This window comes from Ambystoma mexicanum, chromosome 4p (genome assembly GCF_040938575.1).
Source record: "Ambystoma mexicanum isolate Mex_15411 chromosome 4p, UKY_AmexF1_1, whole genome shotgun sequence".
Taxonomy (NCBI): domain Eukaryota; kingdom Metazoa; phylum Chordata; class Amphibia; order Caudata; family Ambystomatidae; genus Ambystoma; species Ambystoma mexicanum.
The window spans coordinates 183,754,421-183,826,509 of NC_090927.1; positions in this window are offsets into that span (position 1 = coordinate 183,754,421).

Sequence of the window (72,089 nt, forward strand, 5' to 3'; positions counted from 1 at the left end):
GGTCAGTCCTTGGAGACGCGGCAGCTTTCAGATTGGTGAAGTAGAGCAGCAGCAAGATTTCTCTTCCAGCAGGGCTTCAAGGTTAAGCTTCAGTTACAACTCCAGTTTCTCTTCAGCTTCTGAACAATTTCCAGTGGTGAGAGGTCCCCAGATATAATATTCTGTCTCTCATCCACAAAGCTGGGTCACACTCAGCAGCCAGTCATACAGAAGGGCATTCCTGCAGTCAGTCAGCCAATCAGGCATACAGTGTATTCAGGCCATACTCCTCCCTCTCAGACACTCAAACAAGGAATGAGTATTGGGACAAGTACCCAGTCATTCAACACTACACACTGCATTCATACCAGTTTCAGGCAGGGCTGTCTCAGTCATCGTGTCAAACACCAGAAACCAGACATCCACAACAAGAAGTCCATATTGGTCACACACTCCGTTCACCCAGGTCCCACCCACAGGGTGTACCTGTTGTGCAAGGAACCACACCATGTAGGCTCTTCAATGGGTTTAATGTGCATAAACAGGACAGATATATGAGACCCCCAACCAGAATAGCAGGACATCCCCAACTGACAAATACAAGCCATAACAAATGCCTAGGTTCCACGAGCAGCACATTGTGACATCAATCTTCTAATGTCCAATAGCAGCACATCAGAAATGCATAACAAATTCATAGCAACCACGAAGCATTCCCACAATAATGACAGCCCATACATAACACAACCCACAACATATAGTCTTTGGGAAGGCTCCAGCCAGCACGACACGACAGAACACATGATAAAAAGCAGTAAACGACAAGGATACAGAGGCCCTATCCTTCCGATGCCTTTCCAGCATCACAACGACCACCTTTGATTGCGATCCATTCGGGATTAAGTTATTAGCCAGAGCATTTTGGGCAAATAGGTTCAGCTTGCGTTGGCTGTTCCATCAAACAGGATAAAATCATCAGCAAAGGCTAGCCAATCCAGATGGAGATTGCCCAGCCTGGCTGATGATATTGATGGCCACTGCCACAAGGAATCTACATCACTCACGTAAAGATTAAATTAAGTGGCCACAAGGTTAAACCCCTGTTTAAGACCCACAAATTAATCAATAGGACCAGAGAGAGATCCTTTCCGAGTTAAACAAATCTGCATGGTGGTGTTTCTGTATAAAAGTGCAAGTAAATGTACCAATGTAGGGGGTATATTCATTTTGAACAATTTGGTCCACAAGACTGAGCGAATGACACAGTCGAAAAAGAGCTTGGCATATCCAGAGAAGCCATGTACACCGAACCCACCTGGTTATTCTTCACATTGTGCATCAAATGGGCCAATATAGTTGCATTCAATGAGGTCCCGTATATTTCCTGAACCCGACTTGATATCTTGAGAGAGCTTGAGTTTGTTGAATTGTAGAGGAGGTCCCGAGTGATGCCTGCACTCCAGTCGCCCATTTTGAAGTAGCAGGAACGTTCACACCGAGATATGTGACGTATGATGAGCAAATAAACCAGCAGAGAGCCGCAGTAGGGCTCTACCCAGTGCCTATCAGAAGAACAATACCTATTGAAGTACCAATAAACAGACAACCATGGACAGTAAGGTATCCATTGAGAAAACCCTACCAGCAAATGAAACAAAATGAAGATTGCTTAAACACGTCCCGGAAGAAACTCAAAAAGCCTTAATTGAAGACGAATGGTGACAACACGAGGGCCCGGACAGACTCACAGATGGAAGAAAAAACAACAAAAGAGGACACACAGAGACGAAACGCCATGAATAAGGATATCGTGAACCTAGAAGGAGAGACGATGTTGAAATATAAAGAAACTTAAGCTGTAAGGCAGGATGAAGTCATTAAACCACCTAATGCCTGTACATATGCTTGTTAACGCAAGAAAGCTAAGAAAACAGTGCAGCTTGCTATGCTAAGTAGAACAATAGAGCGGCAAGCGCCACCTATACATATCTACCTCAACAAAGCACACTATGTAAGTACGAGTCCACTTTACACAAAAGCAGAATTAACTCAGGGTAATATGGGTCAAACAGGACAGGATTCATATTCCAGCTAAAAACGAGAAGAGATGGCTGAATCGAAACTCAGCAAGAGCAGCTCGTGCCTGGGAAGCCAAGGTCAGACCAAGAGAAGGAGCGAACAGTAGCTTTGCGGAATCGAAACTTAAGAACAGAACAGACTATCTCAGGAAGGCCAAGATAAGGAGGCCCAGGTAGGTGGGAAGCCGAATAAGAATTAAATGCGCAAATAGAAGGAAAACTAGGCAGATTCACGGTGTGCTAGCACGTTACCAGCCGAGCGAGAAGAGGCACAGTTTCACACTTACGCCTGGCTCTAACATTTTCTGACAAGAAGATACAGTTTTGAGGCCGACCACAGCCAACTAATTGACACATAGCCACTAAAGTCATGATTGATGAAAGGGAGGCCGGGTGAATCTTGGGGCATCCTGCACCTGGTTGACCGTTCTGCGTGCTGCTAATTAAAGTGGAGATTTATGCATGGGGTTGAAGCCAACCCAATCACAATGGACCAAATAATCTAGGGTCCTATAGATAGTAGAACGAATGAGACGTCGTACTTTTAGTGACGTCTACATGAGTAATGTTAGAAGGAAGGGCGTAGACGCCCACCTGATAGTGTTTATCCAATCCCCTCACTCCGTTACCATATACAGATATAGTACCTATAGTAAAGTGACCTTTTCCTAACCAATAGAATTGCATGTTAACTTTTGAGTGGTACACGTCAATGATGACGAGTTTTGGGTATAAATGTTACTGTTTGTATGAAGTTCTTGGGAGTTGAAGCGAGTCGGGCTATTGCATCACTGTTCATTTCCATGTTTCCCCGTTTTTTGTACTTGTCATTAAACTGACTCCCCTTTGCCAAACCATTGAGTTGTCTTTATTGACTGGTGTTGGAGTAAGAAAACCTGCACCCCCATCTATCTCATGGTGCAGCTATCTCGTCTTAAAGTACTGCAGGGCAAACCTCGACTCTATGGGCCGGCTGGGGGTCTCTCCAGTACAATTGGTAGCAGAGATAGGTTTGGTTTATCGACTATCGATTATTGATTAAAATAAGACACCTATTGACCGTCGACATAAAGTAACTCTAGGTCTTCGGCAATATCGCGGGTCCTTTGCCATTCGGCTGAGTAGACTGTAAAGCTCCCTGTAGACAATGGGAGCGTAAGAAAGAGACTGCAGTCAGGGCCTGAAGGGACCCGTTTTCCCAACACATCCTTTCCCATTCCTACGGGCAGCCTACCGGGTGAAAATCTGAACAAGGCAGTAACAAAGGCGGTGATCCCGAGGATCCAGAGACGAACCATGGGAACGTGAGTGAAGAAAAAATTGAATGCTTTGGCAAACAGTGTATGCCTTAGAACAAGTAAAGGGAAAAGGTAACGGAGGGAGGAGGGAAAAAACAAAATAGTTAGAAGTAGAGAAGACTGTATATATAAAGGGATAATGACTCGAGAGTAATAAAGAGTAAATAGAGGTTACCGGGGTGGACATCCGAGAAGAGAGAGGTTACCAAGGCGGACACCTGAGAAGTTAAAGGATTCGCCTTATTCCTGCGCTTTAATATAGCGGATAGAAGAAACGTGTACCCAGAGTCCCACATAATGGGGAACGACTAGGCTACCACAACGTTTAAAGACGTTGTGAAAGGGGTTTGTTTACACTCCATGAAGGGGTAATGATTAGAGGCAGAGATATTTGTGTCCAGCGGGTGTCCCTCTAGTCTGTCAAGTGTCTGTCTTACATGATTTGTTGTGACATCATATGTGAAATTTTTTGTCAAGAGAACTGATTAAAAAAATGTGCGCGATTCGATAGCTGTAACAGAATCGCACATGAATTGATGTTTTTGAGCAAATTGATAATATAAAATTTTAGTGGAAAATTTGGATTGGCGCTTGCAGTGTTTGATGCTCACTCATATTGTCCCAAGGTGTTTAAACCACACGGAAGCATTAACAAGTGTTATATAAGAGGAAAGAGAACAGATTTAAACATGAAAGACATAACTCCATTACAACACTTATGCAAGCAATTGCCAAAACACGCACCCAAGCTAAAGAAGTATAGCACCGAGTGGGTTAGAGGTACTGCCCACAAGATGTTTATGCGATGGCCACAAAATGGGTCTTTATCTAAAGCCATCTTACAACATATGACGACATATTTGCACGCCACATGTACAGGCAAGAAGTTAGAAAAACGCCTTGCTGTTCTCGAGTTGTGGAAAATGTACAAACAGGTAAAAGAGGAAGAGCCGCCAACAGATTGGGTACTTAACGTATGCACCGAGGGGGTGAGATGCCTACCGCACCACCTGCCCCGCCCGAAACGAAAACCGAAGAAAGTAAGGACGAGGGTTTATACCCGTTAAGGAAACTCAAAGCAGCCACGGGGTACAGCAACCCCGCATATGAGTCACCTACACATAGTAGTGACGAAAATCAAGGGAATGATAAGGACAAGAATCTTACCTCCACATTCCCAAGGGACAAGGGGAGGTGCGATGACGAAAGGAAGGATCAGGCACAGACAAGTGCATCTCTCGACAAGGAGAGAGAGGGGAAGAAATGGAAAGGGAGCAAAGACAGAACTGATGAGATAGCATTCGCAAAAGACGAATGGATGGGAGGACAAATCTTATTGAAACTCGATGAGAAAGGCAGTGATGACGTGAGACCAAAAGAGAGGTTAGATGAGACACAGTGAAAGGAGGAAGAGAAGGAGACAAGAGACGAAAGGATAAGAAGGAAAGACAGACTAAGGCAAGAGCAGCTATATCGTGAAGAGCAAGAAAAACAGCTTGATCGCAACCCAAGAGCAGCCTATGATCAAGACAGACAGAAACAGCAAAGGTTAGAAGAAGAGCAAAGGGTACGTGAAAAAAGGATAAGGAGATGAAGAGATGAGGAAATTCAAAGGGCAGATGAACGTAGAAATGAAAAGAGAAGGGAAGAAGATAGGGTCAGAGAAGAGGCGAGGAAGCGCAAAGAATTTGATGATGATATCGAACGTAAGCGAGGACAGAGAGCACCCGATCTCGAATATTTGGAGAGGGAAGTTAAAAAACCCGATGCAGTTGTAGACTGGGAAAACATTGAAGAATTCTTTCCTGCGTACGATTCAGTGCCAGGCACGTCTAGGGCAAATATTGAAGATGACTTCAACACCAGAAGCATTGGGGAAACGATCGATAAAATATGTGATGAAATGGGGCTAGAACAAACACCCCAAGGAGAGGGGGAGGACGAGCGCTTGGAAAGCACTCAGCTGTATGACACTGAGGATGTCACCCGAAGTAGTGTGAATAGGAAACTGTCCCTGGATAGATTAGAAATCAATAGAAACAATGAAGACACAAGAATTTGCGTGAATTGGGGACAAACAATGTCCGACTCCGAAAGGGAGGAGCGTGGGGAAAACGAGGAAGGGCGAGAGGGCGAAAGACGACTCCCAAGGGAAAGAGGGATACGATGGTCAGACACTAGCGAGTCCGCACCGAGGGCATCAGAGTCAGCCACGCAGTCTGACCGACATGAAGGAGTACCTCATGGTCGGAGGGGGGAGTCTTTACCGCCCTATGTAGAGAGACTAAGGACATTGCCAGGTAGAGGGCGATGCAGGAATATTACCCCTGCAATAGACAGGAGAACTATGAGAGAAGAGAAAGAGGGCTGCGCTTTCCAATTTCCGCTACTAGAGAAAGGGCGAGTAAGACCACAGTATATTCCATGGCCACACATGGATCGAGAAAACTTGAAAAACAAGCTTCCAATGCTGACATCGGGTGCGGGTAAATGGATACATGAGTTAAAAAAAAATGACAGGAGGAAACACGCTAGCTATAGGGGACATCAATGGTCTCCTGATCGCCATATTTGGTGAGAGAGCAGACGATGTGTGGACACGGGCAGGCTACCCTGGTGTAACCACACTTAATACCGCGCCTGATGGAGCGCCATTTAATAATTGTAGAGCATTAGTATGGAAAGCGCTACGAGTACTTTACCCAGATACCTCTGATATTGGAGCTATAATGACTCGAAAAATGAAGGATTCTGAAGATCCGTTAATTTATCTACAAAATTTCCAAGACGCGTGGGTGCTCGAAATGCATGAATCTTAGACAAAATCTATACCCGTATTTTACCATATATTGTGCCAAGGATTGCCAGAACCGGTACAAAAACAGCTCAGGAAATTGGTGGGAATCGAAGCTAAACCTTGGATGAAAATACAATTGACTATTGCACCTTATTGTAGACTGTTGCAAGAAAAGAATCGCAAAAAGGAAGCAACTTGAAAGGGTGAGGAAGCGAAGTTGGTGCAAAAGAAATTATCAAAGCATGCTCTTGAAGGAGCCATGCTAACTAGCGCAGCTGAACAAAGCATGCAGCAGGTGGCTAGTCCACAATAGAACAATCAGGGTAACGTAGGGTTTTACCCACGGGGAAGAGGATTTAGAGGAAGAAGGTGGCAGAGAAATCAGGGAGGTTTCCAAAATCATCAAGGAGGCTTTCAAAATAATAAAAAATGGAAACCCGGATATGTCAAATGGGCAAATAATCCGACCACCACCAGTATGTTGGCTGTGTGGAATGACAGGGCATTTGGCGCGCACATACAGAAGTCAAGGCATGATGCAGAACGGCCAAGGAATGGGAGCAGGCATTGCAAATCCACCTGCAATTTTACAACAGGACGCTGCACAGAATCACACGGTGCAACAACAAGAGCCAGGAGCGCAACAAGGAGTGCAACCTCAGAGCATGGGCAGTTTCCACAAAGACAAACCCAACAGGCACTGTTGCAAGTGTCACACACGATGAGCACAGGGCAGACCTCGAACCCTGGAAGGGGAAGTAACAATGGGAATGGGGAAAATCCACAAGTGCACAGTGGGCCAAACCTATATATGAATTAGGCAGCTCACTGGGAACCCTGATGTGCTCTATCCTATCAGTGACTCCAGACCGTCATAGGGAACCTAGGGTGGATGTCGTTATAGGGGGTAGAGAATATTTCTTCCTAGTGGACACGGGTGCAACACGCTCGTGAATATGTGAAGGCAAGTTTTCCTTGTATGGCAAGGCCATAGATACTCAGAGTTTTACAGGAGCTCACAGTCGAGTTCCCTTTACAGACGCACTCCCAGTCTCCATAGGAGAGATGCGAAATGAATGTACCTTTACTGTATTTGTGTCAGACCCCAGTAAACATTGTGGGTCGGGACTTAATGACAAAGTTGAACATGACAATTTAGTTCATGGAGGAGGGCATAGTATGCACCACTCCAGGAATGCACTACTCAAATGTATGCGAAAGTATTAGAGCATACTCAGGACACATAGCCATGAGGGCCATACCATTGGAGCAAGAGATTTTCGCATATGGCATGCGTGTGCTTATGGCGGGATTGCCCTGCCTTGCAGACAGGTTCATGAGAACCCCTGATGAGTTTTTATTCAGACCAAGAATACCTATTCATGAGGAGGAGGGACAAGTATTTCCCTTGATGATACACGCAGCTGCAGTGCGAGGTAAAGTAGTATTGGTTGACGGTTACGATGATGAAGGCAGACAATGGTGCGCGATTATCGCCATTGAAGAAGGATATTGAGTGACTGACATCACGGATGACGATCTGTTTGAAGAACAAGCAGACATGGGAGAGACAATGGTGGAAGTAAGTCTCACCTTTTGGGTAAAGATGATCAAAAGAGAAGTGCCTCAGAGAATGATGTTGGCGCTAAAACGTCCTGAATATTTTTATGATGATATAGCTAAAGTGCCTGTCCCAGTGTGGACTACAGGACCCTATGACATAGGCCTCTTGAAGGGGGTGGGAGAAGTGAAAATTAAACGAAAACCAGGAGCAATTTTACCGAGAGCCCGACAATATCCCATGTCCAGAGAGGCAGATGAAGGGATTTCTAAGACAATTTCTGCCATGATGGGCCAGGGCATCTTAGTGACGTCAGAGTCACCATGTAATACGGCAGTTTATCCTGTCAAGAAATCAAAGGGGGATCTTGGAGGCAAATTCAAGATCTTAGACCGAAAAACAACATTGTTGAGGCCGAGTTCCCTCTAGCCCCGAACCCGGCTACAATATTATGCAATATACCCGTCGAGGCAAAATATTTCACGGTGATTGACTTGAAAAATGCCTTTTTCTCAATCCCGTTGCATCATGACTCACAAGATCGGACGTCCTTAGCGTTCAGACAAATGCGTCTGAAAAGCACAAGACTACCACAGGGATACTGTGAGTCTCTGTCTATTTTCAACAGAGTCCTGCAGATGGACTTAAGCAATATTGCATTAGAAATTGTCGTCCTGAAGTATGTGGATGACATCCTAATCTGCAGCACCACAGAAGAGCAATGCAGGCACGATTCTGTTCAGCTATTGACTATACTGGCTGAGAAAGGTTATAAGGTTGACAAGGAAATGTTACAATATTATCAACAGTTAGTGCTGTACATAGGCCAGCTAATCTCACAAGAAGGCAAGAAGGTGACCCCAGAAAGGGCTAAAGCCATATTGAACACCCTAAGCCACACACGATAAAGCAAATGCAGAGCTTTCTAGGCCTGTGCAACTATGTTAGGGCATGGGTTTTCCATTACAGCTCCTATACTAAGCCTTTACTTCAGGCCATAAAGAAGGCCCAAGTGACAAAAGAAAAGATTGAATAGTCTGAGACAATGGAGAAAGGGTTTGCTGAACTCAAGAGAGTGATTTGTACAGCTCCAGTTCTCAGAATTCCCAATTATGCAGAGGAATTTGACCTGTTTTCACACACAGATGGCAGTGTTATGATGGCAGTGCTCGCTCAAAAACCTTGTTGGGGTACAAGCCCCTAGCATGTTACAGTGGGAATCTGGACCCAGTAATGAGAGGCCACTTCCCATGCGAACAAAGTTTAGCTGCCGCAGCGTTCGCTATAGCGAAGGCGACGACAATTGTAATGGGATGCTCCATGACGTTGTACGTCGAGCACTCATTATTGGCCATTCTAGAAAAACCAAAGGGCACATTGACATCTCAAAGAGCTTCTGCCTATGAAGTGATCATATCAAACCCATCGATTAAAATAGTCCGATGTGAGATAGTGAACCCAGCTATGTTTATAGCAGAGCCGGTCACCGAAGGAGAGCCGATACATGACTGCACGAATTATGAAGAATTCTATGATGAAATTCCCAGGGTAAAAGAAATGCCTTGGCAGGAAGAGAGATTGTCTTTATTGACGGGTCTTCGAGAATCGAACAATGTGATGGGCAAAGATACACAGGCGTCGCTGTGGTAAAGCACACAGCGAATGGAGAGTTTTGAGTGCTTCTTAGTGCTCGAATACCATCTCATTATTCAGCACAGGTTGCAGAATTATTGCCGTTGATACTCGCCATTGAGAATCACGCAGACCAGGAAGTAACGGTGTATAGTGACACTGCCTATGTGACGTCAACGGTGCACGCAGGCTTAGCGCGTTGGAAAAGGAGGGGCTACTTCCAAGTGGACGGCACACCAGTGCAGCACGCAGCCTTATTGGACAGGCTGATTAAGGCACTACAGCTCCCAGTGGGAATAGCGGTCGTGAAATTCACCGCCCACACAAGAGGGACAGATTTTGTCTCACGCTGAAATCACACAGCAGACAGAGAAGCCAAGCGTATGGCATCCAAAAGTGAGACGATTATAGAAGTGGAAGTGGCATGCACCCATGAAAGAATGATGGTTGCACAAACCACACCTGAAGCCTATAACGACCTTGGGCAAATGCAACTAATGGACCTCCAAGGGGTGGCACCACAGGAAGAGAAAAACCTGTGGAAACGTCGAGGGTGTTCTTTAAACCCCTCTGACAGCTGGTAAACCAGTAATGCTTGTAGCCCTACTAAAAATAGCGCTGGAGCAGTTACATTAAATGGTCTATATTAGAAGGGGAATCTAGCAGCAACGCTCGCGGAAGACTGGTTCATATCGAATTTAGCTCAGCATGTTGCATTCTTTATGGTGAACTGCATAATCTGCCAGCAATTCACAACTGGGCACACATTAAAAGTAATGAGAGGAGTCATCCCCAGGCCGAATGGGCCTTTTCAGCACTTGCATGTCTATTACGTCGACATGATTCAAGTATGCAATGGGTACAGATACTTAATTGTTATGGTGTGTCCATTCTCTAGAAGGATAGAAGCAGGTCCATGTACACACCTAAAATCTACCTGTGCGGCCAAATTCTTAGTGAGGGAAGTGTTCCCCAGGTGGGGGTGTGTGAAGTCATGAGATCAGATAATGGGGCTCACTTTGTCAATGCAGTCTTTGAGCAGATTAGCCTGCTGCTTGGTATAAAGCACAAGTTCTCATCGGCATATCATCCAGAAGGTAATGGGATCTGTGAGAGGCTCAACGGCTTATTAAAGGAAAGGATAGCCAAGTTGGAGCTTACTCTAAAGAAGGGATGGTTGCACTGCCTTCCACTGGCACTGTATGCTCTTCAGAACCAACGTGGCTCTGACCATCATCTTACGCCACAGGAAGAAGAATGAGAACTCCCCTCACACCCAAAGATAGACCTAGAAGTGATGCCCAGTCGACAGGAGAGGTTTTATGGTCTGAAATGCAAAACTATCTGAACTGTATGACATCTTGCCTTACTGTAATGTCAGACCAGCTGCAGCGACGACGAAAAGGGTGCATTGCAGCACAGAACATAGAAGGACACACTACACCAGACTCAGCTCAAGGTCTAGGTCTATGTGTTCCACTCGTCTTCCTTGGAGACGCTGTCTTGGTGAGAAAGGCCAACAGAAGCAGTCATATCAGAAACTCTTAAGAAAACAGAAGCGGCCTCAGATAAACTCTCTGCAAGGACACAAATGTTAGTAAACTTACTATTCCCATACATGCCAGTGCAAGGAAATGACAAGAGGAACTGAAGAACAAAACGACAGAAACTGTGTTACCCATCACACATATTCTAACACAAGGGACAAGTACCAGGTCTACAATACAGCCATATACCGGACCAGTGTCAGGCTGGTTGGCATCGGCATTTGCACGCAGCAGAGAAAAGATGGATGAGGACCAGGAAAGAGCTGGCAGACTCTTGTCCACTCAAATGGCGCAGATGAGGAAGCCTGCACCATGGACCAGGATACCTGAGAACCCTCCACCAAGGAAAAGCCATACATAGGCATTCAGAGATGTAGTTATAGCAAACTACCGGAAAACCTTAACAATCAAGAGAAGCATGCATGTAGATAATAATGAACTAAATAACTACCTGGACAGCACAGCACATTTAGGAAACAACATTTGGTACCAACACATGAAAGAAGTTGGAACATGAAAATCAGAAGGACAATGCTTTGTTTGTGCACTTCTACCGTACAGCATGGGGAAATCCAAGATCTTCGTGGCTGTAGAAATCGATGTCCCGACAGCACACTGTCTCCCAGACATAGCAATGTGCAATACCAGAGGCCAGTTCATGGGAACTGATGCCTCATTGACATGGGCAAAGGAAACAGCTTATCCCGATTAAGATGATTATGTACAGGAAATTAAGACGAGAAATAGAACCCATACTAGGAATCACGTGATCAGGTACGAGAAACCTGAAGTTAAAGGAGCGGAAATAAGATGGGAAATAAACTCAAGACTGAATGTCCAAGGAAAAACTCCAGAAGAGGCTCAAATTTGGAAAAACAGAGGCCAAATGCAGATTTGGGGAACAGTGCTTTCACCAGATGGATGGGAGAAAGGAGTAGTGATCTGCAGAGCAGGATGTTCCATGGAGCGTGCAAGGAAGCAATAGAAAACTCACAGAGACTGTGCAAACCACTATGGCCAAAACTTACAAAATTAGAGACATAGGTCGAAGAAAGAGGAGGACCCTTGCAGATAGTGCCACTAGAAAGTCCGAAATTGTGCTTCAGGAACAATGGCACAAAGGAAATGGAAAAGAATCAAAACTGCAGATGCATTTTTGAGGCTCCAGGAATGACTCAAGGGACTGCAGTAATTATGGATCATTATTGGGCATGTGGATCCAAAGCATACATCAGACTGCCAAAAAAATGAGGAGGCAAATGCACTATAGTGAATGTCCACGTTCCAGCATTAGTGATCCAGAAAAGTGACCTGAATATGGATAGTTTCCCGAAAGCAGATGCTCATCTGAGGAAGAAGAGATCTATGGGACTGATAACCCAAATGAAGAGAGAGAATTACTTCTCTGCCAAATCAGAAGAAGCATTTCATGCAATCCCATATAAACACAGGCTGTTCAGCCTCACCTCATCAGTGTTCACGACAATTCTGATGCCGAGATTTCAGGTTGGAGCAAACATTAAATGGTTGCAGATAACCAGATGGGAGTTACTGCAAACCATCAACACGACAATAAAAGGTTTCAATGCGATCAAGAAAGAGTTAAGAGCCATCCGACTGATGACTGTCCAGAACAGATATGTACTTGACATGATCACAGCTATGGATGGAGGAGTTTGTGCAAAAATTGGAGAATCATGTTGCACCTTTATACCTTCTCACGACAAAGACAGAGGCTATAGGTATGCTGACAAACCTACAGAAACAGATGATCAATGAAACCGACGAAGTTGATGATGACAGCTGGTTTGGATCGCTGTTTTCATGGGTTCCGCAATGGATGGCGGATGCATTCAAGTTCCTAGAATCCCTGCTAGTAATTGTATTACTAGGATTTTGTGTTATCAAGATAATAATCTCGCAATGCCAGAAAACTGTGAAGAAAGGCATAGGGATGTAGATTATGATTGATGTCAAACCAGGATGGAAGCCCAGAGATCTAACTGATGATGAAATAGGAGACTTTGTGAAGGCCGGCAAGCATGCGCCAGAAGGTACAAAGTTTCTTTATCCAAGGAAACGCAGAAATTACGAAGCAAAATAGATCTATTGCAGCCCAAATGGACAATGTCAGCTAATGATATGGAATAAAGACGAACATGTGAGGACAGCAGGAAGCCTGAAAGGAGTGATAAAAATATGGACTCCAAAGAGACACTTATTCAAACCATCATGTAAAAACCCAGAAGATGAAGAAGAAATTAATACAGAAGAACCAAGTGAGATGAATCCAGAAGAGGAAGAGGAAGTGGTCGATGTATCGACCAGAGGGAGGAGTGTAGAGGAGGTCCAGAGTGAGGCCTGCACTCCAGTCGCCCATTTTGAAGTACCAGGAATGTTCACACCGAGATATGTGATGTATGATGAGCAAATAAACCAGCAGAGAGTCGCAGTAGGGCTCTGCCCACTGCCTATCAGAAGAACAATACCTATTGAAGTACCAATAACCAGACAACCATGGACAGTAAGGTATCCATTGAGAAAACCCTACCAGCAAATGAAATGAAATGAAGATTACTTAGACACTGTCCCGGAAGAAACTTAAAAGGCCTTAACTGAAGATGAATGGTGACCACACAAGGGCCCGGACAGACTCACGATGGAAGAAACGACAACAAAAGATGACACACAGAGACGAAACACCATGAATAAGGATATTGTGAACCTAGAAGGAGAGAAGATGTTAAAATATAAAGAAACTTAAGCTGTAAAGCAGGATGAAGACATTCAACCAGCTAACGCCTGTACATATGCTTGTAACTGCAAGAAAGCTAAGAAAACAGTGCGGCTTGCTATGCTAAGTAGAAGAATAGAGCGACAAGCGCCACCTAGACATATCTACCTGAATGAAGCACACTATATAAGTGCGAGTCCGCTTTACACAAAAGCAGAATTAACTCAGGTTACTAGGAGTAAACAGGGCAGGATTCGTATTCCAGCTAAAAACGAGAGGAGATGGCTGAATCGAAACTCAGCAAGAGCAGCTCATGCCTGGGAAGCCAAGGTCAGACCAAGAGAAGGAGCGAACAGTAGCTTTGCGGAATCGAAACTTAAGAACAGAACAGCCTATCTCAGGAAGGCCAAGATAAGGAGGAAGAGGCAGGTGGCAAGCGGAATAAGAATTAAATGCGCAAATAGAAGGAAAACTAGGCAGATTCACAGTGTGCTAGCACGTGACCAGCCGAGCGAGAAGAGGCACAGTTTCACACTTACGCCTAGCTGTAACTTTTTCTGACAAGAAGATACAGTTTCGAGGCCGACCATAGCCAACTAATTGACACATAGCCACTAAAGTAATGATTGATGGAAGGGAGGCCGGGTGAATCTTGGGGCATCCTGCACCTGGTTGACCATTCTGCGTGCTGCTATTTAAAGTGGAGATTTATGCATGGGGTTGAAGCCAACCCCATCACAATGGACCAAATAATCTAGGGTCCTATAGATAGTAGAACCAATGAGATGTCGTACTTTTAGTGACGTCTACATTTGTAATGTTAGAAGGAAGGGCGTAGACGCCCACCTGATAGTGTTTATCGAATCCCCTCACTACGTCACCATATACAGATATAGTACCTATAGTATAGTTACCTTTTCCTAACCAATAGAATTTCATGTTAACTTTTGAGTGGTACACGTCAATGATGATGAGTTTTGGGTATAAAGGTTACTGTTTGTATGAAGTTCTTGGGAGTTGAATCGAGGCGGGCTATCGCATCACTGTTAATTTCCATGTTTCCCCGTTTTTTGTACTTTTCATTAAACAGACTCCCCTTTGCCAAACCATTGAGTTGTCCTTATTGATTGGTGTTGGAGTAAGAAAACCTGCACCCCCATCCATCTCATGGTGCAGCTATCTCTTCTTAAAGTACTGCAGAGCAAACCCCGACTATGTGGGCCGGCCGGGAGTTTCTCCAGTACAGAATAACATGTTTTCAGTCCCTAAAAAGTAACATAGCGAAGACCTTACTAATAGCATCGCTTAATGCTATCGGCCTGTAGTTGATCGGGTTAAGGCGGTCACCATTTTTAAGAATAGGAATAATAATTGATTGGCTCCAGGTGGGCAGGATAACATGATTATTGAAGATTTCATCAAATAACGGTTTCAAAAGGGATCCGCATAAAATTGGGGAATGTTTCAGAACAAACAGAGGGATACCATCAGGTTCCGAAGCCTTGGAGGGTTTTAATTGGTTAATTGCCTCAGCAATATTCTCCTCAGTCCAAGTGCACCAACTCACAATTAAGTTCCCCTTAGTAGAGTCCTTCCAGTCACTCAAAGGCTCCAAGAGGTTGTACTTCTGTTTGTAGAATTTTACCAATTCTTGGGCACAAATTGGAGAATCCTCAATAGAGCGTTTCGTCCCATAGTATGATTCACAGATGCCCAAAATGTGCCATCCTTCCCATCACAAAGATTGTGCAGCATGTACTGATTATCCCTCATGTGTGCCTCCATCCTCAGTGATTTTACAAAATTCCTATGAGTCTGGCCAGTCTTTTTCTGAGCATAAAGATATTCCTGAAGATCCAGGCCCTGCTTCAACAGTTCGGCAAATTTCATATGTTTTTGCTTCTTAGAGGCTGAAATTCTGGAATCCGAGGAATGAGTCTGGTATTTAAGGTTTGAACGTTATTTAGAGTGCACATCTTGTTTAGGCAAGCCAAGATGATATGATGGCATTCTTCAGCCCGTGTACAGGAAGACATATCAACGTCATCCTGCAGAGTTGAATTTGAAGACATATCCTTCACAAGATGAGTAAACCTAACCATCAGATGATAATTCCACTTTATAGTTTGCCCCCCCCCCCCTGTGATCCAAACTTAGACAGGATAGAGCAGGTCTCAGCTCATGGGAGCAAGATGTCAAACGTAGGGAAAATACAACAAAAGATGATCTCCCAGCCCAGTATCATATCGAGACACAGGTCCACATTTGACAATCAAGGGGAAAGAATTGTAGAAATAATCAATCCTGGATACAGTTTTACCCCTGTGCCATGGATAGGGTAATATATCCCCTGTGTCGATCCCCTCCGAGACTAGATTCAAATTGGTATTGACCGCTACTGCCAAGCCCCCTCACATTCTCCCAGCTTCAGCTCTAGTTGCTGGGCTGGTAAATGTTCAGTAACCTTCCAAGTTAATATGACCCGTACACATGGTTTCTTGAAACATGAACATTTTTATATCCACTCATCTTCAGCGGATTTTCCAAGAATTTGTATAGATTTACTGTATGACATACATTCCAGGTTACAATATCAATTCCGGAAATGCTACGATTGACTCAACCCCTTACTAATCACCTCAAAAGCATTCAGGGCAGGACCCACCCAAGACCAATTAACCCTTTTGTAGTAGAGTGGAGACAAGGGTGACAGAGTACCGGAGAGCACTAGTAAACCTAGAATTAGACACAACAGGACCCTGCACTGGGACCTCTCTCTGCATAAAATCCCAAAATCCCCCAGCCTCTTCCGATGATTTAAGGGCATTTAATTCATACCCCAATGTCGCACAATTTAACTGCTGCTTCCATACTAAGTTGGACACCAATTCTGAATGGAAATAACATGCCATGCGCTGATTGTTAACAAGGGGCAAAGTAATCCAGTCAAAGTTATCATCAGAAGTGATGGTTCTTAAAGAGGGGATGTTCTGAAAAATGGCCAACAACCTGGACCTATTGAGTCTCTGTTCTCCATTAACATGAAGATCAGATACCCTTCACAAGATTTTTGAGCAGTAGCGCTCCCTATTGGTCAACCTTGACTTCAAGAGCGAAACCATCCCCCATCAACATCCACCAAAATCAAGCCCTCATTAGTATCCTCATATCCTTTCACCAGATGGGCCTCATTAGGACAGCAATCAAAGGTGGCAGGACCCCTATCCCTGAAGTGACACCACCAATCGTCAATACAGAACAGGCAACATCATTTATTAAGGGATCAGTTCTGGAGCTCGATCGGCAAAAGGAGGTAATTTTAGTTTGTTTGGTCTGACCACTGTTGGTATCAAAAGGACCCAACAGCACTCGTGAATCAACAGACAGGAGATGTGCAGATGAACCAAACCACAAATCATTAGTCACAGAGTCAGAACCCGGGTCAGTGCCCCGGTCACATCTAGACCTACCCACTGTAACATTATTGTTCAACCAAACCTCTAGAGGTGGAATGATGGGGACCTCCATAGTGTTAGTATCCCCCCCATTGGAACCTTTGTATACACTTGTGTATGCCCAGGTTCATGATTTCATGGCACCTTCACTCTAGGCTGCGCATCCAGGTCAATAGGTTCGTCCACTGCAGATAGTTGGAAAATCCCCTTAAGAGCCGAATTATGCCCCTTTATTTTTGCTGCTGGCATATTTTTAGGCTTTTTATTATTTGTTTTCTTATTACGTTCCTTTCCTTTGTTAGTTCCACAGGTACTACTAAGTACCACAGTGACTGTAGAGTCATTTATCTTCTGCGGAAGATACCCTAGTAAAGGTTGAATTTGGGGAGGTGGTTCCAAGTTCTCAAGAATTGCCACGTCTGCCAGCAAAGCTGATGGACCAATCAGAGTTACAGACAGGTCCTTTGAAGTTCCCACCCTAGCCATAGTGGCAATCTCCTCGTCCTGTGCAATAGTCATGTACTCTGCGTCTGCTTCCACCTTCCAATATAATGTGTCTCTTCAGGAGGAAAACTCCCATCTACCAAAGACCTAGTAATAACCAGGTCAAGGGCTTTTGATATGGATTCCTCTACCCTAGAGAGACAACTAGTATTCTCCACTACAGAACTTTTAATAGATCCAAGAAGCAGCACTCGCTGTGAAACCCTCCAAAAATGCAATTCAGTTACACAGGTTATTAAAAGCAGTTTGTCGACTGATGGGGACTCCACCCAAGTTTTCTTGAGCATCCGCTGCAGTTTTCAATGCCAGATTTAAACTAATTTGAAAGCAAAGTGAATTAGGAGTCCAAAATTGGCAGCATAGGGAGGCCTAAAGGGGAGAGCTGCTTCCTAGATGTATTGCCAGTAGATGCCTCTTTCGACGATAGATAGTTAGAAGCTAGTTGGTTACCCGGCAGTCCTCCATTAGACTTGATGCCAATCGGCAAAGCAGCACGATCCACATTGGAAGCATCCCCAGTTGAAATACAAAGATCACCCTCCTCACCACCACTCTTGTCAATTCCGTCATCACCCAAATTAGTTGATAACCCTGTGTCCAGAATTCCCTAAGCAGTTACTCCAGAATAAGTCTGCATGTCAGTATGAGTAACAGGTCTGTTGGCAGGCAGAACAGGATTGTTAAAATCCCACAGTGAGGGATCAGATGGGGTTCCTCCATTACAAGGATCTTCCATTGGATAAACAGCCATCTGACCGACCTGCCCTTCATTCCCCATAACAGCCTTTGAAAAAGATTCTTTCCTCCTCTCGGCTAGAAACATCACGTCCTCCTGAATGGACACAATCTCCAAATCAGTAATATCCTGTAGAGGGACTTTAGTAGGTGCCTGCAGTAGAGGACATGAATACTCTAAAACCTCCCCTTCCTGGGCAGTAGAGGAAATGAATACTCTAAAACCTCCCCTTCCTGGGGAGCACGGCTGGTCCCGAACTTCAAAACTGCAGGAGAAATGGGTCTCGACTGTAAGAATGGTCTTTGTGTCGGTGTTAAAGAACCTGGAAATCCTGCCACAGACTCCATCTACGAATTGCCAAATACAAAAATAGCTGGTTTCACAATTGAATTCACATTTAAATGAGAATGTAAGTCATGATCCAAAACAGACGTCTCAGAACTGCGCTTCTAATGCCCATCGCCACTGACTTTAGAATTATCATGGGGGATTGCAAATAAATTGTTAGGAGAGAATAGAGCGCGTTGCTGTGGTGTAGAAGCATGAAACCGCACTGTTTTCCTCGAAAATCGTAGGTGGAGCTGACACACTCATTTGGTTAGAAGCATCACCGCAAAACAACTCTCTCTGGCTTTTATTAGAGTAAATGGGGGCGGCAAACATTTACTAGATTGAACTGCAGAAGTCACATTGGGCATAGTGCTTCGCACAGTTAATCGAGAATCATTGTCATCCTTCATTGGCAGTACTTTATCTATAGGCCCCATACTTGAATGCACACCAGCCAGCCCCTTTCCCTTCCCACTTACACTTCTCAAGGCATACAGGGAAGTCGCCATGTGAGGCCTATGCAGCCGACATGAAGGGTACATTATTGACAAATGAATAGGAGAGCTAGGTTAAAACAGACCCTCACGTGAGCAGGCAGGCAAAATCCCAACGCCGGCTCTTCTCAATTCAGCTCAGCACCGCTCGCGGGTAACTTTGCGCCTGACGGCTTTAGGTCCCCACTATTACAGTAAAGCACCTTGGGCCTCATTACACGGTAGGCGGGTTTACCGGTACCGGTAAGGGCACCGGTCAACCCTTACCGCCTTACTACGAGGTCCATTTGCGGGACCCGACCTTAACGGCTGGTGTAGACCAGCTGTTAAAGTTGGGACCCGCAAAGGGACATTGGTTCTAATTACGCTACTGCAATTTGCGGTACCGTAATTAGCTCCTTCCCCATTCCCATTGAGCCCTATGGGGCAAAAATGGGAATGGGGAAGGGCCATGGAGAAAGGGGGAATTACCGCCCGGCCAACCTTGGAATGGGGTGGTAATTCCCCTTTTCTCCATGGTGGTACCGGTATGGTACCGGCGGCAACCATGGTGCTAATAGCAGCATGGTTTACCGCATTCCGTGTAATGAGGCCCCCTTGTGTCAAGCTGCACTGTAAGGAGAATCAAATAAAGCAAGCAGAATGGCTGCATCCGACACACAGTAATTAGTGGTCTATTCCTTTATTTTGGGCATCGAGATGTGGTAGTCTTGCAGTTAAAAAGAAAAAATAATAATCTATAGTATTGAAATAATTAGTACCACCCTACTGCAGAACTCTCAATGGAAGTGTTATTAGTTTCTTCTTTTCCGGGTGGTTCAAAGGCCATAGGCCTGCCGTCACCTGCCCCTGATTATTAACGAAGGTAGCGTCCGCACTTTAACTGGGCATTTTTAAAGCAATCCTATTGCCAGGGTGTTTAATTAAACAGCAACAATGAGGCAAATAAGGCAAACCAATGTAATCACACTTTAGCGCCAATTAGCTCTCCACTCACCACATAAGCCCCATGGCAACCTCCTTCACCATTCACTGCATTCTCTGCAATCTGGCCGAGTTGTGCTGGTGCGGGTGAGGTGGATGGCCGGGCCCGACCTGCGAAAACACTCTGCGGGACACAAAGGGAATAAAACAGAGCACACACTGCCTGCGTCTCTCTGAAGCACTGTCACCCACACAGAAGCAAAACGCTTGAGAAAAGCACCTCTGAATGCCGTCAAGACGTCAAACCGCACCAGCTCTGTCAAAAAGACTGGCCACTTCCAACAGACACTGAACACATCCACAGCAGCAAAATTGACCGCACGGAACGGTCTTTCTAATTCAAACTGTCATGCCCCTGCCGCACACGAATGCACACAGGGGCTGAAAGGCACACCAGCACCCAGAAGCACCATTGGGTGAGAACGGGTATGTGTTTGTGAGCATGTGTGTGTGTTGCATGTATGTGTGTGTTTATGTTGGGGGAGTCCTCGGTGGGGATGGCGGTGGCTGAGAGAGGGGTTTTTGGGGGTGTAACCCACCGATTTTAGACAAATCACGCCAGAGAAATCAGGGGTGTGTGGCGCCAGGTGTGGATGTGGGGTGCGAAACAATGTTCGCCTTTTCGCTTTTTGTTGGCTGCATATAATCAGCCAGAAAAAATCTGTTGTTTTATTAGGCGACCTACAAAAAGTGACAACAAGACATAGAACCAGCCGAAGTGTAGGAGAAGAGGAGGAAACATGCAACAGAACTGGCAAGCTCCAAGAGGGGGTGTGGGCTACTCTCCACAATATAACACCGAACCACAGGAATATTATGCCCGAGATATCACACAGTATCAGACAGCCACTCCACAAACGCAGCAAGTACAACAGATTCCAGAGCAAACACAGTCACCACAAGGTCAACCACAGCAAGCACCTATGCAGACACAACAGATACAGGCACAGCAACCACAGTATTGCTGTATTGAGTATTCAGCAGGAAGGTATGGTTGATCGTGTCGAAGGCAGAAGAGACATTGAATAGAATGAGGAAATGTTAGAGTCAAGGTGTCAAGGTTGGAGTGCAGATCTTCATGAATGTTCAGAATAGCAGTTTCCATGGTTCTGGCAGCTCTGAAGCCAGACTGGTGGTCATGGAGACAGCCAATAGAATCGGAATGAAGGTTAAGCTGAGAGATGGCCAGCTTTTCCAGGAGTTTGCCCAGAAAGGGAGTAATGGAAATTGGGCAATAGTTAGCCATTTAAGAAGGATCAGCTGTGGATTCTTGAGAAGAGGATGCACAAGGGAGTGCATCGGAGGGGAGGGGAAGGATCTTGAGGCAAAGGAGAGGTTGCAAAAATCGGCAAGGGCCGGAGCGAGGGTATCAATGTGGTCCTTGATGGTTTTAGAGGGACAGGGATGAACCTGTTTTGATGAGACTTTCATAGATCGGACTTGTCTAGCAACCTCATAAGGGGAGAAAAGAGGAAAGGACGAGAAGGAGGGTGGGAGGTGGCTGAAGGAGGGTCAGCAAGCACAGATGGAGAGGGAAGAGGAAGGGATGGGAGAAGAGGGTGGACAGGTTGTCCTGGGTTTTTGAGATAAAGTGAGAGGTAAGGGCATTGCAAAGAGCCTGGGAGGCAACAGGAGGGGTAGAGACTGCAGCAAGATTGGCCAGCTCCTTGCAGATTTTAAAGAGTTGTTAGATGCTGCAGAGACACGGGCTTGAATGTGGACTCTCTTCTTGGTGAGGAAAGAGAGTCGGTATTGCCTTTGGAGCAGGCGACAGGCCAGTTTGTCAGAGGATGAACATGAAGCCCTCCATTTCCTCTCAGCCACCCTGCACTTACGTTTAAGTGTAGCTAGGTTGGAGTCATAGCAGGAATTGCACTTGGCTTTGGAATTCAAATGGATCCTCATGACAGGCAAGAGCATCAAGAGTATCAGAAATAGAACAGTTGAGCAGAAACAGAGCTGTGTCAGGATGTGAGTCAGCCAGAGGTGGAGGGCAGGGGGGAGGAGGCGGTGAAAGCCTCAACTGACACACGCTTCATGGGCCGGATGTCCAAGAAGGTATTTGGGATAGGTTGGCCTGGTGGGAAGAAAGGGAGAGATGAGAGGTGTGGAGTGAATTATCGCACCAGGAGAGAGGAGTGGTCAGAGGGATGGAGAGGGGGCAGTCAGAGGAGATCAAGACATCGAGTGTGTTCCCTGCAGAGTTATTCGGGCCAGAGGGGAAGATGGAGAGGGAGAGGGAGTTGCAGAGGACACGGAAGACTAAAGAGGAGGAACAAGGAGAGTCTAAATGGATATTGAGGTCACTAAGGAGGAGGAGTTGAGTGGTAGAGGCCAGGAGGGAGGAGGAGAGGTCTGCCCACTCAGAGAGAAATGAGATGATTTGACCAGGAAGCAGCTATATGGTACCCACAGTAAGAGCATGGGTAGGAGAGAGAGAGAGCCTACAGACAAGGTATTCAAAAGAGGAGTATGTCTGATTGGGAATGATAGAGGCAGGAATCCACTCAGGAAAGATCAAGGCTACCCCCCAACGGACCTGGATGATCTGGGTGCAGAGAGGATCTTGTAGCCATCAGGGAGGAGAGTGTCAAAGCTTGTGACAGAGCTGGCCATGAACCATGCCTGAGTAAGACCAAGGACATCAAGGTCTAGTACTTCAAGGAAGTGGGCGATGTCAGAGGAGTGTTTGACAGCAGAGCGAGAGTTGAGAGTGGTATGAATAAGGTAGCCAGCCTTAAAGACCTTCCAATGAGGGTTACAGATCAGAGGCACGCCCTGCAGAGGAGAAGGAGCCAAGGGGGGAGAGAGGAGGGGACAGCAGGAGATGAGAGGAAATTGAGGAGGCGAGGAAAGCACCTATCTAAGAGGAGGAGATTGGCCTGAGGGTTAAAGTGACAATTAATTTTCAAGCTTTGGGCTTCGAAAGTCTACAAAAGGTAAATAAGAAAAGACTACTTTGAGTTCAAGTCTCTCAAAGCATAGTTAATATGCAATTAGTTATTTTAATTTTGAGAGTGAAGTTGGATCAGTGCAATATAAATTCACATTAGTACTCTGTTGCGACTCAATCAACTTGTCAAATCCTCCTCGGTAGGATGTTCTGTGGGAATTGCAACATATGAAGCAGGTTGTGGCTCCACCGGTTGTGAAACATGTGGAGGATAATATGTGTAAGGTCTGTGATGATACTGTTAGGATCTAGTCATCTAATTCATTTGAATGACGCCTACCTTCTAATAGAGATGGCCACTTGACAGGTTAATGTAGGCAGAAGAGTCCCACATGGGCATCTTGAAACAGCTGTGCTTCACCATAGATATTCTTAAAGTATATATGCATCCTGCAATCAGTAGGGAATTAAAGTACTGTAAAGTTATGCATACATCCAAAAACATTTATAATCTCAAATGAAGTGGTGAGATATACTCACATGATGCAGAGTTAAATTGCTCATATGTGGTAGAATCACGTGGGAGGAAGCAGAATTATACATGCTTTTGTATCAGTAGTCTTTAAAAACTCTCTGTGGCGGCGCTGTGCAGATGTGCTTAACTTCAATAAGAATCGCAGGCTCTGGCCAGCGTGTTTAGTGACTCTGATCGCCGACGTTACTCGAACAGACTGATCGAGCTCACGGACATTTAAGGCTCTACAGGCAGACTATGGCAACAACTATATCTGAGTCCAGCTCACCTTTAGAAGATTGATATTAAAGTGCCGACCCTGCCATTCAAATTGAAGTTAAGCACATCTGCACAGCGCCGCCACAGACAGTTTTTAAAGACTACTGATTTATTCAGCCACGTACACCGTGTATAAGGCTCAATAATTACCCACTGTGCTTACCCACAAACAAATGGATGATACGATCATTGGGACCAACTAAGCGCCTACCTACAACCTAGGTCCCTTCTACTAACGAGGCGCTCACCCAACTAAAGACTCAAGGGAATCCTACTTTGAGCTGAATATCGATCTACTATACATCACAAAGACAACCCTTACCAACAGTTGGCAACAGTGAATTATTTATAAGTCCTCCTACAAATGAGCTAAGAAGTTGTTCGCCCCCACAAGAACCTGCCAAGGTTATGCTTGTTTTAACTTCTATCCCAGCTGAATTCGCTGAATAGGAATCTATTCTCCTGAAGAATGTTCAGTCCTTAACTCTGTAAGAACAGAAACATGTTGAGCTCATAACCTCTGTAGTGTAAAAGAGGCACAAACTAAAAGCATATGCCAACCAATTGACTATTGTATGCATTGATATTAGTGTGCAGCTTTGACTTGGTGCTTGAACAAAAGCCATTTGTTGGTTTTGTTTTGTATTCCTATAGACCAGTTTTTACTGACAACACTAGCACTTATTTGTTTACTGATTTAATATGATTTTAACAATTGTTTGAAACGATTAAACTTGTGTTTTTTTTGCAAATGATATCTGCATTTTGCTACTGCACAAAGTGTAACCTGTCATAATAGCTATATCTCGCCTATACAATATAATCAGCCCAACATGTTTCTGTTCCCAAACCACAATTACTGGGACATTCTTTAGGGACTATACAGCCACAAATTCTGAGATTATTGATGGGTGGGTGTATTTGTCTCCACAGCATAGCAACCACACCATACAATTATTGAAACTCTAATAGTAAAAGAGAGAATATTAAAAGGAGAAAGAGTCACCCAATTAAAACCGCCATATTGATTGATAACTATAATTAACACAGAAAATGCTACAACTGGAAAACAATCTGATATTTGCATATTACACACCACCAAACATTCAAGTTTGATCAAAGAAATACCTGCTTGCTATGCATGGTATCATTCTAAATGCACAAATGCAGTCATGCTCCTCTTTAGTAGGACTGGTATAGGTAAAAGCAGGCATCAAACTCGCCCACGCCAAACACTGAAATTACAAAATAGATATCCCCTATTTCAAACCAAAGGACCGGAAACACTGCTTCTTAAACAAATTTCCTTCCAGAAAACAGAACAAAACAAATTGAAGAACCTACTTACATGGTAAATCAGGTGGCAGAGAAAGCTTGCACTCGCTTCACACACGCTCCAAGAATCCTATCAGTTCCTAAATGGAACACCACAAAGAAAACATCAATTGGAAAATGGTCCTTACATTTCAAAGCCCATTCAATATCCCTTCAATAGAGAAAGCATGCACCCCTGTGTCCAGAAAGCCTACAGAAAAGTCAGTGAGCCAAAAGATTGTTAATCAACACAAAGCATTCATGAAACCGCAGAGAAAGAAAGTACCGCACAATATACCAAATGCCCATTTCTGCCCAAGGATCAAAAACATCCTAGCATCAATGCAGTCATATCCTGCTGTAATACCAACCCTACTTTGTACATGAGAGCCTTTTTGTACCACATTAATAACCCCTAGCTGCACACCATGAGAACATCCCACGAAGACCCAAAATACCACAGCAGCTCACTCGCATATAATGACCATTTTCCACCAGGCACACCACCATACACAACACACAACTCACCTATGCGTAACGAGGGTTTCACTCCTTGAACACGGGACGTCAGCGGACCTCTGCACCACTGATACCCTGCCTGGTTTAACCCCGGCAACAACACCTCATGGCGATAAAAGATGGACATAGAATTACGGGCCAAAGCCGGACAGTTACTGTACGGGCAACAAACACCCGGCATCAGATGAAAAACGGGTGTCATTTTGGAAGGTGTAACCTTCACTTATGTCCAATGCAAAAAACACACATACCACATATCTACAACTGTGTAGATCAAAGGCCCCAATCTCAAAAATTTTGAATAATGTCATTCAACATTGTATTCTGTTTTGGGCAGTGCATATGATATTATACTTCTTCACAGAATGTGCACACTGGTATATCTTAATAACCAAGCAAATCTAAAAAATGACATACTAAAGCAATCACCGAAATGGTTATAATTCATCACCCATCATGATGTAACATATCAAGTTCTGTGTTGACACAAGCATATAATATTGCACTTAAACATGCTTTTCTCATAGTATGTTGTGCTCATCCAAACCCACCATCTCTCATAACAATCATGTTGTATTAGTAGAGACAAAACACATCATATAGTCAATGTAGTGCAGAAGTTACACAAGTGGTTCTAGTGTCTAACCATTCCGAAACATCAGACATAGCATGGTATCATCAATGGTACACCATAGAATGATCAACAAAACAACCATGATCTTAAATAACATCATTGTTCGAGATAAACATGGTGCCATTCGAGCCCCTCATTAAGTCCTGAAATATGGCTTTTTGGTTTAAAAACCATTTTCTGTTAGAAAGTCAGAAACCTTCGATTTATGGCTTCCTTATTGGGACTTTTAATCTTCTTCAAAATGACCGAACTGAGGTTATCATGAGTGTGTCCTTTTTCTTTGAAATGTTTGACCAATCACGCCTGTGTAATATTATTCATAATTCGGCTACAATGCTCTATGAGTCTAGTTTTACATTTCCCATTGGTTTTACCCCTATATCATAGCCCACATGGGCAAGTAATCATGTATACCACATTTTCACTATTGCAATAAAGATTGCCTATGCTAACAGCTCAGGAAGTCGATTCAAGACAAGGAGGCGAGCATTATGCTTTTCTTTCTTTAATACTGCCATAATAGATTTTCGAAAAAATATCATTTTTAAACTTTAGCATTTGTACTTTTCTGTCACAACAATGAAAATAACTAATTTGAGGTTTAAAAGTCCAACCACAGTGTTCAACTCCTTGGGCCTCATTACGACCCTGGCGGAAATCGAAAAACGATGGCGGAAATGCAATACCGCCATCGAATAGCGCTCGGTGCGATCATGACCCGTCACCGCAAAGTACGATGCCATTAGCGACACCGTAGTGAACGCCAACGCTAACTGCACCAAGTACGCGCGCGCGCGCCATGCCAAACCGTAATTACCACCATGGCGCAACGGTACGCGAATTCCGACCGTAGCGGACATGCACCTAACGCCATCAAGCACGGCGGAAAGTACCATTCCGCCATGGTGAGAAGTACGGCATCGCGAACCAACCGTAAACGGCCCTACTGAGTGCTTGTACACCGCTCCCTGGCCACATTGTACAACCCCCCGTAGGTGCAATGAAGTCACACAATGCAACCAGTGAAATGTACTAGTCATCCATGCCTGCCAACGAACAAATGAATCTCAAGAGGGCCCAATGGGAGCTGCAGGGCACAGATGGCACGAATACAGAAGCTATAGAAATGGACATGACCTCAGTCTCCCACCAAGAAACTCACGCAAACACAGGCACCTGTGACCAGCAATATTCCGATAATCACATCATTACACCAATCCAACTGGCTGACCGGCATCTGTTACAGAAAAGCTAATCCCCCGCCCCTGAGCATGACATCATCAAAACAGTCATAATGGCAGCCCTTATCCCTGACCTCACTGGGCTCCGTAGGCAAACGCGCCCAGCACAGTACCACGCAACTATACTCCGAAGCTGGAACCCAATGCAGATCTCCTCACAATACATCGCTCCCCAAATAGGAATATGCCACATCACTCGCAAAGAAGAACGCTACACGGTTCATATCAGAATAGAAATTTAATGCACAACAAATTCACCAAGCCCATACAGCCATTAGGCCATGAACTCCAAAATATATTTCATTATCGTGGGCTGCATCCGCAATAAATGACCAGCTACTTCTTGTGTGACGCCCTGTTCCTTCATGGTACACAGGGGCTACATTCCCGTACGAAAAGGCAACATGGAAGCGCCTAGAACCGCAGGGCCGTCCCAATAGGGAGGCACTAGTCCAGCTGAAAGGCCGAAATGTTGCTCCTAGCCACTAGTACTGCGTAAGGGCATGTGGCCCATTGGAGATCGTCCCATAAAATCGTAATGCTGCTCCACTGATTAACACGAAGCAACAGGTGTCGGGAGTAAAATCCATCTGCAGGAGTGGCATACAGATGGCAGTGGCAAAAGGAGAGGAGATACCTGTCAACCAAATGAAATGAAAAAGAATAGTATGGCCATCAGAACTACATTTGAATTACTCACTTCAATGATCACACCAAATCCACAGCCATATGCATGCTAGCCCACTCCAAAGGATCATCACCACCCAAAAACCACTTGCGAATCATAACTATCTATATCGAGGTGAAAACACTATCACAAACGAGTGTACCTGTGCATGCGTCTGTTAAAACAGAATCCATCAGATGGGATTGGTAACGTGCATAGACACAAGTGTCTGAAGGCGCGTCGAGACAGGGAGGGCTCAACAAGGCCAGATAGACGATGGCCCCACTATGGCAGCCCTGCATCACATAGCGCAGGGGAGGCGGATAGATTCCAAGAAGCCCTGTACATGGCAAACTCTGTATCAAATCATCTGTCCATGCATCCATACATCATTCCCTCATCCCGTAATGAAAATGCCTGTTTCCATACTCACATAACATGTGAAATTTCCATTGAGTCTGTGCGTTATGCAGCCTGCAAAATCCACCGTGCCCCAGCCCGTTATTCCAGTGTTGTGAAGTAACATGTATTTGGGAACGTCCGGCCTCATCGCCCACGTCGCTATTGCGCATCCCATACTATTCATATCAATCATTGCATCCTCGCCATGGCCCCTGTCCCAAGGACATTGAACAATAGAACGTTATATTTGCAGTCAGACCTGTGGGCATCTCCTCGCCGCTAGCTGAAAACCGAAAGCGCCGCCCTTCGAATTCCTCATTTGCAACATCACGTCGAAAAGGCATCTGTGGCCGCTTGAAACCACAAATTAATCCATCTAGTGCAGCTGTGTGTGAAAATGGCAACTGCCTTCACTCACAAATGGAACGCCCCGCCCGTCGGTGAAGCTCGGTACAGTGTTGCATGAGGGTCCACCGTTACTCGAGTACTACGTTCCACTGACCCTTCACAAGTCTGTTCGCGACTGCAAAGATTGTATGTGAAACAATGGGACCATAGCCGAATGAACATATCAACCAATGTTACACTGCCATCGGGTACAAATACATGATTGCAATAGCAAGATGCCATTCGTCGAATTGCAGCGTTGTGTGCGGGACGTGCTCGCCCAAAGGGGAGTGCAGCTTGCACAGGTGGAATGAATCACCACAGGTGGAGGCCATACAGCCTGAAAACACATAAATTGCACACCCAGTCTCCTCCCACAACCACACCCACTCCGAAATGCTACCGGCAGGACTAGCCATGTTGGCCCTGGGGGACCTGATAGCACTGCAAGTACTCCAACTTCAAGAAGAAGACGAACACCAACTACTACCGGCCGTACGGCGGAGACGCAGGAGGAGGAGGAGGCCAAGGCAGGGCCAGCAAGGGCCGCCAGCACAGCCACTACCACCACGCAGGCAGCCCGCAATCCCACGCCTCCGAGCACATCCGTTCAACCTCACTGATGAGCAGATCCACACCCTCTACCGTTTGGACCGGGACACCATAACCGCCATTGTGGACATGACACAGGCTGACCTTGTCAGCATGATAGATAGCCCAACCGCCATCCCACCCCTACTGAAGGTGGTGTCTGTACTACACTTCCTGGCCACAGGCACCTACCAGCACACAGTCGGACAGTTGCATGGCATATCACAGCCACTGTTCTCACGGACACTATTGCAAGTGCTCGATGCCCTCCTGAAGCACGCAGACGACTACATCTCTCTACCACGCTCGGAGCAGGAAATTACCAACACAAAAGTGGGATTCCATGCACTTGCCGGCATACCGGGTTGCATTGGTGCCATCGACTGCACCCATGTGGAATTGGTCGTCCCACATGCCATGGAGGCCCAGTACCGCAACCGAAAACAATTTCATTCCCTGAATGTACAAATGGTGTGTGACTCCAACAGGATCATTACACATTGTTGTGCCAGATTCCCTGGATCAACCCATGATTCTATGGTCTTGAGGAACTCTACTATACCACGCTACATGGAGCGACACGCAGGGAACAGATCCTGGCTACTCGGTGAGTCTCATTTCATGCATGATGATGTGGGGTATGTGATGCGGCAATGACCTGGCAGGAAGGGGGGGGGTGTGCGTACGTAGCAATGGCATTCCTCAATATTCCTTTCTTGTCCACATACAGGTGATGCCGGGTATCCACTGAAGAGATGGCTCCTCACACCAGTCCGGAACCCACGGGACCAGCATGAGGAGGACTACAACCATGCCCACTCACGTACCCGTGTAGTCATAGAACAGGCATTCGGCCTACTGAAGACTCGTTTCCGCTGCCTCAGCAGGTCTGGCGGGGCACTCCTGTACCGCCATGTGAAGGTTGCAAAGATGGTCATGGCATGTGTCATGCTCCACAACATGTGCGTACGTAGAAATGTGCCCATGCCCCCTGACGCAGAACTGCAAGCACCTGATGATGGTCATGATGAGGGTGGGGATGTGGCAGCACCTCAAGGAGTCTGCGAGGCACAGGAGGGCCGTGACATTCGTCAGCATCTCATAGATGCATGCTTCTAGCACTCACGCCTGGTGGCTGATACATGGACACGGGACTCGTGGCACTGTGTGTGTCTGGAACATGCACAATATGGACTGTACGCCTATAATGGCCTCGTACACAAAGATCAATGTCCACACATCTCATTGCATGATCGTGCATTGTTTATGGCATATGTGATATCATGTTAAACACCCTATCGACCCGCCACCCAAGTGAGCCAAACACACCCCCTCCACCCTCCTACCTCCCCCCCGAACACCAGTGTCCAAAGATGCTCATTGTCAGTGGGCTGTCGCTATTGCAAGCCCCCTCTGCGGGTATCAGGGGCACCCCTGCCTGTGGAGCGCAGGTTCCTCCCAGATCTACGTTGGGGGCTGCCCTGGACGGAACTTGCAACGGATGATGTCTCTGCCTGCTCACGTCCATGCATGTCCCTAAGGGTTTGTGAGAGCTCAGTGAGCACACGGCGCACTGCGGCAAGTTGGCACATACGTCTTTGGACGTCGCATGCAGTTCCCCCCTCAGGCTCTCGGTGCTTCTCTCCATTTGTACTCTCAGGCTCTCGGTGCTACTCTCCATTTGTGCCCTTAGTGTCTCTGTACTTCTCTCCATTTCTGCCCTAAGTGTCTCAGTTGATGTTTCTATGTCTGCCTTAGTGCCCCCACATTCATCGGCATGGTCCTTGAGGAGCGTGGCCAGTTGCTGCTGTTGCACGATTAACTGGTTGAGGGACTGTTGTCTCTGCTGGGCCATGGCCATTTGCGGTGGTGTCACAGAGGGGCTGATCACCTCATGTTGCCTTGCCACAGGGCTTGTGGGGGATGGCCAGTCGTCGTCTTGTGGGTGCCCCTGCGTGGTATCCTCATGGTGTACGGGATGGAACAGACAGGGGGATTGAGACAGGTCATGGATGGATCTAACTTCGACATCCCCGTTTTCTGTGTCGGAGCATGCTGCCATTAATGCAGTATCACCTATGGTGCTGCTGCCACCAGAAGCAGTGCCTACTGTGGCATCCATTGGGGGGACCTGTGGTGGTGGTGTTGTGGGCATGCTGGCTGCTGGGGTGCCTGTTGGAGTTCCCTCCTGTGTGCTGTCACTTGATTTGTGCTGCTGCCGTGTCTTGATGCGTGCAGCTGAGGTGGAGGGTCTTTGGCCGTTGGTCTTGGCCCTCTTTGCAGGTGTGCTGGTAGGGGTGTCCTGGAGCTCGTCGTTTGGATCGGACCCTGTGGTGGAGTAAAGGAGGGCGAGCGTTATTAATGGGTCTGTGGGAATTGGAATGGCAATGTATCACATGCATTGGGGTGGTACCTGAGGGTGATTTGGGTCGGGGCCTTGGAGGTGGTTTCATTTGTGTGTGGAGTGAGGGTGCAGTTGTTTGGCAGCCTGCAGTTAGGGTGTGCCTGCTGCACGTGTAGAGGGTGTTTTTAGGATTTTTAATTATTTATGTATTTGATGTGAGTTTTAAAGTGTGCTATCAGGCCTATGTATGTGGACGTTCTCCTGGACATGTGTTCCTGTTGCACTATGTGGGCACGTGGTACTTCACATGATTGGACATTGTGGTTTTGGCATTGTTTTATTTGGGACACCTACCTGAATCTTCGGATGTCTGCACTCCTTTCTCCATCCCTCCGACTCCCTCTACGCTCTCCATTCCAATGGTGGAGGCACAGATTTCTTCCCAGGGGGTCAACTTGATGGGTGATTCCGATCCTCCCCCGGTAGCTGTGGCAATGTTGCGGTTGGCAGAAAGTATGCTACGGACGCGTATCCGCAGGTCTTCCCATCGCTTTCTGCATTGCTGTGGGTTGCGGGGTGCGGTCCCCACCGCACTTACACGCTGTGCCACCAGGGCCCATATGGCCTTCTTGTTCGCAAGTGCCGTCCTGGTCATTTGCGTGGAGAAGACGACGGCAGCATTCTCCTGGAGGGTCTCCGTGAGCACCGTGAGTTCCTCACGGGAGAAGTGGACCTGCCGCTTGCGGTCGCACGCTTTCTTCGCTACTTTTCCCATTTTTCTTGGTTTCACTAGGGTGGATGACGGGTTGGGATGTGTCTCAGGGTAGTATTTTTTATGGTTGTGGGGATTTTGTGGTTTTATAGGTGTACGGCGTGATGTTTCCCGTTCCGGGACCATGCTTTTACTTCCGTTTCCGTATATTTACGGTCACCGTACTTTCCGGTTGGCGCTCACTGCGGTGTCCGCTGTGATGGGTGGCGGTATTGCACCTAGGGCGCCGTACGGCGGCGGTGTGGGCCGTTTTGGGGTCATTTCCGCCATCGCAGACTTTGCACTTCCGCCATGGCGTGGTGCTCGTGCCCGATGGGTCGGAATGAGCCGCACTTTGCTCCATCGTGCAATGGCGGAAACGCTATTTACGCTATGGCGGTCCGGTCGGTTGATTTCCGCAAGGGTCATAATGAGGGCCCTTGAGTTCAACATAAACTAAAACTCCCATGAAACCTATGCGGTGCGGTAGTACTGACCCTAGCTCCTGCTGCAATCATCTCTCAGGTCAGTCTATAAGAACCTTGATCCCCAGGTCCTTTCCTCTTTCTTTTTGCAATCCAGATTTCCAGAACGAACACAACAGTCTTATGAACAAACAACCAAGAATCACCAACATAACAGCAACCAGTGTCCATGAATTGTAACTGCCTGGAATTCTTGGACGAATATAACTTGACTCTGTTCCGATGTCCTTCTCTGGGTGGGATATAATGCTCGCCTCTTTGTCTTTAATAGAATGAAGACTTCCTGAGCTGTTAGCGTGGGCAATCTTTATTCTATGACAAGACCGGAGGCTCGCATTATGCTTGTTCAAAGCTCGCCACCACTCTATTTGTTATGTCGGATACAGGTTTGAAATAAACTGTCTTAAAGGTGGACTCAGAGGACCAATCTTCTGCTTTCATTATATCCTGAAGTGGTACTCCAGCGGAAAAAGCTCTAGATGCCATTGCGCCCCTAGCAGAATGTGCACCAAACTGAGACAGGTCAATCCCTGCCCATTGCATAACCTCGTCTACCCATCTAGCGATTGTTGCTGTCACCACTGCATGATAAGGCTTTCTACGCGCTATTAGCAGCTGTGTGACGCCTAGCGGTCTGTACTGCACTGTGCCGGTCTCGTAATCTTTGATACATTGTGCAACACATAACTTTTTATTCTCAGCAAAATAGGGGTATGATATAACTCGTGAATCTGATTTCATGCGCTTGGTAATCGTAAAGGCTACTCCTTCCGGATAGAATATTTTCCGATTTATTTCTAGTGCTTTAACGTCGGATACTCTTCAACATGCTATAGGACACAATAACATTGCTAGCTTGCCTGAAAGCTGCGATCGGACTAAACTATTGTTATCTGGCCACCCTAGAAAAAGTCGAAAGACTTCTTTGACATCCCATAATGTTGTATATTTCGGCTCTGGGGGCTTCTTCAATTTCATGCCTCGTAGGAGCCTCAGAAGTGTGGGGTGTTCGCCAATAGCGTTACCCTCTGCTTGATCATGTCCTGTTGATATTGCGGACCGTAATACTCCTATTGTTATAAAGGCGTTGCCTTCTTGAAATCTCATTGCTAGGAAGTTCAACAATTGCACTACAGGGGCAGAAACGGGATCCACACCCTGCTCTGAACACCAGTGGGCCCAACCGTTCCATGCAGCGTTATAGTTCCTAATGGTGGAAGGAGCCCATCAACTCCCATTTTCTCCTGAAACCTTGCAGGCCATCAGTCGTAATGTGCCTGGTAAGATCAGCGGGTGCATTCTCCCAGCCGGGTCGAGTACAAGGTCCTGCTGATGAGGAACTGTCCTTGGAAAATCCATAGAAAGTTCCATCACTACTGGAAACCAGGGCTGAGATTTCCAGATGGGAAGCACTATTGTTAGGTTTGCATGTTCCCTGCGAACTTTCGCTAGCGCTCTCGTGATCATGAGAAATGGAGGGAAAGCATAATGGAGCGCTCCTTTCCATGACTGGAGAAACGCATCCGTGCCAGCTGCATCCGGGTCTATCCTCCAACTGAAGTACGTCTGAGTCTGCGCGTTCAGTCTGGACGCAAACAGATCTATGTGTATGGGACCCCAGAGGTCTTGTAACATTCCGAACACTCTTGGATGTAGTCTCCAATCGCTGGAATCCACTAAATATCGTGAGTTCCAGTCCGCTACTTCGTTGAGAGTTCCCAGCAGGTATTCTGTTGTGACTGCTATCTGCTTCTGCAGGCAATAATGCCAGAAGTCTTTCGCTAGTTCTGCTAGCATCCGTGATTTTGTCCCTCCTAATTTGTTTACTGCTGAGATGTTGTCCATCTTGAGCAGCACGCAACATCGTACTTTGTCCTTCGTAAAGGCACGGACTGCGAAAGAACCTGCTAGTAGTACGAGACAGTTTATGTGAAGTTGCAACTCTTGCTCTGACCACTTTCCTCCTGTCTCTACATTCTCGCATCTGGCTCCCCATCCGGATCTGCTTGCGTCTGATTCTATAGTGATGTCCGGGCTGTCTCCAAAGATCGCTCGGCCATTCCAGGCTTCCATGTTGTGGAACCACCAATGAAGTTCAGAGAGTGCTTCTTGATCCAGAGTTATCAGCTGCTGATAAGCGAGCCCTCCCTGTAGGTGTTTTATCTTGAGCCTCTGTGTGCTCGGTAATGAAGCGGGCCCAGAAAAAGTGCTTGAATTAAGGCTGCTAGGAGACACACTACTCTTGCGAAAGTTCGAAGAGAGATAATCTTCTTCGCTATCACTATTCTGAGCTCTTTCTTTATCGCTCTCACTTTGTGATGCGGAAGCTCGAGGGTAGCTTTGATTGTGTCTATATTGAATCTCAGAAACTCTATATTCTGGACTGGCACCAGCTGAGATTTGTCTAAGTTCACTAAGAAACCTAGGGAGGACAAGAGCATGAATATCCATTGCACGTGCTTGGAAAGAGTCATTTTGTCTGCGCCTAAGACAAGAATGTATTCTAGGTAAATAATCATGCGGATTCCTCTTTCTCGTATAGCTGCTGCTACGGGCCTCATCAGTTTGGTAAAGGCGCAAGGTGCTGATGCTAGGACGAATGGCAGACATGTGATACGCCATATCTCCCCGTCCCACCAGAATCGCAGATATCTCCGATACTCTTGAGCTATCGGAATCGGAAGGTAAGGTCTTTGAGATCTAATCTCGCTAACCAGTCTCCTGTTCGGAGGAGGTCTCGAAGTAGATGGATGCCTTCCATCTTGAAGTGGTTGTAAATAACCCACTCGTTCAGACTTCTTAAGTTTATGACTGGTCGTATTTTGTCCCCTCTGTGAACTAGGAACATATTGCTGAGGAATCCTGGTCCTCCTTGTGTATCTTTTTCTATAGCGTTTTTGTCTAACAGGCGGAGTATCTCTTTGTGTAACACCGCGGCTTCTTCTCGGGAAACCTGGATGGGATGGGGATCTGAGGTCTGTATGGGGTCTGCTACGAATTCTAGTCGTAACCCTGCTACTGCCTGCAATAACCATGCATCGCGCGATAAAGCCTGCCACGCGCTCAGAAACTGGAGGGTTCTCCCTCCTACTTTTAAGCTCATTGCACTCACCTCCTGAGGCATTGGGTTGTCGATAGGAGCCTCTCCCTCTACGTCCTCTGGGGAACCTGGCTCTGGACGGGAAGAAGGTGTCTTGTTGCTTCCCTTCCCAATATTGTCAATATTGGGCATGCGGCCCTTGGGGTCTACGGTGATAGTTGAAGCGACCGGACGTACGACTCCTGTAACGTCTGGTCCCGGGAAAAACTTGTCCAGGGAAAATCTTTTTGATCGAGCTTTGGGCTCTCTCCAGAGCCGAATACGTGCCTACAAATTGTGACATTTCTTTTGCAAAGGCCTCACCAAATAGTAGACCTCTGGCACCTTCTCCAGCCTCATATGAGGCTAAATCACTTAGCTTGTTGTCAATTTTCAGAAGGACACCCCTTCTCCGTTCAGATGACATAGCACAGTTTGCGTTGCCCATGAGACAAACTGCCCGTTGTGCCCAGTTAGCCAGGGCGGAAGTGTTTACTGCAGTTCCAGTTTCTTTCGCTTTCTCCGCAAGGTTCATTATTTTTGCTAAGGGACCTGCAATGTCAAGAAGGTTATCCTGACATCCTCGCCAGGTGCGGTCGATTCCTTTCCGGAAATCTCGCGCTTCGTCATGAAGGTGACTATTTTTGAGTCTAGCTCTGGTGTCTCCGCTAGCTTAAATGGCAACTCTGGCCTAGGGCACTCTGCGCGCATTCTTGAACGTACCTCTCTGTCCAGAGGTTTTCTTATATGTTGCGCCATATAGGCTGCCACTCTGGGCGATGGGACCCAATCCGAAGATTTCGGGTGTCTGATCGCTTCTGGGTCAAACATATCTGTGGTGCTATCTATGTCTTGCAGGTCGATCTCGTACTCTGCGAGTTGAGTGCAGTCGATCTCGTCCCCACCTTCATCATCTGGCATATAGCCTTCCTCATTGTCCCCTGATTTGATCACCCCTGGGGTAGGGGGTCTGTCCTGGCCTTGCTTTTTCTCCTCCAGGAAGGATCTTTTTAGCCTAGCGGCGACAGAGTCGTCTGGTCTTTGGGGAACAACATCCTCCCTTTCCAAGGTGCTCGGGGGGGTCGAAGAGTGTTTAGTCTTCCGAGCTGCTTTCCGCCCCTTATGTTCAATCCCTTCAGAGGGATGTCTGGCTGACAGCTGTTCTTCAGATTCTTCTGCTTTTCTCTTTTTGGCAAGCTGAGCTCGCTGCTCTTGCATCATGGCTTCTAGTATATCAAGCCTTTGTGCAATAGGCTGCACTCCTTGCGATACTGCTTTTGATAAGGAATCTCCCAATACCATTTTAAAACTTTGAGAGAGAATAGTGTCCTGTTGGTAAGAGCTCTCTCCCTACTCTTCCTCTGACCACTCTGGTGAAGTGGAAGGAGTAGCACCGGGGCTGTTGCATTGTGCCATCTTTTGGTGTTGGTAGAACCAACTTCTAGGCTGTCAGCAGGGGAACAAATGCAGCTAGGCACCTGTCTTCAGCTGTATGTTCACTGACAGGGTTTATAATGTGCTGCTTCAGGAAGAAGTAAAGTATGCCTCTTGACAAACAAGTGATCCCCTCTAAGCAAGCTCCGGTGAAATTATCTTTTTTTTTGTAGAGCTTTGCCAGTATTGGGAGGTAGCTTTCTTTCCACTCGTCGCGAACGCAATGCATACAAATGTGCACGCAAGCGAGGAAAGCTTCCAGGGGAAGCCGGGAGAGTTGTTCTCCTCCCGCTCCCCTGGGTCCAGCCGCCCGACGTGTTCGCCAGCGGCTTTTCGTTCTGAGGAGCGGGGCCGGGTGTCTGAGGCGAGCGCGTTTGCTCGCGGCGCCGGCCCCGCCTCCTCCAAAGGCCTAATAAACTATTCCTGACATGGAACAATGACTGTCTGTCACGGTGCTCGGCAAGCACTTAGCGCTGTAATTGCATTACTAATAGGCAAATCTTAATGTAAATGAATAAATTAAATATACTTATATGCGCTGCTTACTCGCGGCGGTTAACTATAAATGTAGTTTCAATCATCCAAATTCTATCGAGACTTATAACGTGAGGTACTTATCTTGGCAGCAAAAAAGAAAGTGGAAAGGACCTGGGGATCAATGTTCTTATAGACTGACCTGAGAGATGATTGGAGCAGGAGCTTGGGTCAGGACTACAGCACCCCATAGGTTTCATGTGAGTTTTAGTTTATGTTGAACTCAAGGAGATGGACACTGTGGTTGGACTTTAAACCTCAGATTAGTTATTTTCTTTGTTGTGACAGAAAAGTACAAATGCTAAAGTTTAAAAGTTATATTTTTTGAAAAGCTATTATGGCAGTATTACAGAAAGAAAAGCATAATGCGAGCCCCCTGTCTTGTCATAGAATTGGTTTGATCTTTAATAACCCATTTATCCTGCAGTCCGATGTCAACTTTATTGGTTTTCGTAAAGTCGCACATGACACTGTGTCCCACTATGGGTGTCATACCCCACAGTGCGGGTTGTGTAACTGGCACAGAAGGTGATATTATTTCTGATGATCCTATTCCTGATATTCTGATTCCTCTTAAACGCCACCAACAACGGAAGGGCTCTTTTCTTTGCAAAGGCCCTTTTCCAATTTTTCATGATGACCAACTTTATTTTGCAAAACAGTTCTGAAAAGGTATTTACAAATACCAGTCCTGTTTCCCTTTTGTCTTTAGAAGGTGATTCCTCCAGGAGGTCCTCTCGGTTGTTATTATAAGCTCTCTTAGCTGAGTCTTTGACCGATATACGGGTATAACCTCTAGCCACTAACTTGCCAAAAAGCATGTTGGCACTATTCTCATAGTGCTATTTAATGCTGCAATTACATTTTTAACCTTAACAACTGTCCAAAATGTAAGTTTGTTTTGATATGTTTGGAATGGTGACTGGAAAAATGCAGCAGAGCATTACGGTCTGTGGGTGTACTGAATGGTTTGACCCAAAGTTTACCTTCTTGGTGAAAGATAGAAATATCCAGGAAATTGATGTCATCGCTACTGATCTCCTTCATGAATTTCAGAAACCTATTTTGAGTGTTCAACCAGTTTACAAACATGATGTCATCTGTGTGGGAACCTTCCCATATTATGAATATGTCGTCATTGCATCTAAGCCATTGGTTGAAATGACTCTTAAATGGATTGTTGTCTTTATATACAACCTGCTTCTCAAACAATTCTGGTACTTGTAGTCATTGGTTCACTTCAACTGAGCCAAATGGACATGTTTTCTAAAAGGAAAGCATGGCTGGTGTCCTGGTAATTTGCACAAAGGCCCTGGAAGCAATGTTCCCTCTAAGCTGTGCGCATGTGCGCTTGCCCAGCTTCCTTCTGCGGGCCGCTCGGAAAAATTTCAACAGCGCACACAGACAATTCCCAACTATTCAAAAAGATTTAATAAGGATCAATCCACAGTAGGCACCTAATATTTGCTTTCTCTCAAAGTGAAGCTAAATTATACTTACTAGTCTTAATATTCTGGTCTAGCCTATAGACCTGGGAGGATAGCTCAGCGGCAGGGTGTGCGTCTTCGAAGCAAGACGACACAAAGCAACAACAGGTTCGATCCCCGGGTCCGCGCTTAGAAAACTCTGGGTGTTTAAGCACGTTATAAATACGTAACTAAGACAAAAAAAAAACACAATTACGCAACTAAGAAAAACAAACAATTCCTGTAACAGTGCCTCGATGCCTGCGGGCTGTGTGAGCGCTTTATAAATGTAAAATAAAATACATTGTCCCACTATGCAAGCTTGACCTTAAAATGCTAAAAACTCTAAAATAGAATACACCCACAAGAGGTTAAAAACTAATATGAAAAAGTGGCTCCATGAGCAGAAGATAAAACTAAGATATGCCTGCACGTGTTAACCAAATGATCTCTTCCTACCCCGGACTCCTATACTTTACCACGCTTATATCGTATGACTCAAACATCCATCCCAGGCCACATTCAAATATTACCAGACAACCCTGACTCTGCCCATCTTGGTTCTGCAAAAGGCTACCAGACTTGTACCTATATACACTTGTTTTAGTGTTATAATATGAATGGTGTTCAAGCAAAAGTTTTATGTTACTCATTGTTGCTTAGCAAAAGCATCATCCAGACTATGTAAGCCAACTGTCAGCTAAAATATCAGATACTGGGCCGCATTACGACCCTGGCATCAGACCATGGTGCTATTAGCACCATGGTCCATGCCGATAAGTTACCGACTCCGGCATTGGAGAAAGGGGGAATTACCAGCCCATTACAAGGTTGCCGGGGCGGTAATTCCCCCTTCCTCTATGGCCCTTCCCCATTCCCATTTTTGCCCCATAGGGCTCAATGTTAATGGGGAGGGCGCTAAGTACGGTGCCGCAAATTGTGGCACCGTAATTAGCACCAAGGTCCATTTGCGGGTCCCTACTTTAACGGCTGGTAAAACCAGCCGTTAAGGTCGGGTCCCGCAAAGGGACCTCGTAATTAGGCGCTAATAGGTTAACGGCACCGCAGCCTTTTCAAAGAAATAGTTTCTGGTTGAAAACATTGACTTTCACTGTATGTTTTTTACGTGATGTTATGTATAATGTATTTTTTGTCTTTTTTTAACATAAATTCTATTGAGTGTTTTGTATCTATAAATTAAAAATGTATATCTCTATTGTTTCTGTCACTACTAATTAACCGACATGAAGGGATTGTTTCTGTCACTACTAATTAACCGACATGAAGGGTAGCACTTTGTGCAACTAAACACACCTAACACGTGTGTAGGCGGGTAGCTGTTCCTGTGGCACTTTTCTCTATGTATGTTCACAGTAGTCCTCTGCCACGAAGCCCCCTAAAAAAGAGGACTTTTCAGCTCTAATTCCCTTGTTTCATTATTTCGGAAAACCCCTTTGGCTGGTTAAGCTCAAAATAACTGAGAATGGAGAATGTAAATATTGTATAATTTTCCGACGACGAGTACAAAAAATTCTTTGACCTACCGTCGATTCTAGATGCACCCACGCCCAGCGCTACTGCTGCACCACCCCCAACCACCAATGATCTAGACCTGTTAACACAAAAGAAAAAGAAACTCATTAGAACTGAGTCTCATGGCCAACTCATGTTTGAATATCTAAAAGCGGGAGTTATCCCAGAGGGCCTCCAGGTCAAAAATATTCCTCGAGTTTTCTTAGACAACCCAAAGTTCATGGTTGGTTTCAGCAGGGTGGGAAACAAATGCTCAAGGGATTGGGTTATTCTAGTTATCTCCACGGCAGGAGAGGAGGCAAAACAACAAAAGAAAGACTTAGCCATCCTAGAAAAAAAGATTCTAGATGAATCCATCATTCCAGAGACTAAAACACTGCTCGACAAATTACAAGAAGAGATGGTGAAATTTAAAACATGGACAAAAAAATTTGGAAACTAAAAAAAGGCATACAAAACTATAAGGAAGAGATTGCGTATCCATATCTAGTTCCTGGCTTTTTTCAATCAATGAACGCCAACCAAGGCCCTCCACGAGGACCTAATTGGCCAAGACAACAAAAATGTGTTTCATTTTCAAACTCCAGTAACAGCAGTGATTCAGGCTCTGTGAATAATGCTCCCAACAACAGAGGAGGTCATTCTTCACGAGGTCAGTTTTTTCAAGGACGGGGCAGAAGAGGCAAAATGCGAAAACCGGGCAATCACGGATGCGCACCCGCCAGTGGCAACCACCTCCTCAAACATGGTGACTCCAAAGTTGGGGATTCCAATTTTCAATTTAAGCCAGCACACCTTGACCCCAATTGAAATCAGTCTTTTAAGTAAAGGCTTGTCATTTGTGTCAACCAACAGTGCAGACTTGTTTACAACAGAAATTGAGATGCGTAACTTCTTTCGCATTGTAAGACTAAAATATTTTTTTCGTGGACAAAGAGTCCACAATTCACAAGACATCTACTGCTACAGGCCTCAAACCACCATCCTCCTTTACACCATTGACATCGATGATCTCACCGGAAATTATAAGCTTTGAGAATAACGTACTTCGAGAGATGAGAACACTCATCAAAACAAAAAACAAATGTATTAACAATTTATCGAAGGAAGAAAAATCAGCTCTCATGGACTTAGAGAACAACGATTTATTCGTTATCAAACCGGCGGATAAAGGCGGAGGTGTTGTGTTATGGGATACTCAACAATAAAGTCCACAAACAATTGGGAAATAAACAGTTTTACAGACAGCTCCCGGGAAATCCTACCAACACCATACAGGAAGAAATCAGCAGCCTTCTGTCCCATGCATTACACTAAGGCTGGATAGATGAGGATGAAAAAGCGTTCCTTACAACAAGCCATCCCACTATTCCTGCCCTATACTGTCTGCCAAAAATACATAAAGACGCCAGTAAACCACCAGGCCGCCCCATTGTAGCCGCAATTGGTTCGTTACTCGAACCTTTGTCAATCTATACAGACTCATTCCTTAGACCTTTTGTATTAAAAATGAGGTCGTATGTTCAGACACCACTAGCATGATCAAAATCATTAACAACCTTGTCACTGATCCAAATGATATTTTGGTTACTTTGGATGTCGAATCATTATACACCAGTATTCCCCAATTGCAATGCATTCAAGTTATTCATTCTTATCTCTAAACCAGAGAAGACCTAACAGTCCCCTCCGAGTACATCTGTGAATGCATCAGAATAGCATTGGTCAATAACTTTTTCATGGTGGAAGACACATTTTACCAACAGCTACACGGAACTAGCATGGGTGCGACCTTTGCTCCCGATCTAGCAAATTTATTCATGGATAATTTAGAATTAAAATCTGTATACAATGAAAACAATCCCTTCAAATCAGAAATCAAAGATTGGCATCGTTACATAGACATGTGTTTCTATTATGGCATGGAAGTGAAACAACTTTGGCAGAATTCCTTATATGGCTAAATCTACAAGATCCATGTATCAAGTTTACTCTGAATCTAGACCATCAAAAAATAGCCTTTTTAGACTTAGAGATTCATAAAACACCTCAAGGTACATTAAGCACTACTTGATATAAGAAGCCAACAGACAAAAACACATTGCTGTCATTCAAAAGCTCCCACCCACAATCATTGCGTGAAAATCTTCCGTTTGGTCAATTCTTGCGCATCAGGCGCAATTGTTCAACAAAAGAAGACTTTGATTTCCACAGCAATAATTTGCCACAAAGATTAAAAGAATGGGGATATCCACCATATATTATTCGACGATCATTGAAAAGGGCACGTAACACTAATAGAGACCAATGTCTAGAAAAACGATGCAGAGTACAAGAGGACAAAATCACATGCGTCTCCACTTTTTCTCCGATTAGTAATGACCTGCGCCGCTGTATCTTGAAGAACTGGCCCGTGATTCAAACTGAAGACCTTTCTTTGCGAAAAACGCGTTTTGCATTTAAGCGTATGTCCAACTTGCGCGACAAATTGTTACACACCTGTAAGGTGTTAAAAACCTCTCCTGTTCCGCAACAAACAACACTTTGGCATTTGCCACCAGTGAGTGGTCATTTTAAATGTGTAAATTGCTCAGTGTGCCATTTGACAAAAAATGTGGAAATTATTAACCTAAAAGGCTTAATTTGGCACTTAAAAGGCTTTACCAACTGCAATACACCATGGGCAATTTATGCCATCATATGCCCATGTAGACTAATATATATTGGCAAGACAAAGAGACCCATAAAGCAGAGAATTTGCGAACATCGTTCATGTGTCAAGAATCTAGTGCCTGATAAACCACTAGTGGCCCATTTTGCAAAAGCAGAACACACTGCTGAAGACATTGAATGGTTTATCATTCAAACAGTGCCATTTCATCCCCGAGGAGGGGACCGAGACCGTAAGTTGAAACAGCTCGAACAGAAGTGGATCTACAATCTGAATACTGTTCAGGCCGGACTCAATATTGGAATTGAATGGAGCCTGTTTTTGCATAAGTAAGCCATCAATGACCTTTTATATGTCACTGTATTCCAGGTCTTTTCCATTCTAATTCATCCAAAACACAGGAGGGATATATATAAAACTTTTTTAAAAACATGAAAGTCGGGTCATTGCACACTAAGCATTACAAACGCATATTTCTATTGATGTGGAAGTCATCGTCTCTTTAGTGCCTTCACTTCCTACATCAAATTTTGCAATATGATTGCAAGCAGGTTTTTCTTTCTTCATTTTTCAAGATCTTACCTGCTACACTAATTTGTGAAAGACAATTGCATCATCTGATTTTTCCATTTGCGTGTTTGTATAACTATATCCCTCCAGTATATATACACATGCCTATGTATCGGCAATTATAGATGGCAACCAGTTTCCTTTCATCTTCATTATTTCAAAAAGCCACCTTTGTTGTTTGTGTCTGCTTATCTCAGTATGGCAGACACATTGAGCCAGGCCGTGATTGCAGCAAGCCTTTCTTGCATACTAGGCTTTTTCCCTTTTTTCGTTCGGCCGCACCCGCCATTTTTCATTCCAAGATGGCGGACGCATTAAATCAGACCGAGTGTATAGCGTGGGTCTAGTTAGTTCCACACGCGAGCACGAGAATATCCGGCAGCCACAGGGTTAGACCCTTGTAAAACGACCACAGCGTTCGAGCGTGAGAATTATTGTCAACAATTGTTCACGAAGGTATCTATTTTAGATATTGTGCTTGTGCAACACTCCGAGGTAGCCTTTGTCTACCAACTACTGGCTGTTATATCTCCGCATTCTCATTAACAGATTGGGCGAACATCGTGTCCAGACACTATTTTGACAAGACACGCGCAAATACGTCCGCGGCTTGCCGAAGTTAACAAAAGCACATTTGGCTTTTGCTGGAAAGGTACTCATTTAATTTTTTAGAAAACAGCATTGATTGTTTTTTCTAAGACACAATTGCGAGATTCAATTTAAAACAACAGAGGTGTCATTTTAAGTTGTTATTAAAAATGTCTCCTTTTGTCCCGGGGTTGTTTGTTGAAATAAGTAGACAGAGAACATCTAACACCAAAAGCTCCCCTCGCCCCTCTCTCCCCCCTTCCTCTTTGAGATATGACAAACAGAGAAGTCATATAAAATCAGTACATGTTTGCACTGAAAAACAAAAACAATAATTGGAAATACAAACTTTTAAAGTTCATTTTCTTTCCAGTTCTAATTATTGTGAAGATTCACAGTACGGACAACTAAATTTCGTCCAGGCTTACACCACATTTGAAGCCACACACGTCCATCAAGCAATTGAAAGGTTAGTGGAATCTGTTGCATGCGCACACCAATAGAGACACCACACTCTGATTATTTTTTATCATGTTACCAACACGGCCTTTTCGTTTTGGTTTTTAGTTTGCCATTCGTGAAGGGCATCAACCAATGAACTACCTTTGACATTTCACTCCGGGTATTTTTATACGAAGTCCTGAAGACGGGTCCAGCATACATCCGATAGCATCTAAAAAATCGGCTACAGGGTGTTTTCTCTTGTTTAATCAATGTTGCTAGGACCTAGAAACACACTTCTCGGTGTCGACAGACAGAGTCATGGACAAGCTTATTGTAACTTGAGGTTATATGAAATATGATGTTTACCTCGCACCTTTACCAACCCCACAACATCGTCACTATAAGATGATTCTGTTAAGTTCAAAGAAATAGTTTCTGGTTGAAAACATTGACTTTCATTGTATGTTTTTTACGTGATGTTATGTATAATGCATTTTTTGTCTTTTTTAACATAAATTCTATTGAGTGTTTTGTATCTACAAATTAAAAATGTATATCTCTATTGTTTCTGTTGCTACTAATTAACCGACATGAAGGGTAGCACTTCGTGCAACTAAACACACCTAACACGTGTGTAGGCGGGTAGCTGTTCCTGTGGCACTTTTCTCTATGTATCTCCTTACACTGCCAATAATATGGTGAGGCTTTAAATGTGTTTTGCTTGCAAAGAATTGTTGGCATGCACATAACCCAGTTAGTGTTTTACTGCAAAATTCCCTCACTTTTTACAGAGCCCGTCAACTAGTATTGGAGGCTAGCACAGGAGTCAGAGGGTTAAGGGTGAAAGGGTGACGTGGTGAGTAAGGAGTCGGACAAACGGGGTGGCATGTTTCAACGACACTTTATTTTAGAAATAAAGACAATAACCTACCTCTCACTATTTCTAAAGGGTTATTCCTACCTTAACCAATATCAACTTGGGTGCTCGTCATCAGGATGTTTCTACAAATGAAAAGTGTTTTGTCCTCTATCCAAAAACCTATTCTAACCCTGATTCAACAACAAAGGTATGGTCAAGAAAATGGCTCCCTTCTCCTGACCCACCTAGCCCAGCTTTGAGGGCTGTCTTGGGATATTCCTTGGCAATAGTCCTCATACGTCGATTAATTTCGTTACAAGGGCTTCTGAAAGCTTGCTTTGCAATTCCAGCAATTCTTCCCTGTCTGATGATGTTATGAAGATTACCTCCAGACAGCTCTTGCTGTGTAATACCCCCTTCAATCCTGTTTGGAATATGACTGTGATGAGGGAGATTCCTCCCAAGGCTTTCTTGATCCTTGGTTCTCTGGGTATCACTACTGTGAGGAGGGAGATTACTCCCAAGGCTTTTTGATTCTTGGTTCGCTGGGTGTCACTACTGTGATGAGGGAGATTACTACTGAGACTTTCTTGACTTTTGAACTGCCCCAAACCCCTACCGGATCTCCTGCTGTTCCCGTTCCCTGTAACATGTTGGGACTTTGTCGCCAGTTCTTCCTGGGGAGATGGGCTTACTCGCATTGCTTCAGCGCTTCATGCGTCCTTTACTCTCCCTGCTTTGTCCTTACGGCTCTGCAGAAACTTGGGCCACATGGTCTGGCACAGTTGCAGGGCCAGAGGATCCCAGCTGAAAAAACACGCCACCAATAGCTTCTCTCTCCGTCCAATGGTCAGGGGGCACTTGGATTCCATTGCAGCGCTCTGCCAACCATCCTTCGATGTCGCCGCCACTGGGGATCAGCGTTTGTGCAGTTTCATGTTCGCATATTTGAATTTCCCAGGCTGGGCTGGCTTCACGCTGACTGCTCTTTTTGTCACCCAGCCCTTTCTTGCTCTTTATTTCTGGTAGCTGGGACCTCCCCAGCTTAAAGTCAAAGTCCTTTGTTACTGTTGTTGTACCAATCTTTATGGCTCCTTGGGGCCAACTCTTCTCAGTACCATGGACTACTGGGAAGTGCCTCCTCTCCCTAGCCTCATAGGGAAGGGCTCCCCCCTGGAGAAGTGACGAGATTCCGTGAATCGAGACAAAGGGCACAGGAGAACACTCCTTTGGAGCACAAAACAAATCAGCAACTTGCAAAAACCAAATTGGACATTTTGGCAGTACAGTACTGAGAAGGATATATGTTTGTTTTCCAAAGGATATGAAATTCTAGTAACCGTTTAAGAAACTGCACCTGTTTCGTTCTATGCTCAGCTGCAGAGGGATTTTCAATATATTCATGTGTTTGCATTATTGCCTCTAGCATTCTCATGCATCTTGTTCAACTGATAACAGTGAATTTAAGAAGAGGGTCCCTAGTTAAAGAAGGAGGCACTCAATATGTTGTTCCTTTGAGCATTGTTGCTATTGACTTAAACAGTAAATATATGTGATTTTCTTTAACAGAGCTCCAGAAAAAACCTCACTAAGGCTCTTGTTGAATTGTATCTAGGCTGTGGTGAGCAAGGGTGGAAAAACCATACACTGTGTTATGTGCCCTGTCAGTTCACCTATGTCAGGATTACAAGCAAGGCTCTGATACGATTTACTCCCAACTTTGAATCACATGACTTTTCCTGGAGTAATCAAGTAATTACCTTTGCCAATAGGGATATTTCATGCTCATTGAAATATGTTCTTGCCCCTTAGAATTCCTCTTGAGATTGGGCTGCAAGATCAGAGTTCCTACCTATGCCACTCCTCTACTGGTCATGGATTCGTAAAAATATCAGTGAAACCTTATGGGTAGAAGCAGGGGGGTAGGCTCCTATATGTTCATGCATTCCTGTTTTTTGGCAACTTTTCCTGTTTTTAAAGAGTAACAATGAATGGGGTTTAAGCCTCTAACCTGTAAGGCTTGTTTTGAGTAATTGTTGTCACGTCTCACAGGCAGAGGCCCGGGAATTCGGATCATATTCTCTGGTGCCGTTTTTCTGATGCAATTATCGCCCTTACACAAATTATGAGACATGTTCTCCTGGGCCTTGAATATCTTCAATAAAGTGGCACATGAAGTCCTATTGGTATGTTTTCGGACACATTCCTGTTAGTTAAAATACCGAAGTGGTGGGCACCACAATGTTTACTCACTTCTATTCAATGTGTAAATCTCTCAGTTAGTTTTCAATAATTTTAACCTGGAGCTGCCAGTTTAAACTGGTCCTATAGCACAAGGACCTCGATAAACCACAAAAAAACGAAAACAAGGCAACTTTGCCTTATTATAACTGGCGCTTCTCAGTTGGCCCCTAGAGAGGGCTGCAAGTTCCCAGAATATTGATGTCAAATGTTCTGATAAAATCAAGGCATCAGTTAAATCTGTGCAGTTTTGGCCAGGAATGTTTTATTCACATTCCTGTTTTTGTAATAAGATTTATTCTTAATGTAATCTGTTGTGCGATCATATTTTGCCATCAATATACATTTAGCCAATGCATTTCGGTGAGAACCTTCATCAGGGCTGTATATAGGCTCTTGATTACATCATCAAGCTGAGCATAGTCATACATTTGTCAAATACAAGTATGTTAAATGGTTTATATACAATACATAAACAAATTCACACATACCATTTTGTTTGTCCCACGAGAATTCAATTGGTACACCAGAAAAAATGAATGAAAAACAGAAATTGCCAATTAGTATCAGCGTTACAAACTCTATGTACACAGTTCAAGGACAGAAAAGTGTACTACCTGATCGCTTCCAATGCACTATCTCTGTCAAATATAATAAGCCCCAAAGGCTTTTATTCATCTAATTCATTTTGCAATGCTCACGGCTACAGCCACGTGTGTTGCCGATGCGTGGCGAAACGCATATGTCAATCGTGTCTCTGTGAAAGAAACAGGCTATTAGACAGCCATTCTAACATGTCTTTTGCGATTGTGTAGATCAATGCGGCGGATGTTCTCCAACGCTTACCTTCTGTTCCTGCATTGTTCTGCCTTCTGCAGAGAGACATGCTCACGCATGCCTCTTAGTTCTATTTAAACGTTGCCTTGGAGACGGAGGCAAGGAGCCGTGGTCCGACAGGAGTGCCAGAGCACTGACGCCTCGCGCCCCACCCCAGGGTGTTTACCCTGGGGCAGGGATGTCTCCATGACAACTCCTGAAACGCTATGTGTAGTCAAGCTGTCAGCACCGTTCTCGTGTGATTAACATTAGTTTCGGTCTGTTACTGTGCATACGAGTGCATTATAGCGTGATTGTAGGGATCTGTAAGATGAGTGTTATAAGTGTTGTATTATTTATGTGTTCTAAATTTCTCATTATCACAGTTAACAAGGTATACCTACCTCTTTGGCTTCTACTAGCAAACTATCATTAGGTTACTATGTGTTGTATTTATGTTCTTCATTTACGGGTTTCAAACGATAGGTCTTGATTCAACAGGCACAAGTGTAGATATTAAAAAAATATATATAAATGTAGCGTTTACAATAAAAAGTCACATAAGATTTTACATCCGTGCAGAGCCTGCTAACGCAGGTTCGAGTCCCGGCGGGGCCAAACTCAGCTTTTCATCCTTCAGAGGTCGATAAATGAGCACCACACACCGTGGGTAATAATAAGCAGCGCTCAGATACCTGAGGGTTCGTAGCGCTATATAAATGCCAAATCATTATTATGTATTATTTACAAGCAGAAAACCTTCACCCAAACAATGTTTTAGACAATCTAGCACATGGTGTTGGTTAAATTAGAAATAAATGCCATTCCAAGTGTCAAATTACGTCCGTCTCATCTGCCAATGTCTGGACTCCAGACCAGGTTGTCCATTATGGTGGCTGCTGTGAGTGTTCATACATAATCAGGAATGCTTGATTACAAAAAACACATGAAGTTAATCTCCTCGTTCATTCCTTTAGGAATAAGGGAACTCAAACGATCTATCCAGAAAGTTTCTCGTTGATCCTTTGTTTTCTGAAAGTTTTCATGTGCATCTCTCTTTTCCACTATTTCTAGGATAGCGAATCGAATCTGTGCCAAGTTATGTTTTTTGTCATGCCAATGTCTTGCCACAGCCGAAGTTTTGTTGTTGTTATGTATACAGGATCTGTGTTCGTTCCATCTTGTTTTAGCCGTCCTTACAGTTTGTCCGACATAATGTAAGCCACAGGGACATTTTATGGTGTATATCACGTTTTGGGAGTCACATGTTCCAAAGCTTTTTAGTTTTATATTTTCTCCTGTGTACGGATGGTTCAAAGAATCACCTTTCATGATGTAGCCGGAATTGCTACAATGTAGGCAAGGAAAAGTACATATTCTCTTACTGGTTTTCTTCCTTTGTGCTGGTCTGGTCTTTACAAGTTTATCTTTCAGATTATGGCTCAGTTGATAAGCGAATGTAGGGACCTCTTTGAATAAATGTTCTACCCGTTGGTCGCAGGCGACTGTGTTCCAGTGTTTTTAATGATAGTTGTATTTATTTATTTTAAAATTTGTTTATTGGCATTTTCAATAACATCTGTTACATATTTCCATGTTATGCCTTATTCTCGTAATATCCAAAATTTGTTTTAATTTTAACTTTAACAAACAATAACAACCGTCTCCTTACATTGTTCACGTGTGTCCGTTCGTCTCTTCCTTGGGGGATAGGGGTGTTCGAGAGGGGACAATCATGTCGTTTGCAGGGTGTGGGGGGGATGTTTCACAGAGGTCCATAGTGTCGCTCGTTGGCTCTCATCCAGTCTTCCTTTATGTCTTGTAGGCATGTCTGTGTTAGCCGTTGGCTCAGGGGGGCTTGTCGTCATGCGGTTACTCTGTCTTGAGTACTCGGATACGAATACTAGGGGGGGATTCATCATCCTTCTTGGTTTTAGTTCTCAATAGATCTTCCCTTTTCTGAGTTGCTATGCGTATTTCTGCTGCTGTCACTTCTTCTTTCATGTATCCACGGTCCAGAAATTTCTTGCCCATTTCTTTGACTTCTTTTTCGTACTCTACCGGGTCACTCACTAGTCTTTTCACACGAAGCATCTGGCTATATGGTAAATTTTTTGATGAGGCTTGGTTGTTGAAAGCTTAGTCGTTGGAGTAAATTATTCCTATCTGTAGGCTTGCGAAGGATGGTGGTCTGGTATCCTGTGTTGGTTATTCTGATTTGTACATCCAGGAAGTGTATACTTTCACGAGAGTATTCATGTGTAAACTGTATTCTTGTGTCTTTACTATTCAGGTAATCAAAGAATTCAAGTAGTTCTGGTTCACTGCCTTTCCATACCCCAAAAATATCATCAATGTATCTTACCAGATTCCTAGGTGTTGTTGCCACCGTTGGTTAAGTAAAACATATTCGGTTTCAAATTTGTGCATGAATGAGTTTGCGTACGAAGGGGCCATGGTGGCCCCAATAGCTGTGCCAGCCACCTGTAGGTAGTAATTATCTTTGTATCTAAAGTACAAATTGTTGCTGATGAATTCCATTAGTGCCATTATGAATTCTTTTTGAGCTCTTATCTCCTCTGCTTTAAGAAGTATCCATTCCACTGCTTCGTTACCCAGATCGTGTGGGATTGATGTATACAAACTCATAACGTCAATTGTAAAGCAAACGTTTTGAGAGTCAAATGGTATTAAGTTTAGATGTTGCAAAAAGTGTGTAGAGTCTCGGATGTATGTACTTGTTTTTTGAATCAAAGGTTGTAGGAAGTAGTCCACATATTTACCAAGAGGTTCTAGAATGCGGTTTATCCCTGCAACAACTGGTCTGCCTGGCAGTTTGACTGAGTCTTTGTGTACCTTTGGGAGAGTATAAAAGTGTGGTATCCGTGGGTAAGGATTCGTCAAGAATGTTTTTGTATGATGGTTTGTCCACTCTAGTTCCTCTGCTTTATCCAAAAGGATCTCCAGATTTTGTTTAATTTCTGCTGTTGGATCATTTTCTAATGGTGCATAGGTATCTCTCAGTTGTCTTTTGCATTCTTCATCATAGTCCACCGTGTTCAACAAAACTAGACCATCACCTTTATCTGCAGCTCTTATTGTGATGTTCAGATCACCATATAGATCTTGGATTAATTTTAACTCGTGCGGTTTCATATTGCGTCCAGTTTTAGATTTAAAATGCATTTTTTCAAAGTCTCTCGTTACCTGTTTTTGAAAAATGTCTACTGATGGGACACTAATAGGAGGGATAAAGGTGCTCTTGCTCCTGAATTCTTTCAAATCTTCTTCTTTTTCGTTCCCTATTTCCTCATTTTCTAGTTCGCTAAAAAACACTTTAAGCTTCATTTTTCTAATTAGTTTATATTATTAAATTTTGGACTCAAATAAGGTGCTGTCATACGCAGGCACAAAGCTTAAGCCCTTTTGTAGTGTCTGCAGTTCTTGAGTCGTCAGTATCCTTGCTGATAGATTTATCACAATGTTTTCTTTTGTTGTAACCTTGTGTTTGGTTTCCCTCTTTGTCTTTCTCATCCCCCTTCTTGTTCGCCTCTGCCTTTCTCTAAAAAAGCTGTTCTTCCTCTTTTCGACGCTTCTGAGGGCCTGGTATATCCTGAAGCTGTTGGTGGATTCTCTTCTTCTACGTTAGTAGACTCTCTTTCAGCATCTGTTCCTGAGCTGGACGTCTCACTGGTATTTGTAGGTTTCGGTTTTCTTATTGGAGGGCCATATTTATCCATCCATGTATAACCTTCATCCTTCAAATAGTCATATGTATCCCTTTTGAATTTTTGAATCTTTTTGGTTTCAAGCTCTGCCTTGTAGTCTGCTAGTTTACTGTTAATCTCTTCCAAGATTATGTGAACTTCTTCTCTGTTTAGTGTTGTCACAAGTTCTTTTTCTATTTCTTGGATTTCGTTATTAAGGTCCGTCAAATTGTTGGCTAACTCTTGTATGGCGAGTAGTATGAGGTCCAGGGAACACTTATTTAATATAGCCTCCCATTTCTTTACAAAGCTCTTACTTTCTTTAAACAATGTTGGTCGTAATCGTATTCTTAACCCTCTTGGGATCCTTTGGCTTTTGTGGTATCTCCCTAATGTATTGGCATGTAATTTGCGATTTATTTCTTTGCGTATAAGATATTCCAATTGTTTAATCTGTTGTTTAGGATCTTGTGTTTTCGTACTGCTTGCCCCAAATCCGCTGTCTTTAATTAGCCCGAGAATTGTTTCTGCTTCTTCTGTTGTGAAGCCCAAAGTATCTGCTATTTTGCTTGTTAAAGCCTCAATTTCTATAAATGACTTTTTTCTTCAGTCTTGTTGTACTTGACGTTCAAGATCGGTGTGCCTCCACCTCAGTTGCGCTGAGGAAAAAACTAGAAAAAATACCGGAGTGGTGGGCACCACAAGGTTTACTCACTTCTATTCAATGTGTAAATCTATCGGTTAGTTTTCAATAATTTTAACCTGGAGCTGCCAGTTTAAACTGTTCCTATAGCACAAGGACCTTGATAAACCACAAAAAAATGAAAAGCCAGTAGCCAGTTTCTTTCACAGAGACACGATTGACATATGCGTTTCGCCACACATCTGCAACACACGTGGCTGTAGCCGTGAGCGTTGCAAAACGAATTATATGAATAAAAGCCTTTGGGGCTTATTATATTTGACAGAGATAGTGCATTGGAAGAGATCAGTAGGACACTTTCCTGTCCTTAAACTGTGTACATAGAGTTTGTAACGCTGATACTAATTGGCAATTTCTGTTTTTCATTAATTTTTTCTGGCGTACCAATTGAATTCTCGTGGGACAAACAAAATGGTATGTGTGAATTTGTTTATGTATTGTATATAAACCATTTAACGTACCTGTATTTGACAAATGTATGACTATGCTCAGCTTGATGATGTAATCAAGAGCCTATATACAGCCCTGATGAAGGTTCTCACCGAAATGCATAAATGTATATTGATGGCAAAATATGATCGCCCAACAGATTACATTAAGAATAAATCTTATTACAAAAACAGGAATGTGAATAAAACATTCCTGGCCAAAACTGCACAGATTAAGCTGATGCCTTGATTTTATCAGAACATTTGACATAAATATTCTGGGAACTTGCAGCCCTCTCTAGGGGCCAACTGAGAAGCGCCAGTTATAATAAGGCAAAGTTGCCTTGTTTTTTTTTTTTGTGACATTCCTGTTAGTTGCCATATTCCATTATTCCATTTGCTAAAATTGTATCCTATCTGAATTTTTTGACAGACACATCAGTGATAAGCGATATTTGTTTTTTGTAATAAACAAGAGTGTTTATTTTTCTCAATTGCATTAAACACTTCCTGCATTGTCTCTGAGGAGTGTTGAAATATTAATAGTCACAACTAAACCTATTGTTTACCCTAAGCATACAAAGCTTTTTTTGTGCACACATGTTTTTTCGCTGCAGAGGAGTACTTTTAGTAGATACTATAGCTTATCCTGAAGTCTGGACTGGCTGATGTGCTCTCCTTATAACCGCATGTTAAAGATTTGAATTGCAGTGGCTGGAAAGGGGAAACTCCCTTCCAACTCTTGGGTAGCTCAGAAAGTGTGCATGCTCACAAAGTGGCTTACCTCGTTATTCAGTTGCCTTCCTTCCTCCAGAATCCACATCCCTGTACCAGGCCTTTCCAGGTTTTTGTTGTTTTCCCCCAAGAGACAAGTCATAGAGCCATTTTTATTGGCCAGGCTGAAGGTGGGATGATTAAAATGTCTGGCTCTTTTTTTTCCTGTGGCGCTTGGTCTATATGCCTATTAAATTACAGAATGCTCAAAAGGGCTGTGTTGCAGTAGCTATTTTGCCCATACGCCTCCTCATGGGGATTGGGACAGAAAGCTGAGTATAGACCAACACTGTGACTACCATCCAGAACATTTCAGAAAAGTACTATATTGCTGATGCTACTCTTGTTCAGAGGGGAATTGCCTACCATTTCGGTGCTGGACTGGCCTTGTGGGTGGGACAAAGACCGATAATCAAATGAATATTTTTCCTCTGTCAGGAGTGCACCGAGCTAAAACGGGGTTTTAGACCCTACTGAGTGCAAGAAATTCCATAGAAGAGGGTATTTGGCCCATGTTCATTCTCAGTAAAGTGGCTCCCACACTACTTTTCAATTTTTTAAAACTTGGGGTTTCACCCCAAGTAACTAAGGGTAATCCAGATGTGGGCCCCTTGCTCACTGTGCTTAGAGAGGCTCAGCTTCACTTCACTGAGGAGGCCGAACAAGGCCGAAACACGTGTCTGGGGTTGCTGATGGTACTCTTGTTCAGAGGAGAATTGCCTAGCATTTTGGTGCTGGACTGGCCTTTTGGGTGGGACAAAGACTATTATGCATTGGATATTTCTCCTCTGTGCAGGGTGCAGTAAACTAACACGTGGTTTTAGACCCTACTGAGTGGAAGAAATTCTATAGAACAGGGTATTTGGCCCATGTTCATTCTCAGTAGGGGGGGTCTCCCCCACTCCTTTTCAGCTATATGAATATATGGTATTTAAACAGATGCAGGCATATTTCAAACCTATGGCGAACAAATCTCTTCTTGTTTGGTTGTCGCTGTCACAAAAACATACAGCTCCAAGCATTGTGTCTGCCCAATAACCACAGTAAATTAAACAAATTATGGAGCACAGCTGCCATGCCAGCTAGAGTTTTTCTGGTTGGGTATGTGGCAGATTTCTTAAATTAACAACAGATCAATAGTTTGGTGACTTGCTGATTTATTTGTGAACTTGATACAAAGGTTCCTGAGTTGAATTGATAAACTCCCTCATTTCTTCAAATAGTGATAAATTCCCCTGATAGATTACTAGAAAAGTAATGAGGTCCTATGATAAGTTCCTCTCAAATAGTGATACATTCTTCTACACGTGTTTCACCACTGAAATTAAGTGGCTCGTCAGGAGGAGGTCAAAGTGGATTATGTGCATTGATTTGTATCCATTATGTTGGTTTAAACATCCATTTTCATAATTGATCAAGACTTTTGGTGTATCTTCTGGTGCTGTAACATTGGTTTGTGGTCCAGAAATATTGACGGCAGTCCTCCGTGTTGCATAGATGACCTTAGCAATGGCGAGGCAGACTGGCATTAAATGTAGGAGAAATATTGCATTGATTAAGTAGTAAACGTGTAATATTTTAGCTTAGTTTCTCCCCTTTCAGATAATGCCTCAAATCTCACCTTAGTAAGGGGATGAATGCATATGAATGCCAGCAAAAGCATGATTATTTTTACAGCATTACTGGGCATCTATTTAATGAATTTCTTAATGGCTACAATATAGTACCAGCTATTCGCAATACAAGCTGCTATAAAACACACCATCACACTTGCACCTGTAAGAATGAAGTATAATCATTAATACCTAAAACCTAATGCTTTTTAGGTCATGTTTGTGTGGGTTTGACCATAAATTACACATTTTGGAAGCCATTTTTCTAAAATGTTTGTGGGGGGACCCCCGCCCCGTGAACTCTCCTTGATGTCTGGGTTGCTTGCGTCACTTGCTTGCTTACAAATTCGTCCTGCTTACATTTCCCACCCCACCACCTTTCAAAGTCACCAGCCGCCTCTGAACAGATCCCTTATCATCCTGGACATTTTATCCAAATAGTACACCAATTTCCAAGTAGCTCCAGAACATGTTTAGCAAATTCCCCCTCTTGTCAAGCTCCTTCCACCATCTGCCAGTGGCATCGGCGAATAGGGCTTAATTGATATTTTGAATGCATTCTCCTGCCCCGCTACCTCAGATCTCCACATGATATGATATATGATATGATATGGCATTTATAACTATATATAATATTCGCAAAATCCGTCCCTCCCTCACATTCCATGCTACCAAGCTCCTAATCTCCTCACTCATCTTTTCCCGCCTCTTCTACTGCTCCTCTATAATTTTCGGTCTTCCCTCATCTCAGCTTGCCCCTCTTAAATCTATATACCACTCTGCCATTCGAACTCTCTGTCTCCTTACCTCTCGCGACTCCATTTCCTCTTCAATCTCTCGACTAGGCTGGCTACCTTTCCACCTACAACTAAAATTCCACTTTCTCTGCCTTGTTTTCAAATCCCTTCACGGTCTTGCCCCCCCTTATCTCTCCTCCCTTCTCTCCTTCTACTCCCCCTCTCGCTCCCTTCGGTCTGCTGACCACTTCCTGCTCAATGTACCTCCTTCCCTGCTCTTTCCAACTTCTTGCTCCTCTGCATTGAAACTCTCTCCCCCTCTCAATCTGCTCTTCCACTACCCTCATCTCATTTCGCACTTCCCTTAAATCCTTCCTCCTCCATTCCCCACCTTAAAGCCCCCCCTGCCCTCTCTACTCCCCCCGTCTTTCCCCTCTTCTAATCCCTCCCCTCCCTTTCCACCTTCCCCTTTCCTATTTTACACTCTCTCTCCCTTCCTTCTACTCTCACTCAATCCTTCCCTGCCCCTCCCTTCACTCCCCTGTTCGCACTCCACTTCTCCCCCCTCTTAGTAAATTGCTCTTTGCACTGTTTTGTTGTTGAATGATTCAAGTTCCCACTATGCTCACACTGTTATTTGTTGTTGTTATTACTCAGTATTTTGTTGTTTCATTGTACAGCGCCTTGGTGTAAAGCGCTTTATAAATAAATCAATCAATCAATAAAGTGCCTATACACACGTGTTTCAAGGCGCGACGAAGCAAGGGAGGGGGAACAGAGGGAAGACAGAGACAATGATCTTACTAGGCCAGGTGACATTGATATCGGGCAAGTGCAGGGGAGGGGGAGAAGGAGAAAAGTGTGGGGTGGAAGGAAAGGGCAGAGTGCAGTACATGGGATTGACAGTAAAAAGAAATAAATAGAATAAATAAAAGCAATAAGTACAGTGCGGCCAGCTGGTAGCAGTGCAAGGGTAAGTGCAGACAGCAGGTGTCAGTTGCTGGTAGGGGACTGCAGGGATACAGAAAACAGTCCCCCAGTGCAGGGATAGCTAGGGAGGCAGTGCATGTGTGCAACTGGTGGGGGAGGGGACTTGGGCCCGACGTATGTCTCTAATTCTTGCTCCCTCCCCAATTCTTTTTCGCAGGCTTTAACGTGGGAATTCTTCTCCTTCCTGCCTGCCTCATTACGTTCCTTGTACATTGATGATTCCAACCTGTAGGCCAGCTCTCCTGTCACTATTTTCAGAAAGGATGTCATCGCTCGTTATCCATGACTGCACCAGGGAGTGACTTCTTCGCTGTTTTAAGTCCGTTTTATGCAAACCTTAGTATGCTGATCCCTCCTTGGGTACAATTGGGCCCCACCAAATGCCAGAAGTGCTTATATATTTTCAATTAAAATCAGTCACTATATTGACTCCTTAACGAGCCTTACCCTCCCTCTACCCCACTATCCCCCAGGCTCCCATAAAAAGCTTCGGCCCCACAGTCTGAAGACTACTGGCTTACAAGGTCATATAGTAATATTGAACCCCTTAAGTGCTAGGGACGAGTATGCATAGACTTGATTAAAACTCAGCAGTTAAGGTGCTCCATGCAAGATTAAAGAATAATCTCACCATTTTATTTTAGCCTAGGTCATGGGTTTAAATCCCTTCTCTGCCGTGACCCTACTAAATGAAGCAATAACACGTTATTTTCCTTTCCCTGCCCCTACACGTGTAATTTGCCCCGATGCACCTGCTGCAACTCATTCGCACTAAAGTGCTAACAAGTTGCCCGGATTAAATGGCCCTTTCTGGAGCTCAATAGATGACATGGTACAACAGGACACTGAGCTGTGGAAAATAAGCTTAAAGCAGTCATAATTAAAAATACAGGTGTCAGGGATGTGCAAAAACCACTTCCCAATTAGAGAATTAATCCCAACCTCGGAGACAAGGCTGGGAAATACTGCAAACAGCAAGGGTGGCGTCACATAAACGTGGCGGCTGCGTAAGCGCGTTTAGCGCTAGGACAAAATTGGCCTAGAGCAAAAAACATACTTTGAATGCATTTTTGTAACAGGGGAAAGCACTAGGATTGGGTAAATATTGCTGTGTGAAAAAATTAACTGAAAGAATATGTTTCCTGAACTAGGACAATTTTAGCCCTGGTGCTAATTGCAATTGTACAAATGCAAAGCTCCTGTAATATCGCCTTCGTTTTCACATCATCACAAAAAAATAAGAATGCCTTCCACCCCAGTGACTTTACAAGAAATAGGAAGACTGATGAGAAAACAACATCTGTTTTCTTGTTTCTTTCAGACCGGAACTATACTAGAAAGATGTGAAAGCTGTTCACCACTTTCTCAGAGTACACGCCGTGGGGCAGGCCGCTACCTAGAATGCCCCGTCTCTGAGCACACGCTACCCAGAATGCCCCATCTGAGAGTACATGCCGTGGGGCAGGCCGCTACCTAGAATGCCCCATCTCAGAGTACACGCCGTGGGGCAGACAGCTACCTAGAATGTCCCATCTCAGAGTACATGCCATGGGGCAGACAGCTACCTGGAATGCCCCATCTCAGAGTACACGCCGTGGGGCAGACAGCTACCTGGAATGTCCCATCTCAGAGTACATGCCATGGGGCAGACAGCTACCTGGAATGCCCCATCTCAGAGTACACGCCGTGAGGCAGACAGCTACCTAGAATGCCCCATCTCAGAGTACACGCCATGGGGCAGACAGCTACCTAGAATGCCCCATCTCAGAGTACACGCCGTGGGGCAGACAGCTACCTAGAATGTCCCATCTCAGAGTACATGCCATGGGGCAGACAGCTACCTGGAATGCCCCATCTCAGAGTACACGCCGTGAGGCAGACAGCTACCTAGAATGCCCCATCTCAGAGTACACGCCATGGGGCAGACAGCTACCTAGAATGCCCCATCTCAGAGTACACAGCTACCTAGAATACCCGATTTCAGAGTACATGCTGTGGGGCAGACAGCTACCTAGAATGCCCCATCTCAGAGTACACAGCTACCTAGAATACCCCATCTCAGAGTACACGCCGTGGGGCAGACCGCTACCTAGAATGTCCCATCTCAGAGTACACACCGTGGGGCAGACCGCTACCTAGAATGCCCCGTCTCAGAGCACACGCTTCCCAGAATGCCCTCTTCTGAGAGTACACGCCGTGGGGCAGACAGCTACCTAGAATGCCCCATCTCAGAGTACACAGCTACCTAGAATACCCAATCTCAGAGTACACGCTGTGGGGCAGACAGCTACCTAGAATGCCCCATCTCAGAGTACACAACTACCTAGAATACCCCATCTCAGAGCACACGCCGTGGGGCAGACAGCTACCTAGAATGTCCCATCTCAGAGTACACAGCTACCTAGAATACCCCATCTCAGAGCACACGCTGTGGGGCAGACCGCTACCTAGAATGTCCCATCTCAGAGTACACACCGTGGGGCAGACCGCTACCTAGAATGTCCCATCTCAGAGCACACGCTACCCAGAATGCCCTCTTCTGAGAGTACACGCCGTGGGGCAGGCCGCTACCTAGAATGCCCCGTCTCAGAGTACACAGCTACCTAGAATACCCCATCTCAGAGTACACACCGTGGGGCAGACCGCTACCTAGAATGTCCCATCTCAGAGTACACACCGTGGGGCAGACCGCTACCTAGAATGCCCAATCTCAAAAGACACGCCGTGAGGCAGAAATCTACCTAGAATGTCCCATCTCAGAGTACATCCCATGGGGCAGACAGCTACCTGGAATGCCCCATCTCAGAGTACACGGCTACCTAGGATACCCCATCTCAGAGTGCATGCTGTGGGCAGACAGCTACCTAGAATGCCCCATCTCAGAGTACACGGCTACCTAGGATACCCCATCTCAGAGTGCACGCTGTGGGCAGACAGCTACCTAGAATGCCCCATCTCAGAGTACACAGCTACCTAGAATACCCCATCCCAGAGTACACGCCGTGGGGAAGAGCTACCTAGAATGTCCCATCTCAGAGTACACAGCTACCTAGAATACCCCATCTCAGAGTACATTCAGTGGGGCAGACCGCTACCTAGAATGTCCCATCTCAGAGTACACGCCGTGGGTCAAGCCGCTACCTAGAATGTCCCATTGAATAATTGTGCAGATGAAAAACACCATTGGCTTTCCTTTGAAAAGATGGCATTTTGAAACTAGGGACCTGATTTACAAAAGCATATTACAATGGCGCAATCCCAGTGAAAAACATTTTTTGTTTTTTTGTATTAGGTGTGTCATAGTACAGGGTACTGTATGAACCAACATAAAAACATAAGACAATGCAACATTATTCAACCATCATAAAATCTGACAGTACTAACAATTAAGATCCATAAAAGAAAACAATAATTGCACCATTATCCTAAGTACCTTGCTCATTTGTAATGTTAGATGACATTGTTTCTCATATAACTGTATCAATACTTTGACTACTCTCGATACGTTCATGATAGCAACTTTGAGTGGAGTAGTACTGTCCAATATATATCTTGCCCAAAAGTCTCCATTTTGGGGGATTAGGCACGAAATGTCCCAAGAAATACATATGTTCACTTGCAAAACGAGAGCATTGCGTGATGATATGATGTAATGCAGGGAAGTCATTTGGGGGTGCTTTCGGGCGGGGTCAAATGCCATCACTTCCTGTGATGTCATCAGATCTCAAGGGTTGTGTGATGTCACTTCTGCTACCGCTGGCACTTTGGTGAAATGACGTCCCTGATGTAATGGTTCTATTGCTCCTTGCATTATTTAAACAAACACCCATTACATGAAAACAAGGCAGCAGGTTACACCTACACTGCGTAGAAGCTCCTTCCTTCCTGTCCGGGGCAGAGCAGGAGTAAAGGTTCCTACTATGTTGTCTTGGAGGGAGCGATACTCCTTCAATGATCCCAGAGTGTCACAATAGTCCCATTGAAACGCTTTTTTACAGACTAGTCTAATCCCGGCATCCGGCTCCATCGTCCAGTCTCGGATCCAATGTGTTTTATCGAAATCCTTTCTATAAATCAGGCCCTAGGAGTTTACATGAGGCTCATTTCATCACCTGACCTAATACTCCTGCCCTTCGCAATCCAATTCAATCGAATCTGTTTCTATAATTTAGTGAACGACAGGGGGACAAGTTAGGTATCCCTTTTTGAAGCGTTTACACGACTTCTCAAGCGACACTGCACACGCAAACGTCTGCGACACATCCATTGCGCAATCATGAAAGCGGAAGGCAGCCGAGGAGGAGCAGTAAGTGGGCAGTGGTGACAGGTGGGTCAGAGGAGGGTGGGTGGCAAGGGGAAAGGGAGAGCAGCGGGTCTCCCGAGACTGAGGAGGTGGAGAAGCAGGTGGACAGGCCACAGGGTGGTTGAGAGACCCATTATGGAAACCCCCCTGGGTGAAGGAAAGATTGCAGGGGAGTCTTGTAATGGATCAATTGCACACTCGCCACACATACAATCATAGTGTGATTGATGATCCCTTGGCCAAGCAAGGTATTGGTTCAGCCCATTAACCACCGACCACAGAATTACCATTACCCACCAATCAGCACAAAAACAAAGCCAAGCACACAAGGAACCTCCACCCCCAAACACACAATAGCCTAGGACCTCGCACCCCAACTAACCTATTCGGTTTTTCCATATACTACACACAGGAAACACAATGCACTCTGCCTGCTAACACCACACTGTAAAGGAGCGGTAGGGGCTCTACAGCAGTCACCCCAATTACCAGCAGAGAGACCCTTGGCCTATCAAAAACTCCCCACTGCAAGAACGGAAAACTCAGCCATAGGGAAAGGTTTACTGCCTATAATATCTAACAAAATGACAGGAGTCACAATAGAAAAAGATACATTCTCCAGAGCTCTCGTCTTCTGAGAGTGTTCCACCCGGTGTTATACAGGCGTGGTGTCACAAAACCAGGTTTCATGCCCGAAACATATTGGGCGTTCAGATTGGTCATTTTAGGTGACCTATATACACATTCGATAAGGGTTAGTTCTACTATTGGCTAGCCATATCTGGTGGATCCTCCTGGGACCATCTCTACATGTAACGAATACACTGTTGCAGGATCGTGGGAAGATTATTGGCTCCTGCAACATATTATATTTTCACGTGAAAGGGGACTCTGGATTGGGCAGAATGTGTCCTCCAAGCCCTGCGACCCTGGACGGTTACCAGGCTGAATGTACCTTTTCCAGGTGATGAGAATGAACATCAAGGTACTGTGTGTGCCCTATTGTTGCCATCTCTGATCACCTGATCCTGGGAGAGTGCATTCAGTGGGTAGTTTATGAGCAACACTTGTATCTTTCCACCTCTAGTTCGAAGGGAACAGCTTCTCTCTATCTACTTTGATTGAATGGGAATTGTCTTGCTCTGCTGGGTCACGTTTGTTGGGAACACAAAATGAAGCTGTCCATATATGATATGATATGATATGTCATTTATAACGCACCTGTACACAAGTGTTTCTAGGCGTGGCAAGGTAAGGGAGGGCAGATAGAGGGAGGACAAGACAAACGATTTGACTAGGTCTTGTGTCATTCAGATCACTTATAATTAGGAGATTCTAACCTGAATTTCTTGCAGGTGATTTAACATCTACCCTCATCCTTGGCTGGAGTGCATCGCATCTGCCTGTCTCTGGCTGCATCAATCCTGTCAGCTCTTCCATGTTTTCGAAGCCTGGCTCCCCTTACTCATTCACATCAGTGGGCCTATAGCATCCATATTGGTCCTTATGGCTTTCCATGTTAGTGGCAATCAAGCATGTGCGAGCTAAGTATACCTATACTTTGCGTCCTTTGTTTCAGCTTTGGCAAAGGATATGAATATATCGAGATATGTATGTGTGTCCGTCATCTAACTGCATGAATCATAAGCATGTTTTTCTTGTCTAAATCAGCATAATGCATGTTTGTGTAACTTCGTGAATAGAGGGTATGGTTTGAATGACTGTCTGAGAGATTAATGTTACTCACATCTGTGATATGTTGATGATGACGCTGAAGGACCTAAGAGTGAGCTACATCTGTTGTTTCTCTGTCTGCAGGTTGAGAGCCATGTGGGGGTGGTGAGGGCCATACTTGGAACTCCGTCTACAACACCACACATCACACAGCCACAAAGGACTCTCTCTACATGGCCTTTATCTCTACCTCTATCGCATACGCCGTACCCTTGTTTTAGACCAGTATCTCTCCCAGAATGGTAGCACTGCCCGCTAACTAATGTTGGGCTGTCCCCTCTGGATAGATAGTCACTCAAATGCTGCCACCACAAACCACTTATAAACCTACCAGCACATAGTACTTTTGTGCCTTCAGCCTGCACTCATCAATACCTCAAATGGTCCACCTGTCTCTCTCGCTCTTTGCACTTACCCTACCACCCCACTTTCAGAGCCATGTACCAAGGGTTCTATGTCCCTGTTAGGACAGTCTTTCTGAAGCCCAACTAAGGGCTTAGCAAAACCATTCAACTGAGGCAGTACCAGACTCCACTCATAGTATAAGGCTGTACCACCTGAGTTCATGGTAGCGTAGACCGAGCAGCCAGGCTTATTTTAGGAGGGAAAGAGGGCTGTAGAATCAGTACAAGTGAAATTATAATACACATGATCCAAAGAAACACTGAAACACTTTGTATTGTAAAAAATAAAGGATTTATTTAAATACAGGAAGGCCCAGATAAATCTAGAGGTAAGTAAACACTAAAACATTATATGAAATCACAGTATAAAACACAACACTATACCTGAAAGTACACAGACCCAAGTATAGACCTTTTTTTAAATACCTAACAGTAGTTCTAGGGAAGTCAAAACCTTTTCATACACATTTAGTATAGGTCAAGCCTATTCTTGTGGAGTAAAAACCAATGGTTACTTTTTACAATTACATTCAGTAATGCAAGGGCAGTAGACCCTTCCAGTTGTATAATGATTCTCAGTACAAATCACTTAATCAGTCAACTGGACAATATACTTTTGGTGAATAGTGGAACACTAATTCTAGGTGCAGTAAAAACCTAAGGATGTAATATACAATTACATGTGCTTTTGAAATCAGGGAACCTCAGATTGAGGTAAGCGGTAACTCTTGTAATTTAATTTTGGATGGCACATAGCTAACACAAGGTAAGAAAAACCCACATACCTTTTAACCTCACAATGAAGGCGTAAGTAAAACCCAATGTTACACTTTACTGAACAGTTATTCTAGGTAGGCAACAACCTAATACAGACTTATTAAGGACAGGCTAGCAGCAAGCCAGGAGAAGCAAGCCCCAGTTGGGGGACACTCATACAATTATCCTCAAAGGACTAATTTGATGATACCAACACTTTACTTTTGGGAAGAGGCACAACCCAATCACAGAAGAATAAAATACCTTCACATCTACTTTCTAATAGACTGGCAAAACAGTTGCTAAGGAAGAAAAGATGGTAACCATACTTTTAAGAATAGGGCATCACACATTCAAGATCAGTGAGAACTTTTGTAACTGTTCACTCTTAGAATTACAGTTACCAACCAACTCTTTACATAACTTTTAAACACGTTTTTTTTCTTCTAGGCAGAAGTCCCAATCCCTTGAAAGTCTTTCCCTTGTTCTTGGAGCATGAGTGTTCTTAGTGGCAGAAGGGAGGTCACTAGGACTTGCGACCAACAGGCAGTGTCAGAATAGGTTATTTAGTATCAAAAGTTCCTTAGGAAAACTGGGCAAACAGGTGAGTACTGTACTTTAGAGTTAGAAGAGGGCCCAGGGGCTTCAAGGAAGGACACCCTAGCAGGATTCTAGCAGTGGGACTGGGTGCACTGGATGAGAGGCCTCCACATCACAGAAACCAACCCACAGCTACACAGAAATCCTAACAGGCTTAAGGTAACTACATATCCAAGCCAACACAGTACCTCAGCATTGAAGAAGATTTTGCAGAAGGAGAACTTCAGAGCCTGCAGCCAAATACCTGGTCTGTGGATTCCTTGTCGTGGTGACTGAAAACAAGACCTCAGAAGGGACTTTGCAGCAGGGATCGATGAAGAAAGCTCTAGGCAAGGTTTTCCTTGCGGCTGAATGCAGTTCTGCAGATTTGGTGCCTTTTCAAGGAGCACAGAAGAAGACAGAAAATCACGGTTGAATTCTTGTTGTTTAAAAAGGTCTAGCACTCTGGTGAGGGGAAATATTGGACTCGATTCTTGTCTCTAGAGATCCACCCGGATGCCCACGAAGTTTCACCAAGATTTGCACTTCAGAAGACCGTGCACCACACGATGGCTTGAGCTCCCAGGCTATAGGGGTATTGCAATAATGCAAGGTTGCAGCAACGCATGGGATGGCTCAAAATGCAGGCCTTCTTGGGCCTAGTGGGTCCCATCAGGCTCTGGGTCAGGGCCATCGTTTTTGGAGTCCCCAGTTTGATTGGAAGGCAGGGCTGCAACAGTCTTGGGTTACACAGCAGGCTCTCCGGTCGCTGGAAATCGTCTCTTCCACTTTTCCTTCACCATCCTCTTTGGTTTCAGTTCCAGTGGTCGACATGTCTTCAGCTTCCAGGTTCGCAGTATTTATCAGGAATTACAGCACAATCTCTGCATTCTCTCCCCGCATTTTACACGAAGGGGCGGCCTGGTTGTCCAATCAGGACAGCCAGGCCCCCACTGGGATTTGTCCCCATTCAAGCAAGGCATAAGACAAAGGGCTTCGATGTTTTGGACTCTTCCCTCACTTCCTGCTCTCACAGTCAGACTGGAGCCTGGGCGGGAGTCCAGGGGACTCCCGCCGAAGATAAAAATCACACAAAGGAATTTCCCACCCTGGATGTCAGGGGAAGGAACAAGAGATGACAAGAAACACTAAAATTGCAACATTTAAGCTGAGACTATGATATATGATATGGCATTTTTTTACATTTTTTAATTTATTTATAGTGTTATAGACATATATCCAAAAAGAAAAAACAAGAACAAATATACGCAAATAATGACTTTTAACACTCTATACAGAAACATAGCATAAAATCGATAATAATATAAACAGATCACTCAAAGAAAACAACAGAGGGAAGAGAAAAAATAAAAAAAAACATGACATGGCATTTGTAACGCGCCTACACACAAGTGTTTCAAGGTGCGATGAGGCAAGGAAGGGGGAATAAAGGGAGGACAGAGACAACGATCTTACTAGGCCAAGTGACATTGAGATTGCGCAAGTGCATGGGGGGGAGAGGGGAAAAGTGCCAGGGGAAAGGGGAGGGGGCAGTGCTGTACATGGGATCAAAACAATAACAAGAAGTGTGGCCAGCAGGTGGCAGGTGCAAGGGTTAAGTGCAGACAGCAGGTGTCCAAAAGTGCAGGTAGGGGGACTGTAAGGTTATGCATGTGCGTGTGTGCAACTGGGTGGGTAGGGACCTGGGCCCGAAATCAGAGTGTAGCCAGGTGACTAGTGCAGTATCGGACAGGAAATCAGCAGGGGAGAGGAAGAGAGAAGGCAGAAGCAAAAAATAAGGTCTCAAGGTACTTCCGGAACCGGAGATGTTTCTCCTCGAGTTTCAGAGATGTTCAAGCAATATGCCACACTATAGTGTAAATACTAATGATGGAAGCATGCCCATGCTTGTAGAGAATTTCCCTGCAATACAGTATATTAATACCAGCCCTACTGCCAAAGCATGTGCGATCATTTGTTCCAGAACCAGACGTCAAAAGCCTGGGGTCTGCAAGCAGGAATCTGAAAGCAAAGGCTCTGCAGATGTTTTGGAGCACAACTTCAATTTTCTCACACCATTGACTATTTTGGTTCGAGCTGATGTGAGTTTTAACCAGACCCCTGGGGCTTCATGCTCCATAGTGTTGGCTCTGGAAATATTGATGCCTTCAACCTCCCAAAATTGGCCTTGTGCCTAGTCTAGCATTCCTCAGTGCATGTAATAGCACATATTGGGACCTTGATGTTTCAACTGTATATCCCCATCCATGGTCTCCCTCCACTGACTCCTCCTAACAGACTGATTTTCTTCAAAATGGCATACCTCCTTTACTTATATACATATATTTGTAATACAGTTCCTCTCCCTATATTTTCCACTTTTGATGCTCTAGTTACATCTGGCTCGTTAGCAGCACAGAAACAAAAGGAAGCTCAGATGCAGAGAACATCATCAAACTACTACCCATTTGCCCAATTAGTTCATCATCTCTCATCTGTCAGGCCCCAAGCAAATGTGTCTTCTTTGTATTTGACCTGCAGACTGTTCTCTGCTCTGGGACTTTCAAGGGAGTGTAGGTACACCATTATCTTCATCTGGAGCTTAATAAATAGGCCTTGTTTTCGAATTCTGAATCACGTGTGAGGAGACCACAATTTTGTCCATTTCAACGTTTTATTTAGTGCTATTTAATTCAATTAGGCTGCGTGTCATTAATTCTCTTGGCCTCTGGATACTTGGCTGCTCTACTTCACATAGGCTTTCTGCATCCTTCATTGTCCAATACTTGGGACTTGCAGATGTATTCTTCTTTACTTAATCTATGAGAAATATGTCTTGCGTACATAGCTTACCCTTTTAACTCCCTCTCTGCCTTGCAATTTTTGTCCTAATGTGGCATCCTTGATCCCAGGCAATATATATTCTCTGTTCATCACACAAAGCTGTTTTTTCCCGCATCTCCTGACTCTGCAGCCCTGGTCCATCTTGAGGTAGCTTGATTGGTTTCACTATGATTCCGGAGTCCATCTTTTCGCCATGGCCACTTTAGTCACGTTACATTTTCTTCTGCAGCAAGCTTATATATGACTTATTTACCTTGCATTTCTGCGTATGTACATTCACTTTGTTTCTTTGCACTTATTTCTTTGGTGCACATTATTTCTTTGTATTCAATTACATGTTTCTCTTGTTACTTCAGTTGCATCTTTATTCTTTATGTATTTGCATATCTTTTCAATGCATATTTGTATCTTCTCTTCATGACACCACTTTTCATCTCTCGGATTTCTTTTACAGCTCTTCGAAGTTCAGTGGTTCCTGCAAATCTCCCACTACCCTTTCAGTTTGAAGGGTACATTTGATACGGTTCTCTGAGTGCAGCTCGTCTCTCATACACTCGATGCAGTGTTGGAATAATACCTGGTGTCATGCACTGTGTTTCCCTGTCCTTTATCCAATAGGTCGAAGGTGAGGGGGCGGGTTCTGTCAATCATGTACACGTCTGCTTCTCTGCACCAGCCCCCACTGCTGAGGGTATTGGTAGTAGACTTGCAGGTTGGTGGTGCCAAGCCTGGTGAACCACCGCTCAGATTGTGAAAACATGACACCGATTTTGCACCAGCGGAGTGAAGCCTATTTAAAGTTAGCACTCCACCAGATTCATAACAGTTTTCCACTGGCGTCATTTCCATACTAACTTTAAATAGGCTTCTTTCTGCCAGTGAAAAACCTGCAGAATGTACATTCTGCCAAACTCTGAATAAGCTCCTAAATGTATATTTATGAGTCATGGTTTGCAGTCATAGTTCTGTTAGGGTGTTAAATAACTTATAATTATGGAACACCAGTGTTACTTATGTGTTCAGCAAGGTTGCAATATAGGCTTGATTCACTGTCACAAATATGTCATACTAGCTGATATACCCGACGTTGCCCAAGCTTTCATTCCCTCATAGGTACAGGTAACTGTAAAAAACGTTGAGCAGATTGGTGAAACGGTGTGGAATTTTATAAGGAACACAGTTTCGCTAAGCCACAAACCCACAAACAAATGTGACTTTTGCTGAAATCTGGGGAGAGGGGTGGGGCGTCCAAATGTCATGTAGCCAGTAATGTCCGGAGGGTCCTGACAGGTCACTGTGCAGAATTTGGTGCAGATTGGTGAAACTGTGTGGAATTGTATAGGGAATATACACAAAGTGGAAAACCCCACACACATTTTCACTTTCGCTGAAATACAGGGAAAGGGGTGGGATGTCCAGATGTCATGTAGCCAGTAATGTCCAGAGGGAATGTGACTGTCCAAATGTTGGTGCAGATTGGTGAAACGGTGTGTAATTGTATAGGGAACATACACAAAGTCACACACCAACAAACCCACACCCACATTTTCACTTTTGCTGAAATCCAGGGAAAAGTGTGGGGTGTCCAGATGTCATGCAGCCAGTACTGTCCGGAGGGTCTCAACATGTGACTGTGCAAAATGTCTTGTAGATTGGTGAAACAGTGTGGAATTGTATTGGGAACATACGCTTTGTCACAAACCAACAAACCCACACATGTTCAATTTGATATTTATAAATATAAAAATGTGTGTTCATTCTTATTTCTAAAAATGCTCTCTGATTTAATGCTGAAGCAGGGAGTAGCTTCCATTGGGTTAATTTCTCCTCCTCCATTTTCTCTTGAGTGATTTCAAAGCCGGCTGAAGATGCTTGGAAGCCGGCTGAAGATGCTTGGAAGCCGGCTGAAGATGCTTGGATGCCAGCTGAAGATGCTTGGAAGCTGGCTGAAGATGCTTGGAAGCGGGATGAAGATGCTTGGAAGCTGGCTGAACATGCTTGGAAGCTGGCCGAAGATGCTTGGAAGCTGGCTGAACATGCTTGGAAGCCAGCTGAAGGTGCTTGGAAGCTGGCTGAAGATGCTTGAAAGCTGGCTGAAGATGCTTGAAAGCTGGCTGAACATGCTTGGAAGCTGGCTGAAGATGCTTGGAAGCCGGCTGAAGATGCTTGACAGCCGGCTGAAGATGCTTGGAAGCTGGCTGAACATGCTTGGAAGCGGACTGAAGATGCTTGGAAGCTGGCTGAAGATGCTCGGAAGCCGGCTGAACATGCTTGGAAGCCGGCTGAACATGCTTGGAAGCTGGCTGAAGATGCTTGGAAGCCGGCTGAAGATGCTTGGAAGCCGGCTGAACATGCTTGGAAGCTGGCTGAAGATGCTTGGAAGCCGGCTGAAGATGCTTGGAAGTCGGCTGAAGATGCTTGGAAGCCGGCTGAAGATGCTTGGAAGCTGGCTGAACATGCTTGGAAGCGGGCTGAAGATGCTTGGAAGCCGGCTGAAGATGCTTGGAAGCCGGCTGAAGATGCTTGGAAGCTGGCTGAACATGCTTGGAAGCTGGCTGAAGATGCTTGGAAGCTGGCTGAAGATGCTTGGAAGCCGGCTAAAGATGCTTGGAAGCTGGCTGAACATGCTTGTAAGATGGCTGAAGATGCTTGGAACTCGGCTGAAGATGCTTGGAATCGGGTTGAAGATGCTTGGAGGTGCAGCCTACTACTAAGTCATGGTTGGGGCCCCTTCTAAAGCAGCAGTGTGATGCATAGATTCTGCAAACTACAATGGGTGATTTACATGGGTTTTCCATACACGGTGCATAACATTAGCCCCTCCTTGACATTCATTATTCCCCGGGCACATTCCCTGCACCACACCAAAAAGCTGAAAGCAGGGTAAACTATGTCACTAGTATGTGAACACATTTTAAAGAGCGTTGTCTTTGGCCAGCAAAAGCACATTTAAAGTGGCACTTTGTTTAATTTAAGAAATCTGGTGCCTTCATAGGAAATAGGTACATAAATATCAGCACTTGCTTGCTACTACATACTGTGCCACAATCCTAAAGCAATAGAAGCAGGGGGTTAATAGCTGCAGATTATTACAGATCGGGCATCCAACAGTCGAGCTCAAACCCAAAATGA